We start from the raw sequence: 72089 nt of genomic DNA on the forward strand, positions 1-72089 counted from the left end.
TTCCTCTTGGTGTGTACTGCTAGCCTCATCCAGAGGCACCTCAAGTCTCGAGTGCAGTGTCCAGAGACAAAAGGACTTTCCCAAAAGGATTGGATAAAAATGAAAAAGAGTGCCCAGATTTTTTTTTAATATTGGGCAAACTTACATTATTAAAAATTATGAATACTCATTGGTAGACCAAGTTACGGGACTATATGGTATTACTAAAATGATTTTGTCGACATGTTTCAGCTCTATTGGGCCAGGCGGTCTGTAGAGCTTTCGTCAGGACTAACAAAGGGGTGGTACAAACAAACATATAAAAACTACTCACACGAATTGTGCGGTAATCCCAAAACTCAATGCATTGATTTGAGTATTGTATTCTTCTCAATCTAGGAAAGAATGTACACATAGAGCTATGTTTAACTGAGTGCAGTGAATCCTAGAGGGGGGTAAGTGCAGTAACATGAATAGTGATAATATTGACACTCGTGAAAGAATCATGAGAATTTTATCATGAAAGTGAGCGTTTGTATTTCAGGAAATAAATTACTTTACACTGAAAAACGCTCGTGAACAATTGTAAGGATAAGTGGCTTGGGCTATAGATGCTTTTTAAATTTGAGTGCAGGCGCTGGTAGATTTAGTGGCTTGATAGAGTATAACAATGGTTGTCACGAGTGCTCTCTCAGCCACGCATCGTATGTCATATTACATGATCATTCATACATAACAAGGTTGCCCTTTCGTTCGTTTTGTATATTTGCTATGAGAACCAATAGGTAATATTATGGCTCTCGTCAAGGTGGCGCATTGTCTCATATTAATATTATTGTATCAAGAGGGTCGCTCTACGTCTAGGTATAATAGACGGCAAATGACGGGGTTAAGAAAACACAGAGCGGCTATTGCAGCATTGCAAAGTTCTTACCTGTCGTTATTACGACTTCTACTTCCTGCGGGGGTCCTTCAAACGCTACAGAGCTGGAGCGGAGACAGGGACCACGATCAGGACCGGATAGATTAGAAAGGCTTACCTAGAGAGGAGAAGTCGGGAAAATTGGAAACTCCGCCATTACCCGCATGGAGTCCTTCCTCCTGCCTTGTGCTGACTCTGCCCCCGGAGTACTGGGAGCCGGGTTGTAGTTTCTTTTTTAAAGGAAATAGGCACTTCAGAGTAAATGTATTCCGAACGCGTCATGATGACTCAGCCAATGGTACGCTACTGAAGGGATTGTAATTGCCGTTTTTAAAGGCGATTGCGCCTCTGGTTGTTTTAAAGTCCAAATAATGGGATACAAATCCCCATGAGTAGAGGCATAATCGATACCCGTTAGTGTAATTACCACATTGGATAGTAGAGTTCATTTATCCTAAAAAACAACATTATTGCTGTAATTTTTAGGTGACAAAGAGGGGGATGTGGGATCTTGTTTCACTGGTAGAAATATTGGTAATTTTTACTTAGCAAAGTGATGCCAAGCCACATTGTCATTTAACCCAGTGTCAAAGGTGCGTAAACGGTCCACCCATCTTTGCTCCTTCTCATAAAGGATCTTTTCAGCATTACCGGATCTGTTGGTCAGCATTTCTATAACTGTCCATTGCATTTCTTCATGTGTGTGATTCCTTTCAGTGAAATGAGCGCACAGCTTAGTAGTATTCCTTTTCAATCTAATGTTGCTCCTGTGCTCTCCTATCCGGAGTTTAACTTTGCGACAGGTCATCCCGATGTATCTCTTTTGACACGGGCACTGGATCATGTAAATAACATGAAATGAATTACAGTTTGTAAACTGTTTCTGGGTCCATATAAAATCCTCTCCCAATTGCAGGCTTTTTGTAGCTGTTGTTGTTTTGCAGGCTACGCACGTTCCACACGGGAAGTGTCCTGAGAGCGGGGTCATGTTAACGCTGTTGGTTATAGGTGTTGTAGCTACAGACCTGGGGCGTGTGTGTACCAGGGTGTCTTTTAGGTTCTTAGTCCTTCTATTTGCGAATCTTGGTCTGGGCCAGTCGAACTTTCCAGTGTTAACTATATGCCAGTTCTTCTTAATTAGTTTTTGAACAGCATATGTAGATGGGTTATAAGTGGTCACACACGTAGTTAGATCTTTCACTGGTTCTTTTGGGAATGTTTGCAAAAGGCACTCTCGTGGTTGGTTATCAGCCCTCTTCTTGCATTTTTTGATGACTTTCTCAGTGTAGTCTCTCAATTGCAATTTCTTACTCAATTCCGCTGCTTGTGTTTGATAATCACAATTTTTGCTGCAATTCCTCTTCAGTCGCAGGAATTGACTGAAAGGCAGATTGTCTCGTAGAGGTTTGGGGTGATGACTCTTGTGAGACAACAAACTGTTTTTCGCTGTTGGCTTCGTAAAAGTTTTGGTTTGTAGAGTGCTGTTGTCATTGAAGATTGTTAGGTCCAAAAAATCCAGGTGGCTATTGCTGGAAGTATATGTAAATTTCAGCCATGGGTCCAAGGAATTGAGCCATGTCATGAAACCAGGGAGGTCTTGTTGGGTGTTCCATATTAGGAAAATATCGTCAATGTATCTCTGGCATATAGTTAACACTGGAAAGTTCGACTGGCCCAGACCAAGATTCGCAAATAGAAGGACTAAGAACCTAAAAGACACCCTGGTACACACACGCCCCAGGTCTGTAGCTACAACACCTATAACCAACAGCGTTAACATGACCCCGCTCTCAGGACACTTCCCGTGTGGAACGTGCGTAGCCTGCAAAACAACAACAGCTACAAAAAGCCTGCAATTGGGAGAGGATTTTATATGGACCCAGAAACAGTTTACAAACTGTAATTCATCTCATGTTATTTACATGATCCAGTGCCCGTGTCAAAAGAGATACATCGGGATGACCTGTCGCAAAGTTAAACTCCGGATAGGAGAGCACAGGAGCAACATTAGATTGAAAAGGAATACTACTAAGCTGTGCGCTCATTTCACTGAAAGGAATCACACACATGAAGAAATGCAATGGACAGTTATAGAAATGCTGACCAACAGATCCGGTAATGCTGAAAAGATCCTTTATGAGAAGGAGCAAAGATGGGTGGACCGTTTACGCACCTTTGACACTGGGTTAAATGACAATGTGGCTTGGCATCACTTTGCTAAGTAAAAATTACCAATATTTCTACCAGTGAAACAAGATCCCACATCCCCCTCTTTGTCACCTAAAAATTCCAGCAATAATGTTGTTTTTTAGGATAAATGAACTCTACTATCCAATGTGGTAATTACACTAACAGGTATCGATTATGCCTCTACTCATGGGGATTTTGTATCCCATTATTTGGAGTTTAAAACAACCAGAGGCGCAATCGCCTTTAAAAACGGCAATTACAATCCCTTCAGTAGCGTACCATTGGCTGAGTCATCATGACGCGTTCGGAATACATTTACTCTGAAGTGCCTATTTCCTTTAAAAAAGAAACTACAACCCGGCTCCCAGTACTCCGGGGGCAGAGTCAGCACAAGGCAGGAGGAAGGACTCCATGTGGGTAATGGCGGAGTTTCCAATTTTCCCGACTTCTCCTCTCTAGGTAAGCCTTTCTAATCTATCCGGTCCTGATCGTGGTCCCTGTCTCCGCTCCAGCTCTGTAGCGTTTGAAGGACCCCCGCAGGAAGTAGAAGTCGTAATAACGACAGGTAAGAACTTTGCAATGCTGCAATAGCCGCTCTGTGTTTTCTTAACCCCGTCATTTGCCGTCTATTATACCTAGACGTAGAGCGACCCTCTTGATACAATAATATTAATATGAGACAATGCGCCACCTTGACGAGAGCCATAATATTACCTATTGGTTCTCATAGCAAATATACAAAACGAACGAAAGGGCAACCTTGTTATGTATGAATGATCATGTAATATGACATACGATGCGTGGCTGAGAGAGCACTCGTGACAACCATTGTTATACTCTATCAAGCCACTAAATCTACCAGCGCCTGCACTCAAATTTAAAAAGCATCTATAGCCCAAGCCACTTATCCTTACAATTGTTCACGAGCGTTTTTCAGTGTAAAGTAATTTATTTCCTGAAATACAAACGCTCACTTTCATGATAAAATTCTCATGATTCTTTCACGAGTGTCAATATTATCACTATTCATGTTACTGCACTTACCCCCCTCTAGGATTCACTGCACTCAGTTAAACATAGCTCTATGTGTACATTCTTTCCTAGATTGAGAAGAATACAATACTCAAATCAATGCATTGAGTTTTGGGATTACCGCACAATTCGTGTGAGTAGTTTTTATATGTTTGTTTGTACCACCCCTTTGTTAGTCCTGACGAAAGCTCTACAGACCGCCTGGCCCAATAGAGCTGAAACATGTCGACAAAATCATTTTAGTAATACCATATAGTCCCGTAACTTGGTCTACCAATGAGTATTCATAATTTTTAATAATGTAAGTTTGCCCAATATTAAAAAAAATTCTGGGCACTCTTTTTAATTTTTATCCAATCCTTTTGGGAAAGTCCTTTTGTCTCTGGACACTGCACTCGAGACTTGAGGTGCCTCTGGATGAGGCTAGCAGTACACACCAAGAGGAAAAACCCGATGATAACTGCATGAGTGTCAATGTGGGGCGGATGAAGCTAATATACCGCTACTCGCAAGTATACATTGACCTCTCTGAGGGTTTCCTTATTTGCACTGAACCGAAAGTCGAGCAGTGTAACAAGTGTCCAATTTTGCTGATTGCTAATCGAATGTTTTGGGGAAAGAAACGGACACGATAATTCCTCATCCCTCCCAGTTGATTAATTGCGAGGTTGTGAGGTAGTCAATGCCTCTAATTTTAGTTTTCAGTTTCCCAGGGTGAGTACCCTGTGGTGTACCCTGCTAGGTTTACCCTACGTAGGGGAGGTTGTGTTGTTTGTGGGTAGTCAAGGCCTATATCAGTTCCCAGGGTGAGTATCCTGCGGTGTACCCTTATAGGTTTACCCTACTTAGGGGAGGTTGTGTTGTTTGAGCGCAGTCAAGGCAAATATCAGTTCCCAGGGTGAGCATCCTGCAGTGTACCCTTATAGGTTCACCCTATTTAGGGGCGGTTGTGTTCCCCATTTTGGGGAAAGTAGTTTTCGTCAGTTTCAAGGGTTACTACCCACGGGTTGGCAGTGTGCGTGGTCAGCGACACTTTATCGCTTTCTTCTTAGTACCCTCTGCTGTATCATTTCATATTGACTCTATGCTTCGGTCGAAGTCCACCTGCATGGCCAAGGGTTTCATGTTCATGGGACTTTGAGTGAGAAGCCTCTCTCCAGTGTTCAGACCTTCTCCGTTACCCTTAACGGACCTTTATCCTAAATTTCGGTGTCCGCATGCCTTCTGCCCTATTCAGGGAAACCTATGTTCTTTTCCAGAGTGTTTAGTCTCTAGTGTACTCCTCTTGGGAAGTTTGTGTTCCGGTTTCAGGTGCTTCCCCATTTTGTTGCATTACTCCTATTTTTCCTAAGGAAGGGGGATGGGGCATGGAATAATGATATTTGCATTTTTTTATGAATCTTATTCCTCATGTAATGTATTTATTCATCTATGTACATTTGGAAATGCTTCTTGTATTTTTGATGTCATTCTATTTCCTGATGTAATGTATCTATTAATTTTGTACATTTTGCAAATGCTCCTTCTCCCTCTTTTCTTGTGACTCTTACTATGATGTTTCCAGTTTTTCACTTCTTTCTTGTTGTTTGTTCCCTAAGGAAGGAGGATGTGCAGTAAACTACTTCTTAGCTCTTTCCACTGCACAGCTTGGATAGAAAGTATGATGACATAATAGAATGCCTGAGTGCCTCTCTGTGGTTTGAGTGTCAATTGGTTAACCCAGGCTGAGCAGCTAGGAGCCTGCTTCTGCTGGGGCTGCACTTGTATCATCTATCTTCTCCTACTCTTCTATCCTCAGCCAAGCTGCAATAAAGGATTTAATCAACTATACAGCTGGACTGTGTAACTTCCTTTACAACAGAACTCCTCTCAAAATGGCAGCGATACATGGCCTAGCGCTATGATGTACAAAGGTATCCCCACAAAATGGCAGTGATGCGTGAAGGTACGTAATGATGTGTGTGAAGACAGTTGCAGGAATGGGGTAGTTAAACTGTTAGGTGGAGCTCCTCACCTCCTCCACAAATTTGCTCAAATACAGAAACAACACACCAGCGCTGAATACTAACTTCAACCTCAGTGGTATAACTCGTAACCGTCGAGTAAATGTAGTCCACAACTTCCAAATCAATCAAGGTTCTAAGTGCGAAAGTCGCAGGAGCATACAGACTGGTTTGGTGTGTTGGAAATCGTGGCCACTTTTGTAAAGACATTTCCACACACTGGCTGCTAGCAGTAAGGTCTTTATTGTACTTTCCATAACACACAAGTGAGCGGAGAAGTGGAGAAAGGGTGCACCACGTCCTCTCCGGTCAGCTGTCTGTCAACATTACAGAATGCACAGCTAATGACAGTGACCAGCTTGGAACAGTAGGTATGGTGTCCAGCATGGGGCATCCGGAGCACAGTTCACAACACAGAAGATCAAGTTATTTAATTTGGCCAGCCTTACTTTAGAAGAAAGGTGTTAAGCTCTAACCTTGCCGTACAGGATCTTGTTGATTAATTTGGATGTTTAACAGAGATGGACCACTTCCGGCCTCTTTCAGGGGGTAGGGACGGGCTTCAGTTACTGATTATATATTTGTAACTAAGGTTTTTTCATTGTGGTTCTCGCAGGGCTTCATCAGATTAGTTATTAAAGGACCCATGACCTCTCTGGGGTTGCTTCTAAGGAATCATCAGGCAACATTCAAGGGATGCCTAGCAGAAGAGAGTGGTGACGTTCTGTTAGCTCATCATGAACGTTTATGTTCAAGTATTAGGCAGCATTTGCTGAAGCCAAGTCAGCATGCTCAAGAATGTCCCCATGGTTTGAAAGGCACTTCTCCATGGCTAACCGCCAGTTGAGGAAGGCTTTCTCCGCCTCCTCAAAAGATCCTCAGGAGATATGGGCAGCTAGGAAGCATTACAAAAGTATCTTGAAACATAGAAAGGAATTGTTGTATAAAATGGATTGGAACTTTTTGGAATTTGTAGCTACGAGGAAGAACAGCAAAGTGTTCTGGGATATGGTGAATAAGATCAGGCAAAGGGATGCCCGGTGAACCCCCTGCTGTCTTATAATGGGCCTGGTTCTGATTGGCTTAAGCATTTTAGTATCATATAATATATTGCTGAAGATAAGAGTTTAGGGGATATCCTTCAGGATAAACTGAGTAATTGGTAGTCGTTATGAGGTAAAGTCCTTGTGGAAAAGTCCCAGGTCGAGATGGGGTGCCCATGGACCTTACCAAATGCAGCATTGATCTAGCGGGCCCTAAGAAAACTAATGTTTTCAACAACTCCCTTTGTAATAAAATAAGGCATCCCTGGGTGGTCTCCTTCATAGTTCCTATGTTTTTTCAAAAGGGGTCAGAACTCATCCAAATGTTATCGTCCAATCTCTCTTTTAGATAGCACTGTTCAGATTTCAGGAAGGGAGCTTTTTAACCATCTAAGAATCTGGGCAAATCAACCTACAGCATTTTATTGTTTCAACGAAACAAAGTTGTGGCTGATGCTATTGAATTTGGGGTTCAAGCTTGCACTGGTGAACTTTCTGTATACCCTTTATGAGAATGTCACTGCCAAAGTGAGATATGGTTCGCAGTTGGAATGTCAGATACCTTCTCCCTTGCCAGAGGAGTGTGACAAGGCTGCATATTGCCACCTTTATTGTTTATTATTCATATAAACACTTCAAGTTCGCATTCTGCTAACGTAGCCCCTGATGTTCCGAGAATAGTAAATTTGTATTTTCCTGTGTTACTTTGTGCAGTTCTCTTGGCTTTGGCCCCAAGAGCCTTGTATACTATGGGGAAAAACACATGGGAGGGTTACTTCGGTGTGGCGGGAATGACGCCAGTCAGGTGTGCGCATAGATAGATATGATAACGAGTAAGGCGGTGCAACAGGAGAGGAAGAACCCTTGATCCCTCTTAAAAATTACCTTAGGGCCAACGACTGAATTTGAGCGGTCCTGTGCACACGTCAAAGTTGTAGTGCTTAATGCAGTGTAGTACATGACTTATACACAATCCAGAGTACAGGCATTATGCAAAACAATTGAAGCAGTCCAATCATAAGTATGCTGTTCCTCTTTTAATCCATACAGTTGCTCAGCCAACATGTGTTTGGTGTAATCCATTCTCCCCTGATTACTTGATACTTGCTGTTCATGTACTCCTAGAATTCAAGTAACTTTTCTTCAGTCCCTGACCAGAGTAGTAAACAGTTATCGATGTATCGCCCCAGAATATGATGCTGTCATTCCAGGGATTGCCTTTCTGGCTCCATATCCAGTCATCTTCCAACCATCCCATAAAAAGGTTGGCAAAGGACGGGGAAAATTTTGAGCCCATTGCCACCCCTTGTTTTTGTTTGTACCACTGGCCCTCAAACAAAAAACATTTGTTGTTAAGGATCAACTCCATCATTGTTAATAGCATCCTGGTATGTGGCCATTGTGTTGCTGGTCTTTTTTTTAAGTGCCAATATATGATCTGCATGCCCAAAGTAGGTTTTATACTGGTGTAGAGGTATACTACGTCTAGTGTAGCCAGGATTATGTCATCATCCCATGTTAGATCTGTTCTATACCATTGGTTGGAGGAACAGATCTACGTATTCCGCCAGTCTCTCTGTGGGGCCTCCTATGCTTGACACTATGGGTCTAACTGGGGGAAAGGCAAGATGTTTGTGAACCTTGTGCAGGGTGTAGAGGCATGGAAATGTAGGGATAAACACTTTGAGGTACATGTGTTTGTCTTCATCCAGAGATCCCTCAGAATACCAGTCTCTCAGTTGCCTATTGATTTGGGAGGTCATGGAAGCAATGGGATTAATTTCTAGTCTCTCGTAACAGCTGTTGTCATTTAGTTGTGTAAGTATTTCTCTGTTATAATCTTCCCAGTTCATGACCACAATGTTGCCCCGTTTGTCTGCTTCCTTAATGATGATCTGATGGTCAGTGGCCAAAAGTTTAATTGCCTGCCATTCCCTTTTTTCTAAGTTGTTAGAACCAGTCTTCCGTTTGAGCCTATGTTGCTTATCATGTCTGTCTAGGTCTTCCATTACCAGTTTATAGAAAGTGTCAATTGTGTTACCCCCTGATAGGATAGGGTCAATTTTTATTTAGTCTTGAGTCCTCCAGATATGGAGTAATCAATGTCTACATTGAGTTCACATAAGAGGGTATCCATATTGCTAGGAGATTGTGCTAGGTCAAGTGATAGATAGTAAAAGGGTCATAGATATCTTGAATACTTTGAACATCTGACGTCAAAGAGGAATGATTGTATTGCGTTTTTTTATTTTAGGGTTGTTCAAAAAGAATTTTTAAAGTTTCAAGCCTCTGATATATTTGAAAAAATCAATTTTAACTTTGCACATGTCTCCTCCTTCTACAGAACTGAAACCCAAATCTTTTTTCAGAAGTAAAATCATGTCATTGGTGAGTGACTTAGATGAAAGATTAATACCATCCACCCCAATGTCTTTGGAATTCATTAATCCCTCTTGTCTCTACTGATCTCAGATTCATTCTGAAGTCATCTTGATACTGCTCTTTTCCCTCTCCGGGTTTTCCTATTTGATTGACTCGTCTGGGTCATGTTTTGTTGGCCTTTTTATCCTCTACATCTCTCTTAAAAAAGAGTTCCCTGAGGTGCTTGAAGTATTATCTGCCTGACTGTCACTAGTTAGGGGAGCACTGTTGGATATTGAGCTTGAAGAGACTGAGATGTTATCCGATCTAGACAAACTCCCTTTGTCTTGATCACTTGTTAAGAGTTGATCATATTTTTTGGCGAAGGTGAAAATATTGCCCTCTTTGTTGTCTATCTCGTCCCTCTTTAATTTCCTAGCCTTCCTCTGTTTTATATCCTCCTGGTGTTTCTGAAGGATTGTGTTAAGGATCACATCGTTTTTCTCAGTAGCTTCTTGTAGGGGTAAGTCTTTGATTTCTCTCTCTAGGGTGGTGTTCTCGGCCTGTAATCTTGTAACCTGGCGTTCAGCATTTTTTATTAAAATGCCCATTAGGGTGTTTGAGTTCGATGTTAGTGCCTCCTCCCATTGTTTCAGTAAATCAGTATATAGATCATCATATGTGGGGAAAATTTGGGCCCCTAGGAATTCTATTTAATCTGAGGTACTGCTTAAGTGTAACCCCATCCCACCATTTCGCTTTTTCATTTTTCTAAAGTCTCTCTAACTTAATGAAGTTCTCTCTTAATCCTTCAGCACGTGAAGGGTTCACACTTTTGGTGGATGTGGCCACTGTGCTACCTTTGGCCAAGCTTTGGAATAGATCCTCCACAATTTTAGCTCTATCCATGTTCCATAGCAGATATTATCTATAGGTGTATAAGTGAGAGGGAACTACGCTGAGGCTGCCCCTACCACTTTCATATAATGGGGGAAAACACAGGGGAGGGTTACTTCGGTGTGGCAGGCATGGCGCCAGTCAGGTGTGCTTATAGACAGATATGATGACAAGTAAGGTGGTGCAAACAGGAGAGGGAGAACCCTTAATCCCTCTTGAAAATGACCCTATGGTCAACAACTGAATTTGAGCGGTCCTGTGCATATGTCAAAGTTCTAGTGCTTAATGCAGTGTATTACCTGACTCATGCACAATCTAGAGTACAGGCATTTTGCAAAACAATTGAAACAATCCAATCAGAAGTATGTTGTTCCTCGTTTAATCCATACAGTTGCCCAGCCAACATGTGTTTCGTCAGGGGAAGTACCCCAGGACTTCTTCAGGGCTGAAAAGATGTACAATACAATAACATGTATTTTGTAATCATGATATATTCTGTATACATTGATATGTTGGTCAACATATTCTTTCCACCACAGCAATGTGGAAACAAGCAAGAGGAAAGGTGCATGTAAACACTCTGTGCACCCAACATTTCTGTGTGAAACTTGAGTTAATTTAAAATTTCAAAAGTGAGTGCAATGACAAACATATGGTAATGTCACAAGATGGTCCATGACGAATTACAATATTGCGGGTCCGGTGTAGCACCATAGTTATGAGACTTTAGAGAGACACTCATGGTGATATAGAGCTAATAGACGTAGCTTGATTTACGCACAGAGAGAAAGATAAAAATTGGGGCAGTAAGGTGTTACACGAAATGGGGAGAAGGATACTGGACTACAGAGAGAAGAAGACAGTCACGCTCTTAGGTGCAACGAGAACCAGTGTGTGTTCAAGACTGAGAGTGAAACGCAATGGGGATATCGCCCTCAAAGCATGCATGGCTTACTGGGAGTGATCGGACGGAGTGTTGTTGGATGAGGAGGGGTATGTGGTAGCCCGAATCATCTGTGAACCATGCCAGTTGGATGGTAAGAATGTATATGGGGTGGAGAGTGTCCTACCTTATGGCAAACAAAGAGAGATGATGAGCTCCTAGAGTAATAACGAAAGGGTATCAGTATAGGGTAAAAAATGAAAATGGTCATACATAGAGGTGAGAAAGTGTGACTGCATCTCACCTCACTGCCGGTTGTAATTCCGTCCCGGCTGGTGAACAGATGCTCAAGAAAAAGGCATTCCTAGAGTAACAAGCAAAAGGTATAAGTATGGGACCACGGTAAAGGTTGGTCCAGCAGCAAAATGAGGTGAGAAAAGACTTATGTCTCACCTACGTGCCGGTTGTATTTCCGTCCCGGCTGCTGGATGGATGACAGAGTATGTCAGAAAATGATGTTGTGTCGATGGACACAGATCCTGATAGGAGTGAATGATAGACTAATAAGGGGAGGAATATAGCGACAGTAGGAATACATATATATCCTATGTCCATAGCCCAAATAACTGACCCCTGAGTCTCACCTTGCTATATATTAATGCTCTTGTAGTGTCCAGATAAATATTGAGATTCTAAGGCTGTACTTCGAGTACCCTAGTCAAAAAGGAATCATCCTGGAGTGATTCTGTTGTCATCGGATGACTTCAGCCAGGCTATTCCTGCAATTATCTGGGGACGTTATCCCAAACCATCCTAAAGTCTGCCCACAGGGCAGAATATTTAAATGGGATTCCTCTTACTGTAATCACAAAAACTACTCTAGGATGGTGTTCTGATGACTTCCACTGGCAGGGAGTGATTACCTCTGACAACTCCACGAATACTAATTGACAACTTCAGCGTGAGTGAGAATTACTCCAGGATGTGCGGCTCAATGGCTAGAGTGGCAGACCCTGATGCAGAGGTCTAGCCCGGGACCAGGGTTCAATTCCCCACCTCGGCGGGTCTGTGGCACAAAATTCCACGGACCTGATAATTCTCGCCTCGGTGCCTCTTCCAATCATGGAGTCCCACTCTGCAACTCTGGGCAATAGCTTGCTTAATCTCCACAACGCCCCCCACAACGCTAAGGATGCCTGGCCTCCACCTTGGGGGTGTCCAGGAGTGGACACCTCACAGGGAAAGCCAGGATGGGTTCCACAGCGGTATTCGCCCAAGCGCCTTGAGACCCTTGCGGGTGAGTAGTGAGCTGTACAAGTATCAATTTACATTTACATTTTAGACAATTTAAGGATGACTGATGACTATTCCTGGATGATTCTATAACCGCTTCAGGATGGAAGTTGATTACTCTGGAATGATCCCATGACATTTTCAGGATGAGTGTGGATTATTCCTGGACGTTCCTACGACCGCTTCAGCATGGCTATTGATTACTTTCGAATGACCCTGTGGATCACTAATAAATCATTACGGGTTGGATTACACCTTGACAATTCCATGTTAGGAGCACGTTGGCCGACTGCCAATATTGCCTTGCATGGTGCCACCAGAAGAGTAGGAAAGTGCTATGTCTATCCCTTTCACAAGCACCATTGCACCATTAGGCAGCTGAGAGCCATGCACACACATTGGCACTATAATGCAATGTTGTCTGCGAGAGTCTAGTTTAGGTTTTGTAATGGAAGGATACCCTTCCATTAACAAAAAAATACTATGTCTAGACAAACGTGAACCTTTTCCCATGTCGGATGAGTGTTGTACCAAATACCAATATTGCTCGTTTGCAAATCTTGAAAAGGATTTTGATTCAGGTCTGCATTATAAAACTCAAGCAAACCAGACACAAAACGTCTATAAATCTGGTCCTAATACTCAGACTATTTTTCTTCTGCATTGGAAAAATTACTTTTTAAACTCTACAGTGAGAGGTAGACACTAGTATAAAATACAAGTTGCTATTTGTGGCTAGGTTTGTGCTGCAGAAATAACACAAGCACCTTCATACAAAAAAAGTGGCCTGCAGCAATGTTATACCTTTGCATTCAGATCAGCTTAACATGTGCCACTACTCCCATACTCCTGACTCACTGGGATGTGCCTTATTTTGAGGTACAGAGCATTATCTGACGCTGTTTGACATGGTGACCATTTGCAAAAGACTAAACAAAACAGTGGTAAAGGAAAAATGATCAAAAGGGATGTGTCAATATGTCATTTTATTTATTTAATGCACTTATTTGTCCCCACAGGGGCCAGGATACCCAACAAGAGAAAAAGTCCAGAAAAAAAATCCAGGGAAAATAGGCCAGACTACTGCAACAAGAACAAATGGCTTAACGAAAACCAGCAACTTCGCTGTTTGATTCTAGATGCGGAGGTTTCCTTAATCCTCTTCTGGCATTTCAAATTTTTATAGCCAGCTTCATTCTCATACTTCTGTTGTCCAGTGATGGTCAGCCGTTGGCACTGCACACAGACTTCATAAACTCTGGAAAAACAAAATAACATATTTATTTATTTATTTTATTTATCACATTTGTAGAGCGCACTGTTACCCGGAGGTGTCCTGGTGCTAGCATGATTGAACCAGTGTGTGTGGGTGTCTGAGAGCTTAATGAGTAAAGAGCCAGGTCTTGAGCTCTCTCCTAAAAGCCATCAGGTCTGAAGATTGTCTGAGGTTAAGTGGCAGTTTGTTCCACGCCTCTGCCGCACCGAGGGAAAAACTCCTACCTCCCCAGTGTGCTTTCTTAACTCTGGGGACTGTTACCAGCGCCTGTTCCCCAGATCTCAGGGTTCTTGCTGGTTTATGCCAATGGAAGAGCAGTTTCATGCACCTAGGACCCATATCATGCAGGGCCTTGAAGACCATGCAGAGTGCTTTGAAAACAATTCTCGTGCGGATTGGCAGCCAGTGAAGGTTCGCCAAGTCCTGAGCTACCAAGGCAAATTTAGGAGTGTCGGTGATCAAGCGGGCGGCTGCGTTTTGCAGTAACTGGAGTTTATTAGGAACGCCCTGCTGGGCGTTTAACATCAGGCTGTTACAATAGTCCAAACGTGAGAGGACTAGACCAGTAACGACAGTTTTCCTATGCTCCCTCTCCAAATAAGGAAGAACTTTCCTGATTGTTTTGAGGATGTAGTGCATAGAGGAGGACAGTGCATTGATCTGGGGTTTAAAGGACAAAGAGTCGTCCACCAGTATACCCAGATTTTTCACTTTTGCCACCGGGGAGGGGAGGGGTCCCATTTCATCCGGCCACCATCTAGGGGACCAAAAATTGTCCCTAGCACCAAAGAGCAACACTTCTGTCTTTGTGGAGTTAAGTTTAAGACAGTTTTGAGCCATCCAGCAGCCCACCTCATGCATGCATCCTCTAAACCTGTCTGCTGTACTATCTGTGTTGCCGGGTAGTAGTGAGACCACTATCTGTGTGTCGTCTGCGTATGCTGTGAGGTGAAAACCAAACGATCGAATCACTGGGGCTAGGGTCGCAACATAAACATTAAAAAGGGTGGGACTGAGTGAGGACCCCTGGGGAACTCCACAGGGGAGCACAAATGGATGCGATTCAAAGTCTCTCAGGGCCACTGACTGAGTTCTGTTGGAGAGGAAGGCCTGTAGGATATTTAATGCCTTTCCCTGAATTCCACTGGCCCTCAACCGGTCCACCAACAGCTTCTGGTGGACCGTGTTGAAGGCCGCGGAAAGGTCCAACAGGATCAGGGCGGCTCTGCCTCCTGCGTCCATCACTTTTCTGATGTCTTCCACTGATTTGATCAGGGCGGATTCGTGCTGTGTTCCGCACGAAAACCGTGTTGAGAAGGATCGAGATGTTCTCCTGTCTTTAAAAAGGCACTTAGTTGTGTATTTAAGTTGCCTTCCATAATTTTGGCGGGGAGGGGTAATCGTGCAATCGGCCGGTAGTTGTTCATCTCGGTGATGTCTAGGTTGTTTTTTTTTAGAAGGGGCAGGATGGAGGCTCGTTTCCATCTTGCGGGGTATTCCCCTTTATCCAACATCTGTTTGAGGAGGGGGGTGAGTCCGGTTGCAATGATGGCGGGAGCTAATTTAGCTATTGCAGTAGGGCATGGATCGTGTGGGGAGCCAGATTTTATTTTCAATAGACGGCTCACCACTTCCTTTTCGCTGATGGACTGGAAATGTAGGAGTTTTTCCTGAGTACTGTCTGATTCCTGACCATCCCTAGGTGGAGGGGTCCTGACCAAACTGTCTAAGGAAAAAAAGATATTTTCTACTTTTTCCCGAAAGAAAGTGGCGAGATTCTCACAGAGTGGAAGACTGGGGGGAATATTTATGGTTTTAGGGTTTGCCAGGGATGCAACAGTTTGGAATAATTCCTTTGGGGTGTTGCTGGCTTCTTTGATCTGTTTCGTGAGGAAGGCCCTTTTTGCCTGTAAAATTCTTTCTTTGTAGGCTCTTTGCTCCGTATTAAGAATTTTTTATCTGTCTCACTGTAGTTTATTCGCCAGATTCTCTCAAGTTTTTTACACCGTGCTTTATGGTCCCTGATTTGTTCCGAAAACCAAGGGGCGGCAGGATTTGCCCGTGTGGAGTAAGTAATTTTGGGGGGAGCCAGAAGTAGGCAGGCACGTTCTAGCCAGATTGTATACGCCGCGGGTGATTCCTCCACATTGTCAGCGAGGGGTTTCAGGGAGTTTTTTAATACGTCATCCAGCGTTTCACCATTAATGGTGTTCCATTTTCTGACCTGTCTGGGGGCGTTTCTAGTACTAGGTGGTTTCATGGGGGTGATTAAAGGAACCTTAAAATAGACTGTTGAGTGATCGGACCAGGGGACCGGTAGTACCGATGATACTTTCAGGCTGGGATGATTAGAGAAAATCCCGTCTAGGGTGTGTCCTGCCTTGTGTGTCGGACCACACACCCGTTGTGTCAAATCCACCCCCTGCAATAGGTCGATCAGATAACGGGTGACTGTGTCTGAATCACATTCTAGGTGAAAATTAAAATCACCCAGCAGAGTGAAAGCTTGGGCCGAGGCTACGGCTTCGAGTACCTTACTCAGTGCTAGTACAAATGGGGCTTTAGAGCCTGGGGGTCTGTATATAAGACAGCCACTGAGGGATTGATGATCGGAAAGGGTGAGGTTAAAAAGCAGTGACTCCTCGAGGCCTATAGGTCCGGATTGAAAGGACCCTCTAATGGCTTTATGATAAATAATGGCTAGGCCACCCCCTTTCCTCCTGTCCCGATTTTGAGTGTGGCACACATAGTCCGGTGGGGTGGCCTTAACTATGTCAGGCACCGAAGCCGCGTCAGTCCAGGGCTCGGTGATAAATGCTATCTTTACACCCGAGTCCATACATCAGTATCATGTTACCACTATAATTTATGGTTTTTAATACGGCTGGGCTACCTATAAAAAGTTCCAATTCCATTATTTCTTACAGTGTGCCAGATGAGATATGGTTAGGGTTACAGGGTTCCTAAGTGAAACATTAAGGCCACTTGGTCAAAGAGGCACAGGTTAGAGCAAAGCATTGATGAAAAGGGGGGCAGAAGGTGAAGAAAAAAAGTTCCCTCATGAACTTTGAGCCCCTGGTCCCTAATGACAGTTCTAGCCCCAAGTAGCAGTCTTGCTTTTAGTGTTAGATGCATTGAAACAAGCATGTGCCATAGTCATGTTCACTAGACACGGTCATGCTTCCTCTGCAAACAGAAAGTAATCAGTGCCAGATTTCTTTACAAAACCATCATGGAGGCAGCCACGGTGAGTCTGAACTGCACTTGCAATAATCATATTTGGAAAACAGTCTAAGAAACTAGCACAGTGACCAGAAATCAAAATAGGAGCTTACAACCAAGTGTAAAGACCAGGACCAACTGATCTAATTATTAGGGAGTTGATCCGGTCTAAATAAAAGCTGCAAGCACCGTAAATTTTATAAGTGCAGTTTGCTATCACCCATTCATCCAGTTTGAGAACCTCACACCTGGACCTACAGATTTACAAATGAAATCCCAACTCAAGGCTTTGCGCCAGATTTGCATGCCATTTGTAGCACAAGCTCAGCACAAACTTAAGAAATTACAAGCCACCCCCATTGCTCTAATTGTTCTTTTGCAGACAGCTGTTAAGCAATGATGGAGTCATCGTTCAATTATGATACAACATCACATATGCATACATAACTTAACACAACGTATAATGAATTTTCACAATACCAGCTCGCCTGAATGTTAATTTGAACATTTGTAATATCTTACCAAACAAGGCATCAACCTTTTCCTCATCAAGGACAGCTGTTCCAGCACGAGCCTTCATTTCACCTTTTGCAGATGCAAGTTCTTTAGGAGAAAAAAGTATTTCGCTGATACCATTGAGACGAAAACCTGCACTGTCCCGAGCTGCCTTGGCTTCCTCCAAGAGTTTGTGCAATTTTCTCTTTGGAACGAGTACATTTCTGAACCGTGAAGGATCGTGTGAGTCCTTTACCAACTGCTGCATCTCAGTCTGCAAAATAACACAACTATTAACTATTTGCCATTATGTTAGGTTACATTCTGAAAAATATGTATAAATACAGTGTTTTTTTTATTTTGATTTGGCACCTGTACATGGCTAACAATGTAATATTTGCTATGTTAGCTCCAGGAGTATAAAGCAGACATATTTAAAAACATTGCATGCAGAAAGATTTCAAAGTCCTCATGCAGGAAATCTACAAGGTTTGTCCTATAAACTTTAACTGTGTTAAAAGAGTGGCAAAGAAAAGAAGTACCTTTTGTACAGTGAATGATCGACTGCATATTTTTGATGCTGTTGTATCTGTTAAATTCTGTGAAAAGGTCAAAGCAGATAGCGCAGCTTGCAAATACTGTATAGCCAACTCACTATTGCGAGTGCCTTGCAACTGTGCTATAATCAAATAAATACAGTTGTTAAAGGCAGCAGATAATAAATATAATATACACTTAACAAGCATACTTTTTGGCAATGCATGTGTTTGGATGGAAAAAAAGGATTATTAATGGGAATTTGTTGCAGTTTACGTGGAAAGGTAAAATATCAAGCACGCACCTTTTAAGTGTTCCTTTTCGGCTTGTAACCGTACACACTCCTGACAGGAACCAGGGCCAACAGAAAAGCTTTCGTTTTCATTAATTATGGTGTCATATAGTTATTGCTTACCTATATACCGTGTTAAGTTGGCATGAGCTTATTAAATGTTTAAACGCCATTTGACCTTTTGCTGCTTCTGCACACGACACATAATTGTTGGTTTAGCTTTCAGCCTAGAAGAGCGTTGTGATTTACATGAGAATAATATGTTATTGCTCTGATATCAGCTTTGCTTGGTAAACTGTCTGCACAGTGAGTGCTGAAGCCTTCAAGGATAACTCGACACAGTGTTGTTGTGAGGTCTGATCTTCGCACCTTCCTAGACATAACATAAATGCAGCTGCTGCCAAAATCTGGCTTTACGCGCATTTTATATTGCCTTGCTTGGAGCACACGTTAGACACTTGATGGTGCTTCGCATGCAGAGATCTTGAGGTATGGGCCTGCTCTGCTAAAACCCAAAGAGACTTTCTTAGATATAATATAATATACTAGGTAGGGAGGGTGAGAAATAGGTGTTGTTAACTCCTTGCTTCTTATAATATATTTGCTTGTCTTATCTAAGATACGGCGTTTGAGAACCTTGCATCAGTAAATAAATATTTCAAATGTGCACGTGTCCTATTTACTCCACGTTCTGGTTTGAAATGATTTTATAACGAAAGAGTGTTCATGTGTTCCACGATACCTGAGGTATTCTAAGTTCATGTTCTGGTTTGTCTAAACATTGGGAGTTTGTTATGACCAATGAGACACTGTAGCTAGCTCGGTAAGGGGATTTTGGGTACTGAGGTGAGTTTTGGGCCACCCTAATTCACTGAGGTTCAAATCTCTATGCACAGTTCTGTAGGAGAACAGAATCCCTGCTAAATGGCGCCCATACGTTGGTGGTCTTATATCATGACACTCGAGTAGTATATCATTCAATCCTTAACCCCTTCACTGTCGTTTCCGGAAAACGGTGGTGACGGAAAAAACCTACCTATTTTTGAAATAGGTCTTTTCAAGCTTGAATCTTTCTAAACGGTTTCCTTGAATTACTACCCAGTTGTGCTACAAAGTTTCCTTTGTCTCTTTACATTTCTGTACCGTCATGGCTGCTGCAGTAGACATTCTGCAGCATAGTCGCATTGCGGTGCGCAATCATTTGCTGAATTATAATGTCACTGTGGATGGTTTGGCCGTGATAATGGTGGTGAGTGCGGATGCAGCTTACCCTTACGAAATCTTTTATTCGTGGGCGACATTTCCGGCTGTGGACGCAAATTCTGGTGTGTTCCACACGTACACTCCCTCCTCTGTGCCGAATGAATATACTCTGTATAGGGCACAGGAAGTACCTATAGATACTTGGCAGCATCGCGTTTGGTTTGGTGGCACCCTACCCCATACTTTAACCGCTCCGAGGTTAGGTCCTTTGTCCATTCCAGGCGCAAATTGGCCTGTTCTGGCTGGATTTACTCCTCATCCTCAACACGCCAATTGTACGCTTGCTGAAGTTCGTAGACTACATGTAGTTTCTATTGCCGTAATTCGAGCTTTAGTGCAATACATAACCCGTAATCGTCCGGGTGGGCCCCCGGGGGGTGCGGCGCTTCCAGCCGGACAGGGCGGTAGGAAGCTCAGTCCCGAGATGGTCAATGCTGTAATGGGCAGGCGTCCCCAGGATAAGGATGATTTTCCTTTCTGGCTTGCCGAGAAATTTGACCAGCTGGAAGCTGTATTTCCTAACACGTCACCTGGTGAAAAACACAGGATTCTGACAATTAGTTTGCCCAAAGACTTGGCCGCTGAAATCTGTGACTGTGAAACCTGGGGTAGAACTTTCACAGCGGTCTCTGCGAGGTGTTACGGCACTCCGTCTATGGCTGTCTTGCCTACGGTCCTTAAATGTGTTCAGGACAAGCACGGACCTGAGGCTGCTGTTGAATTGGGTATGCGCCTGTGTGGCACCTTTGATGTAGTTTGCGATCTCATTCTTGCTAATGTCAAGGGGGATGCAGTGAACTTTCAGGTAGCCAACGCTTTGGCGGCGCTTCCTGATGTCGAGAAACCCCGACAGTTAGCGAGGATTATTGTTGCGGCTTATAAAACCGTGGGCCGCAATAGTAGGGGTCTCAAGCCTTTTTCTACTAAATAGAAACCGCAACCCCAAGGGCAGAAGTCTGAATCGGACGTTCAGCCCAAGTCCAAAAAACTAAATTGGCCTAAAAAACAAAAACAGGGAAAGCAAGAGCAACAACAACAGACACAGGAATCTCGTCCTGCGTCTCCATTGCCTGCGCCCACAGAACATGTTTATGACTTGCGTGATCGCGCGAAGATTAAATCACCTGATCGATTTCAGGTTTCTGATCAACGCTCTCCTCGTTCCTTTCAGGTATCATCGGCCTCGGCGACCGGTGGTGGAGGAGGTGGAAGGGGTCGGGGTGGCCATCAAGGACGTGACCAGCCCCGCCCAAGGGACGGTGCAGGAAAGCAGGACGGTTCTACTCCGAAGAGACCCCAGTTTCAAAAGAAGAAAGTTGCTGCTTTGACAGCACACAGATATGCCACAGATAGTGAGAACGCGGCTTCGGAATCTGACATGGGCTCTGACCTTGCTGGACAGCACGGCGGATATTACCATAGTACGGGAGGCCCTGCGTCCACTACTGAAGGTGACAGCGACTGACCATTATGTTGTAATAGAAACAGCTGATACTAGAGTTGCTCCCCCTGATAGACTTTATGAAATTGTCCTGTTAATCGAAGGTGACATACAACGTACCATAAAAGAGGTATTTTGGGAAAATCTTCCGTCTACGTATGACATTTTGCTTTCGGAAGCTGACTGGCCCCCACCTTTTGTTCTCGAAGCTCCGCGAGGGCAGGAGGTAATCCTCCCCAGTTTCGTGCACACAGTCTCGAAAGAGCATGCGCTGAATTTTGTAGAAGAGTGGGCTAAGGCTCTAGCGCCGTCTTTGAGCCGTACACATTGTGGTTGGGATAAATCTTCCCCAAACCACGAGATTCCTTGACGGTCTCAGCCGCAGTCTCAACCTCAATATCCCATTCAACGTGAAGCCAAAGCTTCCGTCACGGCAATCCTTGAACAATTGGAGTATCAAGGTGTGATTGAAACATGTGTGTCACCGATGAATAACCCTCTTTTTACTGTGACCAAGTCAGACGGTTCATATCGTTTGGTATTGGATTACCAGCATTTAAACTCGCATTGCCGTAACTGTGCAGTACAGAATACTCACGGCTCTGCTTTAGTGGATAGTCTTGTGCGTAAGCGTTTTAAGACCACCCTTGACATTTCCAACGGTTTTTATGTCCATCGATTGGATGATCTAAGTTCCCAATGGACCTCCTTTACTTGCGGCGGTGTGCAAAAACAATTTCGGCGTTTGCCTATGGGCTATAAGAATGGTCCTGGGATTTTTACTGCCCGCATAGTCTCTCTTTTAGAGAGAGTCGACCCAGTTGCATGCTCCTATGTGGATGACATTTATCTCACAGACGACGAACTTTGGGAGCATCTGGGTCGAGTTGACCGCTTAATTTGTAGCTTTGCAGACATGGGTTACAAATTCAATTTTGCAAAATCGCACATTGCAGAATACACAGTGTTGTTCCTGGGCTATGAGCTCAACAATGAAGGTAGAGGCTTGGCTCCTCACTTCTTGGAGAAATGGGCACAACTGCGCGCTCCAACAATGCTGAAAAATTACAGTCTTTACTGGGCTTCTTAAATTTCGGAAGAACATACATTCCGGAATATGCCCAGCGTATCAAGCCTTTGTATGCTTTGATACAACCATCTTTTTCCAAATCATGCTGGCTGCCTGAGCACTCTGCAATTTTGCAATCTTTGCAGGCTGATCTGCTCGCTTCTAAATTCTTACTGACTCATGACAACCACACCAACCTGGTGATAAGAATCATCCCTGGGACGGTGGGTTTCACGTACCTTACTTTTAATGAAGGATACACAGTACCTATTGCTTACAAGTCACACTTATACACTTCGGCTGAAATGCGATTTTCCACTGTGGAGAAAGTTTTAACGGCTGTGCAGATGGTGATTCTTAAAGAACGTGCCCTGTCACAGGGAAAACGCATGTTGGTTGTTACCCCGTGTCCTGCTTTAGAAGCAGTTACGAAAGCCAGTGTACCGAATTCAAAAGCTTTGCACCCTCAGTGGATTCAATGGGCGGCTTCACTGACGTCTTCGGATGTACGTTTGTGTTTGACGCATCCTTACGGTCACAGGAGTGCTTACAGTATGAATTCGTTCATCCAGCTCCGTTAGCTATGCGACCTTTGGAGGATTTCCATTGCATCATTTACACTGATGGTTGGGCGCAGGTTGCGCATGGATGTAAACATTCCTACGTTTCCGCATGCGCCATTGTGGTTGGTGCCATGGTGAACGATGAGTTCATGTCCAGAGTCGTGCACACGCAGACTCTAGGGGACTGCACCGCACAATTGGCGGAGCTTCGTGCTCTGAGGCTTGCGTTGGAGTACGCAGATCCGAGTGTGATGACTCTTATTGTGAGTGATTCCTATTACTGTGTCCAGTCTTACAATGAAAACTTGTTCTTTTGGATTCAAAATGACTTTCGTGATTCCAAGGGTAGCACAATAAAACATAAAATGATCTGGGCTCGAGTGGCTGAGCTCAAAGAGCAGTTGCCACTCGTGTTTGTGATTCATACTCTCGGCCATCAGCGCGTTGGAGTTCACGCTGTGGGTAACTCGCTTGCTGATGAGGCAGCGAAATCAGCGGTATCTACATATTTGGTTGCAGCAGTTACACGGTCCAAAAGTAAGATTGATGATAACATCTTGGTGGCAGTTGCTGCCACTGAGAAGGGAGGTAAACATCCTACGGGGTTCCCTTCGAAGTACACATACCACTTAAGTCCCAATAAGGTTCCTTATGTGAAAATTCCTGAAGTTGGAGAACGGTTGATTCCCAACTCGGATCGCAGGACTACTTTGATTACAGTGGCGCATGAAGGTGTGGCATATGCGCATGCGGTAGTCTCAGCCACTGTAGCTCAGTTACAACAACGTTTCTGGTGGCGGGGACTGTACAAACAGACGCGCGACTATGTCCTTCAATGTGACATTTGCCAGCAGATTAAACCTTCGACTGCTGCGCGTCCGCCACAGACACAGTTGTATATATCTAATAATCCACTAGGATGCGTTTATTTAGATCACTGCGGTCCTTTTTCTTCTGATACTGCGTATAAGTACATCTTAGTAGCAGTTGATTCATGTACACGCTTTGTGTGGGTATGGCTCCATCGCAGCGCTGATTCACGGACTGTCATAAGAGATTTGCGCGTCTTTGTAGGGATTTTTGCCTGTGGCACCTTCCATTCAGATCAGGGTCCTGCTTTCGCCTCTAAGGTGTATAAGGATGCTATGATTTCGTTGGGGGTCCAAGTCACGTTTTCGTCTCCATTCAGACCTGAGGGTAATAGTGTAGTGGAACGAATGAACCGTGACTTAAAGCAATCTTTGACAGCACAAGTTATAGGCACTGGCAGAAACTGGTTGGCCCATCTCAATGGCGTGCAGCGTGCTCTAAATAATCTCCCCTAGAAGGTCTCTGGGTGGGCGGACCCCATACGAAATGCTCTTTGGTATCAAGATGTATGTCCCGGACTTTGACGGTCTAGACTGCATGGCACAAGCCACAACCTTTGACGTAGATGAACATTGCAATGTGTTATAGGAACTACAAAAGACCAAAGACAGTCTTGCAAAGGAATATTTGCCCTCCACATCGGATGCTGAGTTGCAGATCCCGGTAGTTGGCTGGCTACCAAATTTGGAGAACTGGTTCGAGAGAAGATCGATAACAAGAAAGAGTTTGGTCCTTCCTATCGAGCTCCGGTTCCCGTGCTTGGAGTGAAGGGCACAAGAACAGTCATTTTACCACCACTTCCAGGTCGTAAGGAAAACAGGTTTATCTCTATTGACAATGTCAAGATACACAGAGTGGCCGATTCTTCTCAGTATGACACCGGCGGTCTCCTGTCCTTCGATTGTGAGAAATTCTGTTTTGGCCACTACTTCTAATGCTGAGCCTGAAGTGGCCCTCGAGATGCCTGCTGTTTCCAGTCCCTTATTAAGTACTTTACCTGGTGATAATGTTGATGAACTTGATTACACTTACCCAACTGACTTATCTATGCCTGATTTGCAGACACGTTTGGCCACAGAATCCAGATTTTCTTTTGACACGGTTTCACATAATTCAAAGAAGCCCTCACGTTTTGCGATTTATGCCAGTTTATTTAAAAAACATTTTTTAATTCCCCCTTGGACATATATTTGGCTGGTACTTTTATCAAATTTACCTTTTTATGTCAATTGGTTTTGTGTTTTTTTTTTGGAATCGTCAATGGACACTATGTCGAAGAGAGAACATGCATTCGCCATCTTAATGGAACTTTGGCCCCCCTTTCCTCATCGCATTCAGCACACAGACTGAAGAGAGACTTAACTTTTGTTAACATCACTGCTTGGCCTGTCCTTGATGGGATTGTGTGGGATGCGGTTACATTTCAAATCCATGGCCCTTTTTTTTTTCTTCTTTTTTTTTCTTTTATTGTTTTATTGCAAGGAAATACAGCAATGCATGATTACTAGAATAAATCGATGTCCTCTTAAAATACATAACAATTTATAACATAAATCTGATTCAATCAACATAAAAAAGTTTAAATCCATTCGGCAATTGGTGCCCAAATTTTCTCCCCCAATATTCTCTTTCTAACCCCCTTTAACTTATATATAGCAGATTCAATATTATACATAAACAATAATTTTTCACGCCACATCAAGAATGTTGGCGGGTCCGAGCTGATCCATTCCTTAGTAATGCAGGATCTGACTGCAGCCATACATAAAAATAAAAAGTAAGAAATTGGTGTTGACCTAACAACAGTATGATCAGTACCCAACAACACCAATTCCGCCGTTATCTTAATCTCACTCTTAAGAATAATAGCCAGAAAATTTTCCACATGTTGAAGCAACATAGAAAGTTTGGGGCAAGAAAAAAACATATGCAATTCATCAGCTGCATATAACCCACAGCGACTACAGTTCGTACCTGTCGTTGTGCTCCACTTAGCAACTTTGTTTGGGGTATAGTATAAATTATGAATGCACATAAAATGTTGGGATTTCATCATCCCTGTCATTAGGCAATCTGAAGCCATTTTAATCGATGACAAAATATCCACATCAGATATACCTAGACTATTAGCCCATTTCCGCTGACATTGTCCTAAATCATCCCCAAATTCCTGAATTAAACTTAAATAAATAGCACCTATACGGGGTTTTTTTTGCAAGAGTTCTAGCAATGAAATTTTCGTCATTTTAACTGGGGGAATTAAAGATTGATTCTGTAGGAAGCTTCGAAGTTGGAGAAATTTGAAAAAGTAATTTTTTCCCACAGAAAATGTATTAATTAAATCCTGGAATGAAACAAATTGATCATTACTAAATAAGTCTCCCAAATACCGTATTCCTTTCTGCTGCCATCTATACATAGTTAAATCACAAAAAATTTCAGGTAAAAGGCCCTTTGATATAAGGGGAGTATAAGCATTTAGTTTATATAATTTTATATGTTTACAAATTTTTTGCCAGACTCCAAAAGCCGCCTTAAGTATCTTGTATTTTGTTTTTTTGTGATAGCTGGGCTCTACAATCCTCAAAAAACTACCTTTAACTTGCTCACCCATAATCATTTCGTAGATTGTAGGAGTTTGACAATTCAAAGTTTCTACCCTGTCTCCCATAATTAAAGGGCTTATGTATTGCAATGCAGCAGATAAATAATAAAAAACAAAATAAGGAACGTTCCATCCACCTTGTTCATTATGGAGTATCATTTTCTTTGATGCTTTCCTATGACGTTTATAACCCCATAAAAAACGAAAAGTACTTCTTTCTAAATTTTTAAAGCAGAGCGACTGAAATTCTAATGGTATTGTACGGTAGATATACAGTACTTTTGGTAAAATCATCATTTTTAAAATGTTAAGTCTACCATATAGTGATAGATGTAGGTGATCCAAGCGCTGCAGTGAAGCATTGATTTGGGTTATTATGGGGTTTATATTGCGTTCTGGTATCTTCTCTATGGGGAGGGAAATCTTTATTCCTAAATATGTGACCTCTAAAGTAGTGGAGATATTTGAAGGTGGATTGTCTCCTGAACATAAAATTTGTGTTTTCTCCAGATTAAGTTTGTAGCCGGAGAAAAGCTCAAATTGTTTAGCAAGGTCATCAACCGCTGGTAAAGCTGTATGGACATCAGTGGTGGTTATGACTATATCGTCAGCGTAAGCTAAGACTCGGTAATTAATATTGGCTAAGTAAATGGGTTTAATTTTTTGTTCCAAAAAAAACGGTTGATTAAGGGGTCAATATAAAAAGCAAAAAGTAGGGGAGAACAGGGACATCCTTGTCGAGTGCCCCTGGTCACTGAAAAAGGAGGGGAGATATGTCCATTAATTCGGATACACGCTTTAGGAGCAATATACAGAGTTTTTAAAGCTTTTATAATTCCAAGGCCTAATCCCTTCCTAGATAGAATTTCCCACAAATAGTCCCAGGCAACCCGGTCAAAGGCTTTTTCAGCATCTAGAAATATTAGTCCAACATTAGACCGAGTTGCCTGGGACCAATCCAGGAACGAAATCAACCGTCGGATGTGATCAGCAGTGTCTCTAGCAGGGATAAAGCCGTGTTGATAGATAGAGACTAGGGGAGAAATAATATTAGATAGTCTTAGAGCTAAAATGTTAGAAATTTTTTTACTATCGGCATTTATGAGTGATATGGGACGAAAAGATGAGGGTGATAACGGAGGCTTACCTTTTTTAAGAAACACAGTAATTATTGAATCATGCCATGATTGAGGGGCAATACCTTGTTGAGCTCTCAGACATAAATCCACTAGTTCTATTTTTAAGATACTCCGAAACTGTTTAAAGAACTCTAAAGGGATAGCATCAGGACCAGCTGCTTTTCCTGAGGCTAGAGACATTAAAGAGAGTTCAAAAGAAGCAAGATGGCGGCTGCTACTGCAGCCGTGTGAGGAGCTGTGCCGTTCGCCGCCTGATGTCCGTCCCGACCCGGCTCTAATCAGCGTTGTTCTCCGCTTCCCCGTAGCGGCTGCCGGTGATAAGACTTACCTGGTGCCTGGGGTGAGCTCCGTTGGCCACGGCGGTGGTTTCTGAGACTTGGCGTCTTATCGGGAGTGAGACCGGGAGTGAGACCGGCGTGTGAGGCGTTTCCGCGCTGCTGCCATTTGGAAGGTGCGGCGGTTGGTGCTATTGTGGGCTGCGAGTGGAGTGGAGTCTTCCCGCGGTATCTCGTTTGTGCACCGCTGCCGAGGCTGGGGCCGGTGTGGTGCAGAGTTACTTGCTGTGAGTGGAGACGCGATTCACGGCGTCTCTGCAGGAGAGGCGAGAGACACAGGCAGGTCCGGGTGGATTGAGATAATCGTTTATTGTGCCTTTTTCTTGGACTGTTTGAGGGATTGCTGAAAACTGTTGGGCATTGCGTTCAGCTCGAGTGAGGAGCTGTTGACAAGAATAACTAACGCTGAGCCCGATACAATGTGATGTGGCAGGTCATATTTATTTATCTGTAGGTAAGAGCTGTAATATTTAAAAAAAACAAAAGAGCGTGGCGAGAACAGATAAAAGGGAGTCAAAAGTAAAAGAAGATTGAAGTTTTTATGTTTCAACTGAATCGAATAATAAGTGAAATAATAAGATTGAGTTTTGGAGACTTATTGAAACTGCTACAGGATCATAAATTATTACAGAGCGCTCTTTCAATCAGCCACATAAAGCTATGGCCCCCAAGGGCAGAGGAGCTAATAAAATGCCATTAATTCAGCTAATCCCGTCAATACCACTCCAGGAGTTGCAGAAAGAACAGCAACTATCTCAAAGTCAATATCAGAAACAGAAAATCGGGCTTTTCAGGCAAATGGGGGGACCAAAGAACCTATAATACCCGATTTATTTAGGAAAAAAAATCTACCCAATTCTTCTAAAAACAGCACTAATGAGCAGGCCTCTTCTAAAGCCCTACCTGGTGCTATTCCAAAAAATCCTGACGCAATTCATTCAGCCAAATCTCCTGTAAATGCAGCAGTGATAACAGTTGAGGAAACAGCTGGAGCAGGAGCAGGAGTGATAGAAAATGCATTAACTGAACTCTGTCATGCGGTAGAAGAAGTTAGAGTCTCGCCCAGGGCGAGTGAACAACACGATGCAGACTCTATTGAATCAGGGGGCCAATGTTTCTCCATGTCTGATGTGTCGTTAACATCGGAAGGAGACCCTGACGAGGAGCTATCTAGTGACGGTCATCTAGTTGCAAAAGACTGGGCCGATGATCGTAATGATGGTTCAGAAGAAGACCCCCTTGGTTCAGACTTTTTATCGAAAGAAGGAGCCCCAAATAATGTTCGCAGGGTCATAGAGGCTAAAATGGGTGAAAACGTAGGCTCTATAAGTCAACCGCAATGGGAAGGGGCTGGCACGAATGTTGGAATTGATCTTGAATCTTTGGAATTATTGGAGGGAGACGAAGAGGTTACATTGAGGTCTATTTATAAATTACAAACGTCAAGGTACAGAATGATCATGACCCATAGAGAGGAAACTAAAGCAGAGGGACTTCGTACTCAAGGAGCGGTGCGTAAGCTCCAGAATGTTGTTCGACGACTGGCCAAATCAAACACAGACACTAATCTAAGAGTACAGGAGACTGAGACTCGCATATCTGCAATAGAGGAGGAGCTAACTCTACAAAAAACCTCAATTAAAGATCTTGACAGTATTAGACAAGATTTCGATTGGAAGTTAACTGATTTGGAAAATCGCGCAAGGCGTAACAACCTACGTATACTGGGAGTGGTAGAAAAATCAGAGGGAAAGGATGTTCGACGATTTGTTGTTGAGATGCTCTCAGATGCCTTTCAGGATCTTAAAGGATGGGACTGGGATAAAGAAGTCTTACGAGCTCATCGTTTCCCTTTTAATCTAAAACATGGTCAAGAGGTGGGGAAGCAAAAATCCAAGAGCCATTCTCATAAGTTTACAGAATTATTTACTTCGTGAGACTCTCTATGATTTGGCAAGGCCATCCAAAACTAGAAAGGGTTTGGGGCACGAATTTTTTGTCCGACCAGATTTTTGTTTCGCAACAGTCCAACAACGCTGGAGACTTAAACAGTTAATAGCACCAATACAAGCTAAGGGGGGACAAGCCTTTCTCTTAAATCCGGCTAAGCTTAAGGTTGTGCATAAGGAGAGAACTACGTACTTTGTATCGGAGATTAAAGCACAACAATTTCTAGAAACTATGCAATAGTGATTTACATGATAGAGATGAAGGCTAATACCTGTATTTAGCTCGAGTGGGCGACCCCTCTAGCTTTGTTTATCTTCCTGTTTTTTGTTTTTGCTGGTGTTAGAGGTATATTATTTGCAGGTCGGGTTGGCCCAGGCGGAACAAACAGCCCATACTCACTTACCATCAATGAGGGCATTAGCCCTTACGCTTCTGGTGGGAGGGTACTGGGAAGAGGGTGGGTTTAGCTGGGTGGGTTGTGGGTGGGAACATTTTTCTTTTTTTGGGGTGCAAGGACATACAGCTGAAAATTGTTTTTATTCTAAGGTTATGATTCATTTATGGCAGGTGTCGAATTTTGTAATTTCCTGTTATTATATGCTTTACTGTGCTAAATTACTAAAAGAACATAATGGCTAAGCTGTCGATATGCTCTATCAATGTTTGTGGGCTAAATGTTAAAAGAAAAAGGGGAATAATGGCTCAGATCCTAAAAACTTTGCGGTTGGACGTAGTTTGTATACAGGAGACTCACATTGCTTGGTCTAACAGAGGGTGGTTAAAAGACCTTGGAATGGAAGTGGTAGGATGCTCTCGCCAGAGTTCTACAATAAGAGGGGTTGTAATTCTTAAGAGATTTGGATTGGGGGAAATTAAAAAAGTCAAAGAAGATTTATTAGGTCGATGGGTTATTGCCGAACTGAAATTTGAAGGATTGACTGTCACTATCTGCTCACTATATGCATCAGTAATTGACGATCCCACTGCTCTCAATCATCTAAGTGTGGAGTTAGCTCAATGGTCATCTAACATTGTATTATGTGGAGATTTTAATTTACACATGGAGGAAACATTTGACATCTATGGCAGTACCCCATATAAAGGCAGGAAGAAGAAGATATTTGGGGCACTTAGAGAGTTAATTCAAGAATATAGAATGCTAGATGTAGGGTACGAGAAAAAGGGGGGAACGTTTGGATATACTTTTTTTTCTGCCCCGCACCAAAAGTTTTTTAGATTGGACTACTTTTTTGTATCTAAGTGCTTATACAATGAACTCATTCAAGTGGAATATGGGGTACTACCAAAAATTATTTCGGATCATAATCCTATTATTTTCAAATTCGAATTAATTACTTCATTTACCCCTCGAGCATGGTCATTTGACCCCAAACTATTGTACGATTTATCTTATGTTGACCACATGAATATCTGAATCCCCGAATTTTTTACTAATAAAAAAGGCACGGCACCTTTTGAAATAGTTTGGGATGCTTTTAAATGTGGGGTTCGGGGAGAAACATTGAGCTACTCAATAAGAAAACAAAAGGAGGTTAGAACGCGAGAAGAATTAGAAATGAAAAATGTAAGATTGTTAGAGATTCAGCTTATGCAGGCGTGCAATAAAGGATTAGCTACTGAAAGCATTATAAAGGAGTTAACGACTCTCAAAGTTAAGATTCATCAGGGGTACGCGACAAAGTTTGCCCAGCAAGTTTCTGCCTTTAGGACAGAGGTTTATGAAGTTGGTGAGAATTCTGGCAAACATTTGGCTAAGAGGGCTAGGCAGAAAGCGGCATTTGCTAGCATTGACAAAATAAATAATTTGACAGGGATAACTGTTAATAAAATAGAGGATATCCTTAAAGTATTTAGTGACTTTTACCTTAAACTGTATACTGAGGATGTGAGGTCAGATTGTTTAGACCAGACTACTCAGTTTATTGAATCAGCTTTAAATGTCACCTTATCTAGCGAAGAGAAGGAGAAATTAGATTTACCATTTACTTGGGAGGAAATTGAACTCTCTTTAATGTCTCTAGCCTCAAATCCATGGCCCTACTGAGGTTGTTAATGTCCCTAATGTGCTCAGGGTAAACATGGGAGATGTGGTGAAACAAAACATACGTTCTGATGGTTGGGATATTCAGGCCGTAGAAGCGTTGTTTTCTGATTTGAAATATTATGCGGCCTTTGATGCTGAAGATTTATACTTAGATTATGCTAATTATGGTGAATTATTTAGCTTCCAACATTTTGGCAACCATTATCTGCATAAAATGAGTTCCAGAAGGGGTACTGTAAATTACACACGGTGGGAACATTGCCCAGCCCCTTTACAAGGCAGTTTGAGTACTTTTTTGAAAAAGTACACTTATTTTACCGACTTTAATCAGTCCAATCCCGAGTCTTTTTATTTTAAAATGACACAGAAGTCCATGTCCAAGGTTAGACTTACCGATACTAAATTGCTGTATTCGAAGTCCTTTCTAGACAAGTTGGCTGTAGAAGGCTGCGAGCTATGGAAGGAAACCATTGACCTTAAATCCGTTTGGGGTTCTAAAAGTTGGCAGGTACAAGGCACTGAGGCTTTCCACCGAGCATGTCTCATCCCAAATCATATGTTGTTTTTGAATTCTAGCATTTCAAAGACAACATGCTTTGGATTGGCAACTTCTAAAAAATGTAATACACCTACCGCCCCTGATTTAGAAGAATATTCAGGTTGGAGTAATATTACACAGTTTTCCATTAGGGAATTGCAAGCTCTATTGCAAAATTCGTCCTTTAACATATCCAGTTTGGATCCAAAAGGGTGGCTGATGTGGCACAGGAGTTCTGATTCATGCCAACGTCATTTTCCGGGTTTAGCTGATGGATTTACACAAGTCAGGCCTGATCCCCGTTTTGATACTGACCATTCTGTCACCACTTATTCAGTAGGCAAATTATGTCAGAATTGGCTGAAACATTCTATGTTGGCTGCGGTTAAACTGCATTTATCCAAGCTGACTCATGATGTGGAGTTAAATGATTTCATAAAAGGCCCGGCTAGTGGTAGATCTAAAAGATGGATTTATGCGATTTATAATGAAATCTGGAAGACTTCACAAATTGAGGCTGCCTCATGCCTTAGAGCTATTGATCAAGCTAATTTAGAAAAAGTGCTTACAGTTGTAGATAATAGTATTAACATGCTTTCTTCCCGCATTTACACGTTAAATAATATTGTGTCTTCTGTTGTTGATATTGTGCAAGATGAAGTGTCTGTGTTATACCCTGGTCAAAATCAATTGCGTTCCATTATGCAATTTGCATGGACCTGCAAACGCTTAAGGCTGGTAAGGTGCCTTGGAATTACATGAACGTGTCCTCCCTCTTTGCCCCTTTTAATTTGACTGACAAGCAGCGCATGCTTTCAATGCGAGATGCATCCTTTTCCATGTTACACATTGAGAGATTGGAGTCTTTACCGTTCTCTGTGGCAGAAGCGACTGCTGCGACGTGGCTTATCCACGGGTTAATCACATTACCATTTGCTTTGTACAAAGTTACAAATTGTATGCAATATATTGCGATAGGACAATATGAACCACTGGGTAGTTTGATTCTCCATGAGGTGTGGTCCCTTCCATTCACTTACAGATGCCTGAAAGACGGGAAAGAAGTTTATCTGAAAGGGAAGGAGTGCACAGAAACACCAGATCACTCATTAATATGTAGACACATTCAATTGCACGGTTCTTGGAACCAGGAACGGCCAAATTTAGCCTGTGTTTTGAAAGGTACTCCAGTTCCCGCAATCGTCCCCACTTTCACATTACTGGCAAACGGCAGTTATTTACTTTTGAATAACGAAGACTGTTGTGAGTTAATTAGAGGTATCGCTTATGTGGTTACAGTATCAGACCGTGTTGTGTGTTGCAAAAACGTTCTGCATCCTCCTACACATGGGAATTCAGATGTTTCCATCTGGCCGTGAATCCCAACCTTGACGGCAGGGTTCAATGGTATGAGTAGAATAAGAGCCCTTTTGTCTCAAAAAGAGGTGGCCCTGAGTTCGGCTCATGAAACACTTGTTCTTCACGTAGCTAACACCCGCACAGAGGTGCAGGCGCTATTGAATACTGACTTGCCATTGCATTTCAGCGAGCTGATTCATTCAATCTTTAATGCCTCCTCCACTTCTGGCCTCGCACACTTTTTTAAAATAGTTAGCAGTGGTCTTGTGACTTCCTTCGAGAAGATATTTGGAGTTATTCCTGCTTTCTTTCATTCTATATTTTCAAGCCTTTTTGGTGGTTTTCCTGCTTTGCTGGCGCTGGCTGCAGGCGTTCTGGTGATATTTTGTTTTATTAAAAATGGATGGCCGTCCTGTGTTACACGCCGCACAGCCCCACCTGGCGCTGTTTCGCAACAGGATGCTTGAATACTATGGCACGCTGCCGCTTGCGACCTTAAGCACGACATATGGATTATCGTTTCGATTTTCCTATTTCACATGTGTCCAGCCTGTGTTTCATTGCCTGAGCTGCGATTTCGACTGGGCCCTTGATTTGTGTCTCTGCAAGACGGTGTCTCCTGACGTCGATTTTAATCATCTGATGAGTCCCATAGTTACTCACAAGTTGGTTTGTTCTGGCAAAAGGATTATGATCTTGGCAGCAATGCATGGACTAATGGGTCATTGTAACATACTCGCAGCAGCGCAAGATTTCTTGGCACAAAGCTATATTGAGAACCCACTGAGTTGTCCTCTGATGATGCTAGAGGCTCCGGTGCTGGAGGAGCACGTATGTTCTTTCCCACTATTGAATTGGAGGGCTGAACTGTTTTCGGATGATGACAGTGACTTCATGCTGGAGGCTGTTGCTGCATATTTTGCATATTCAGTCCTATCCTAAGGCCTTCAAAACTTTTGATAATAACCGGTTCTTACTTACAAATTTTTTTTTGAAAATTATGCGTACATTTTTCGCAACCCAGACCTATTGACTTGAGTAAAAGTGAACAATGGATTGGCAAGTTGGAATTTTTTTTAATTGACTTATGAAAAGATTTTTTCACCAAATTTTTAAATTTGACCTGGCTCATCGTTCTTGAACTCTGCTTTCATAATGTGCCCCTTGCCTTAATTTAGCTTACCTCATCTTATCTTATCTTATCCGTGCTCGGATAATGGGGGGATGTCATATAGTTATTGCTTACCTATATACCGTGTTAAGTTGGCATGAGCTTATTAAATGTTTAAACGCCATTTTACCTTTTGCTGCTTCTGCACACGACACATAATTGTTGGTTTAGCTTTCAGCCTAGAAGAGCGTTGTGATTTACATGAGAATAATATGTTATTGCTCTGATATCAGCTTTGCTTGGTAAACTGTCTGCACAGTGAGTGCTGAAGCCTTCAAGGATAACTCGACACAGTGTTGTTGTGAGGTCTGATCTTCGCACCTTCCTAGACATAACATAAATGCAGCTGCTGCCAAAATCTGGCTTTACTGGCGTTTTATATTGCCTTGCTTGGAGCACACGTTAGACACTTGATGGTGCTTCGCATGCAGAGAGCTGGTGGAAGATGATGTGATCCTCTGCTACTGAGATCTTGAGGTATGGGCCCGCCCTGCTAAAACCCAAAGAGACCTTCTTAGATATAATATAATATACTAGGTAGGGAGGGTGAGAAATAGGTGTTATTAACTCCTATTCATTTCAGCATTTTAGCATGCTGTCACCTTTCGCATTCTATGGACTAGTAACTATGCTGATAACTTTGCTTCTTATAATATGTTTGCTTGTATTATCTAAGATACTGCGTTTGAGAACCCTGCATTAGTAAATAAATATTTCAAATGTGCACGTGTCCTCTTTTACTCCACGTTCTGGTTTGAAATGATTGTATAACGAAAGAGTGTTCATGTGTTCCACGATACCTGAGGTATTCTAAGTTCATGTTCTGGTTTGTCTAAACATTGGGAGTTTGTTATGACCAATGAGACACTGTAGCTAGCTTGGTAAGGGGATTTTGGGTACTGAGGTGAGTTTTGGGCCACCCTAATTCACTGAGGTTCCAAATCTCTATGCACAGTTCTGTAGGAGAACGGAATCCCTGCTACAATGGACAAGGAGTTATATACCATTTCCTTAGAGAGAAAGCAAATCATAATTAGGTCATACAAGTGGAAATGCCATTTCCTATGTACCTTTAAAAAAAATAAAAAAAATGTCCCCAGTGTTGAATGATGGACTTTCCTCCATCATCAAATGAAATGATTCTTCATTGTCCTGAGGGGGAAAAAAAGAAAAGCAACCATTAGTCCATCATTTATATTGATCATATCAAACAATTTTCCATTTCTTTACTCACATTTTAATAGGTAGCTATATGTGCCCTATTGTTGAGGGAATGAATGCACCATATTAATTCAATGTTTTATTAAGTATGAAGGCTTTTTGCAGAGATAACCGGTAGAACTTATGTGGTTTTGGCAACAAAAGGCATGGTACGTTCACCAAGGAAAAAAGGCTGGCATACAGGCCTAACAATATACAAATGTGTATAATGGCAGCACTCATTTAGCTCTGCTTACATTATGGTCACAGCTTTCGTTGCTTTCAAATGAGTCATCATGGCAGGGGGTACGGTTCACATCCACAGGTTGTTACTGCAGATGGAAAGTCACTGTACGCCAGGCTGTGTGACTGTGAGCCCTGAGTCACAAAACCTTGTGGTGTCAAACTATGTGGTGCAAAGTGTACCATCATTTTGGGATCTTGATTTCAGGCTCTAGTAGATGTTGTTCCATTGCTCGAAACAGTCAGCTCTTGTGTAGGAAATAGTTTTTTGGGTATTAACTGGCGTGGTGGTGAAAGGGAGGCATGTTTTTGTCCTTGAAATTTGGATTTAAGTGGGTACTCCAAGACAAGTTCGTTTTTCACGTTCTACTCCGTCATATTTACTTGTAGATTTTGGATGAAGGACACTAGCCATCCCTGCTAAAAGGGCCAGGTTTTCAAGTTTCTGCAAATTCATCCGCGAACTCACATCACCAGGCTAAGAAGCTGTGCTTTCGGCATGACTATGGTTAGCAACTCTTATGTAATCCTGACCACTCTGCTTGGCTTTTTTGTCCTTGCATCTTTTCTCTGCAATTTCTTCCTCTTGGAGTTCACGTAACACCCTCTTAAGTCTTCCAGTGCTTGCCCGACATTTTGAATCGTGAGACACTGTTTCTTCACTAAAAAAAAGAAAAAAACATATTTATATATAAACTTCAAAACCGAGATACCACATTGATCACTTGCAATATATCTTCAAGCGCTAGCCAGAATGTATAAATAAACAGGTATTGATATTAAAGGTCATATGTATAATCCTTCCATAACAAAGTAAGTTTTCCTTATTAGACAGTACACATTGTAAGCCTGAACTTGAACCTCCTTAGTTGCCTAAATAAAATAGTTTATCCACAAATGGCTGCCTTGTAGCAGTGCCGCAAGCTAAAGGTTTCAGCCCTTTTCATAAGTGGTACATTTGTCATTGGAGAGCAATGCAAGGCATATGTGAGGACATGCATGTTAATTTTTGCTGACCATTACTGTATTAACTTATTCCCAAAGGTAGGATTTTACTGAATCATGCCCAAAGGTAGGATTTTACTGAATCATGTTGGTAATTAGTACCCTTATCCTGCAGTTGCAATCTTAATATAAAAGTTTACTTATTGTGCTTACCAGATGATTGGAAAAGAGTCATAGCTTTAAAAGCTCTCTCTTCTGTGATTGGCCGACCAGTTTCATCTATATTTTCTACCAGCTATTTACAAAGAACTTCTCCGGAAATGTCCAAAAGCAGAAAGTCTCCTTCTTTTCTAAAACACACAGAGCGATCACAAGAGAAAAATTAGCACGCTGAATAAAACCATGATTATGTCCTGCTAGATATAAAAACCAGGAATTAGTTCGGGACTGGTTTAAGTTTCAGAGGTATAATACAAAGCATATCTAACTGATTCACAGAATATTTAATTTTAGAAAAGCATCACAAAAATACACTGACCTGGTGCAATTTATAACTAATATGTGTAGATTTTGGATACAAAGAAGTGTTAAGCATTCACTGAAGGCCATTGAGGAAATTGTAAAATTATCCAGTTAAAAAAAATATATTTATTTTACAGTTTTATATAGCGCGAACTTGACACGAATCGGATATCAGAGCACTTAACATAGTACCAGTTGCATTACATGAGGACATATTCATTTTTTTGTAGTCTTATATTGTTACGCATGAGGATATTAACTGATTTGCCCAGAATCACAGAAGGTTCAGCGTCATTGCCGAGACTCGAACCCAGTTCCCCAGATTCGAGGTTGACAGCCCTAGCCAATACGTGGTAAAGGGATTACATTCATATGATATAATGTTAGGCAGCTCCCTATTGAGCTGCAATGATTTGACTCATTGCCATCATGCAGAAAGCAATTAAATTGGCGTTGCTTTGTAGCGCAATACAGCTGTACACACCATTAACCATGCTCCATCTCATCCATTCTATCACATGCTTCCAATGGTAGAAAGTAACCACTGTAAACCCCATAGGACTAAGGGAAGACTTCTGATGCTGTTAACCGGGGGGAAAAAAGCTAGAGTGGGGATTTCTTGGAAGAAAGGGAATGAAAGGTAGTGGGGCAAGGGAGCTCACATATATATGCACCATATGCAAACCACATGCACCTCAAGGCAAGAGGAGCAAAGAGATTTGGAGACTGTAGACAGTGTGGTAAATGCCATTGAAATACGTAAATAAATCGTTCCTAGTGGTCTCATGCACAAAGCATCATATACCGACCACATGTAAGTTCAACATAACATGCATCTGTAAAGTGCATGTTCACCCAGAGGTATCTGGCCTCTGAACAACATGTTTATCATTGCCCAACTCAATGTTACTCATTTTGTCGACCTCAGAAGGGCCAATGGTTGAGTAGACCCACCATAATCTGAACCTTTGACCATGATGCTTTATTCCACTAAGCCACCCTACCCAGGTATTTCAAGGCATCAGGAGCAAAGAGAGAAGTTGGGAGGCAAAGTGGAAACCAGGAAGAGGACAAATTGTTGAAAAAAATAACTATCAGAGCGTGGCGTTAACAATTTTGAAAATTCAGACATTTTATTGTAAATAACCACCATCCACGATCTAAACACCTGGATTAATAGAAGTGACAATTGATATCATTTGACCGCTGAGAACTTCGTTCTACCTTAGTTACACAACAGCCTCCTGTTTGCTCAGAACCAGCTGGCTAATTAGAACATTAGTGGGACATAAAAACCTGCTTGAAAGCTGGCCATACGAAGCACATCCCCTTTAATTGAAGTAAAACTACACATCAACATTCATGCAGCTGCAGTGATGAAGGCACCCCGACTCGGGTGGGTGTAACACAGGCCTTGCAGCCCCTGTCACTATACAAATACACTAAGCTATTATGCAGTATGCATTCAGATATACATGCATCTGGCACCTCAAATGTGCGCACTGGGGCATACCGTGAGGTTGAAGGTGTCACAAAAACAAAAATGAACAGGTCCTTGTAGAAAGTACTAATGCTAAAGCCTAAAATCTGTGCTTAGCATAGTGTGCTGCCCCACTAGTATTTAGCTGCTTCTGTCCATTCATGTGCACTAAAACACACGTAACATTACACCTACAACAAGCCAGGACTATTGGCTTTGTCAATGAGTGTAATGTGTTTCAGATAAATACGCAACAACCCTCACTTTGTTATATACAATGCTAAATATTTAACTTGTTTTCAGTGGGCCCAGAATTGCCTGCTCTGTTTTCTATGAGAGGCTAGGGGCTCAGAATTGTGGTTGATCCTGCAATCAAACACGTAACATTACACCTACAACAAGCCAGGACTATTGGCTTTGTAAATGGGTGTAATGTGTTTCAGAGAAATGAGCAGCAGCCCTCACAAATACTAAATATTCTACCCGTTTTCAGAGGGAAATGCTGTGGCCTAGTGTTAGAGCATGCAATCGCCTTTCAAGTTATGAATGCAGGTTCAAGCCTGCACCGCCAGTTATTTTAAAAATGTTTCCCTTTCATATTTGAACTGGCTCGATTTTTAACTGGCTCGATTTACTGGGCTGCCACCCTGCGCTATATTTTAAACAAAATCTAGTCCCTGTGGCACTGGGTCGAAGGGCACAGAAACATTACTGGCAGGACAAGCCCGCTAAGCGCAGGGTCCGGGAGTCTAGGAGTGCCTGCTCTGTTTTCTATGAGAGGCCAGGGGCTCAGAATTGGGGTTGGTCCTGCAATAAAACACGTAACATTACACCTACAACAAGCCAGGACTATTGGCTTTGTCAATGGGTGTAATGTGTTTCAGAGAAATGAGCAGCAGCCCTCACAAATACTAAATATTCTACCTGTTTTCAGAGGGAAACACGGTGGCCTAGTGTTAGAGCATGCAATTGACTTTCAAGTTATGACGCAGGTTCGAGCCTGCACCGCCCATGATTTTAAAAATGTTTCCCTTTCATATTTGAACTGGCTCGATTTTTAACTGTGGCTCGATTTACTGGGCTCCCACCCTGCGCTATATTTTAAACAAAATCTAGTCCCTGTGGCACTGGGTCGAAGGGCACAGAAACATTACTGGCAGGACCAGCCCGCTAAGCATACGGTCCGGGAGTCTAGGAGTGCCTGCTCTGTTTTCTATGAGAGGCCAGGGGCTCAGAATTGGGGTTGATCCTGCAATCAAACACGTAACATTACACCTACAACAAGCCAGGACTATTGGCTTTGTCAATGGGTGCAATGTGTTTCAGAGAAATGAGCAGCAGCCCTCACAAATACCAAATATTCTACCCGTTTTCAGTGGGAAACGCTGTGGCCCAGTGTTAGAGCATGCAATCGACTTTCAAGTTACCCAGGTCAAACAGGATTACTTTAGAAGCCATCCTAGAGTCATTCGATGGACATCCAACTACATTAGGAGTCATTTTCACATCATCAGACATCATCAAGCTCTAGAAGTCATCAGCAAATTTGAGAAGCTCAGCCTGATCATTTGAGGATCACTTGAAAATGAGTACCCGATGACTTTAATAGGTGTCATTATTCGTAATGATTTAAGGATGACTTGAAAATGAGTATCTGATGACTTCAGAAGGTGTCGTTTTTCCTGATGATTTAAGGATGACTTGAAAAAGACTATCCGATAACTTTACAAGATGAAATTGTTCCTGATGACTTCAAAGGTACTATTGTGTTTACAATTAGATGTTTTTGCTTCTGGTGATTTTAACAGGAATTTCCTGTCTATTTAGAGAGCATGTCCACCACTTTTGTTTCAGTTTTTGCAAGTAAACGCAAAACGACATATACGTATTCTATTATACACAACTGAGCATACAATGTGCTTTACCAAACTGTGCTTAAGTCATAGGTTATTTTTTAACAATTTATTTTTTATTTTTGTCACTTTCTCCTTGTACAAAACATGTAAAATTAGCATCCACTATAAAAGCATCAATGCCTAACATTAATAAAGATGAACATTGGCCATTGTATGCATAGTCACTGAAGTAAAGGGTCAATGAAGAATGAAAATATGTGGCAGGATAGACTTAATAAAGTAACAGAAATAAATGCTGCACATTATGCAATCATTGGAGGCACATTATGCAGCAGGATCTTTATTACCATCTGATATTTATTGATTTGCACCGCAAAATAATACACAAAGTGACAGAAACAAGCATCCATCAAACAAATACACAAATTATTAAATATTTCATTTAATTCACAAACAAATGAAATTTCTTTTTTTTTTTTTACTTTTAATGGGAAGGTTAAAGCTTTTCTAAACTAAATTGAGACCAGCCATTGGCCATACTATATTGTATTTGCTGTACTTGAACTGCTTCCAAAAATCAATGTGAGAATACCAAATGAATTATTAGCTGCACATTTATAAAAATGTTGTGATATTTCAGTTGTACATTTTGCTTCTATGTTGGTATACACTTTATTATTTGGCCAACATTTCTATGTTTTATGAGCAGTCTAGGACTCTTGCGTAGGTGTCGCGGACCCCTAGGTGTCCTTGGAGCACAGGTTACGAATGCTTATCAAGATGATTTCTAATCAAATGCACTATAAAAAGAGGCGTGCATGTAGGAGAACTTTCTATCCTGATTTGCCTTAATCTATTTCAAATCGATTTGGCATTTCACTTACAAATGATTCATTTTCTACCTGAATGTAAAAACAGTCACATTTTATCATTGATATCCTGATAGCTGTGATGTTGTTATCTACTACTACCAGATGAACTGGTTCCCTGATGTCATAGGATTCACACTTAAGTGGAACCATGGGTGCTAGGTTAACAGACACGTCTGCCTGCTTACACTGAATGAATCTAGTGACTCTGCCATAGGCAAACACTCCACGTTCTGTTTCATATTTTATGACACTTTGGGCTCTCCTCTGAATACGAGTGTAATTTGAGCTGTAAACAAGAAGATTGCTTTGTTCTAAAAATATTTTGTTAAAGGCTTCTACATCCCAGTCTAAAATATGAGTGAGCTGAGTTACTGCTATATATTCATTCTCTCTTAAGCTGTAAGGGTATGTAGAACCAACACTGTAAATTCCTTTTTCTATTTTTAAGTATCGCTGTCTCTTTCTATTATATGAACACATCATACTCTGGTAAATTTCAGCCTCAACACTATCAGGAGGCAAATGATTTTCCATTAACACAGGTATTACTTGTATCATATTTACTGCATCTGGAATTTGTGTTTCTATGCCTACTGTACCATGCACATGTTGTAAAAGAAAACCATTAAGATCTTCAAAAACAAAACAATTAGCAGTAAACAGAGGCCCTGTTGCTCTTACACTGTCTACTAAGTGGACCAATTGATGAACATTCATTGTTAAAAATCTTTTTTCATATAAATCATTAAACAGTTGCACAAACAAAAGTAAACACTGTTCTGCTATATTTAAGTCTTCCTGCCTAATGACATAATTTAATAGCTTATGAACTGCTTTCATAAGTATAAAAAAAAGTGTAAATAGCGTGATCTATATAAAAGATGTTTTAACACAGGCATTCCATAAAATAAAATAAAAATTCGAAACTCTGAGGCCTTCCAATATGGTAGTTCATCAACAGACCTTGGAACTCCACTAACGTCCAGTGTGGGTTTTATCTGTTTCAAATAGACATTAACTATTTTGACTTTATCATAAAAAGCGTATGAATGATGCTTATATTCTTTAGTGAAACAGATGGTCATCAACAATTTCGTACTGCCACTGCAGACACCATGCATTTAATCAATCACAAACCCTCTGGTTACACAAAAATGTTTAAAAAACATGAACCACATGGGACCTTTGATCCCTCTTACACTGTAATCAGAAAGTCCACTCTCGATATTAGCTATTGCACTGTTTACATCAGATTTAATAGTATCGAGTGTCCTTGGTGGGCCTTTTAGGTTTTCAGCATTGTAAGGAAATACTCCACAGTGCCCTTTTCCTGAAACAGTCACTTCACCCTCTTGTAGACAATGCCAGCACCCAAACTTCCCATTAAACTGGGTACTGTTTGAAACAAGACAACGAGCTGGTAAATCACATGTGATTGTCAGAAGTGTAGCGTGGCAAGTAAAACTACAATAGTTATGATCTTTAAATGACACTTTCCAGCTGTGCAAGTTCCTCATATAATGGTATTAAGAAAGACCACATTATTGGGCTTTTTGTGGAAACCCAAATACCATACATTAATATATTTTCACGCAGCTTTCTTTGAGATACAGGCAGATCATTTACCATTAAGTACACTGGCCACATTGATATTTTAGAACTTTTAAATACACGAACACCATCTGTGTTCATTGCAAATGAAAGGCTGTTAGGGTTTTTCAGGAATCCACTCTTGAATAAATCCAAATACATTTCCCCATCATATACATCTTTCATTGTTTGTTTCTCATTCTCCATATAGTGTTCAAATCGATGTTTCCTTACCTTTTCTGTAAAAAAATTTCGCCTAAACATAGTCTGTAAGTGTGCAATTAGGCTATGCTGAATGAAATAAGAGACTGAGTCACTTTGAATCAAATCTTTCAAGCAATGTTGGTTAGGACAGGTCTGAGTGTTTTTATCAACATGTGTATAGCAAGTGGCACAATAGTAGGTAATATTTGGGGCCTTAACACTTTTTTTGATATAATTGTGAAGGTGATACATAGTTTTTAACATTATATTATCACGTGGCAAGAGCAAATAGATGAGATTCAGCATATAGCCAGCTACCTCATCACTCCTGCGAAAACGAATAATAAAGCAACAAAGAAATAGTATGACCACCCCTAAACATTTGTTGGAGCCCTCAAAAATAGGTGATGATTCATCTGTGGTATTAGTTTGATCAGAACACATTTTAATTTCTTCGTACTCATTTTGAATGGTATATCCAACTTGATCCATAAGTTGTTCATCTTTAAGCTGCGCATCAATTTCACCTTTTAAGCTGCTACAAAGTGTATCCCAAACAGCGTCAATTGGATCTTCATCTGTGTCATACTGGTGAGGCATAATCTGGTGATGCTGTACTGTTGTCTGTATGCAATGTACAGTGCTCTGCAAAAGGTGATGTATGAAGAACTGTAACAAAAGAAAATATGTTATTGTACATTTAGTAAGTAAAATATGTTTATTAGATTGTAAATGCATTATGTGTCAGTAGCCAAGTACATTTTCTGTGGCAGAAACTCAATGTGGGTTGATGAGGACCATCATTTTTGCAGGTGATGCGCTTTCAAACTATATACTTTTATGCATCAAATTGTTAATGCAAGAGGTATAAAAGGGAGTATATAATTTCATACTGTACCTTTGGGGATAATGTCATCTGCTGTGCTTGAAGTCTGCAAGGATCCTTCTTTTACTTTCTTTGGTGCTGCATATTGTATAATGTTGTCATCTGCTTCCTTAATGAAATGTTCTGTCTACTCTCATGCAGAAAGAGACCAATTAGTTCAATTTAGCACTTGGTAACATGTAGCACAGGACTTTTTGGTACTTCTAAAAGTCAAATCAGAGAAGCTAGTTTGGTGACTTATTAGGTTAATAATGTATTCTCAAAACTGGACAATTTAACTTTGTGATCACGTTAAAATTACTGCGCCATTTAATTTCAAAACACATTGCTTTTTCTCCGCAGAACATGAATTTGAAGATGATTACAGTAATATATTAAGTGCATAGACAACATTTATTTACTTACTTACATGTTTCTTCTATTAAGGACTTGCCTAACTAAACAACCACAAGAAAGATATCAGCAGGGTACATCAAAAATCATGTAGAGCAGATCATACTCTTAGCAAGGAAGCCTGCTTCACACTTCTGCTTCAAAAAGAAAGATGAGGCATCTGAAGTACTATTAACTAGATCTCAGTGTCTCTGTATATTGGACAATTGATATCACCCTAATCTCTAAACACAAACCTCTATGCAATTCGAGGAAAATTTTCAGTTGAAAGTGAATTGTGTAGAAAGCAGACTTTAGTATAATTGTCATTATAAAAGAGAGTGTCTTCTGAGGTTACTGGCCATTGTGAGTCAATATGTTTTGTAGATCGAAGTGTCCTCTGAACAGATTTAGTGTAATGTTTTATAATGTGCGCTTACCTCTAATAACCATTTTTTGTATGCCCCACGTTTCTTTCCTTTTCTAAGTTGTCCTCCTTCATTCACTTGCATGATTTTTTCTGCTTCCAATAGTCTTGAATAATTATTTGCACATTCAACAGATGTACATACTGTGGAGTACAGATTAAAATACACCTTAAAAAATGGAAATTGAGTTGTGGGTCATTCTCGCAGAGACAATACTTTGAGTTCCTCGCTTGGTATTATTCCACTTCGACTTGGCATTTAAAACTACTTGCCAAGCCTCAAAATCCCCTCTTATTTCATATATAAGTCACTCCAGGCAACCCTTCGGAGCAGGGTGTCATGTAAATGAAGGTCAGACATCCACAGTTTTGCCATTCACTCGGCCGCCTACTTAATGTGGCTGATCTTCCACAAATTTAGGGTGGCAACTTTAATTGCATAATGGACCCTACCCGTGACCGCTTCAAGGGCCATCCCCATTGCCCTTCTGCTACCGCTGGAGCAACAGTAGATATTATCGACCAGTACAACTGCAACAATCACATTTGAGATCTGGTTACTCAAAGATCCTAGAGGATATTAAACAAGCCCTGCATACCCAATAGGTCTTGCCTTTGGGACCTTATGAGTATTTCTATCAAAAAGGGGGGAACAGAAACGGACACATTTTTAACGGGGTTCAATGTACATGTCCTTCAAAGTAGGGATAAACAACAATTGTACAGAGTTCCCCAGATTAAGTCAACTGAGTGACTAGATCTAACCTCTCTCTCGTTGAGTTTGACAAGAAAAGTGAATGTAATAAACCCTTTGCGGAATTAAGGATACCTCACACAAGTCAACGGTTGGACGACTACTGTCATCCCACCCGATGATCGTACAGTGTCATCATTGGTTTCCTGCTCCTACGGCAGGCTGGCGGTGCAATGCCCGTCGGGCAGCACAGGGTGCTGCACTTTGGAGGAGTTCTTTTATTCCTTTGCCAATGGGTGTGTGAGTGTGAGGGGCCTAGAAAAAAGTGCAATAGTGAGCGTGAGTGAAGTTTAAAAAAAGTCAGTAGAGTCCATTAGGCGAAGCTTTAATAGTATGGCTCACTGCTTTGTTAAAAGAAAAATTGAGGGGTATTGAGGCGTGACAATTAAGGTGACCAAGCCTCATTCAACCCTCAGTTAAAGTGTGGTCGACATGTTTCTTGCCGCTAAGGCAATTCATCAGGACCAAAGTGCTCATATAATTGCTACCGATACCTCAGTGATTGGAGGAATCGAATATACGACCTGGAATGTGTCGTAGGATCAACCCTCCATTGAGGCCCTCCCTGGGACTAGGAAAGGAGACAAAAGAAGGGTACAGTCAATCACATGTCTGTTTTTTGTGAGCATTGTAACACGTAAAAATAACATGCTGGTGATGTGTTCCAGGGGGGAAGGGAATTTACAGACCCCGTCAGGAGATAGCACTCGTGTGAGAGAGGGTTAGAAAATAAAGTCAGAACGAGGTTGGACCGCGTCCTGCTAGTGACATATGTGCTCCGCAATTCGCGTGCATAATTGTATTTGCATATATAGCGTATCATGCCATGCTGTATGTCGTATATGTAACATGCAGGCGCCGGTGAGTGTGCGCATTCACACACAGGAAACAATTAAAATTGAAAAAGGCACCATTGTAACACTCTAACTACTGGAACTAGGCAAGTCGTGGCTAGCACCAGTGTGGTAAAAGTCCTTAATATAAGTAATCAAACAAACCGGGGAGGTAGTAAAAAGGGGAGGTCTTACCCGCAGTCCCCGGTCGGAGATCCCACCGACTGACCTGGTGGGGCCAGAACTATATGTAATTCACCTGAAACGAGTAAAATCCACCGCTTATCAGGGGGTTACTTAGCGGCGAGGCTTACCGATTGGTGTAGTGCCGCTTGAGGTTCAACCGCGGCGATCGTAAAGAAACGCCTGTGGTGATCCTCGCGTAGGACCAGTGCGCCTTACCTTGCTCGTTTCTGGCATCAGGCATCTAGTCACCTACCCCGCCCACGTCGGTAGCATCACAGGACAGCCGGTCAGACCGTGAGGTGCACCCGTCGCATAAGAAAGCGAGTTGCGCGGGCGCCGTGGTAGGCGTGTCCGATGCGTGTTGCTAGGCAACGCGACGCGGGTGTGGAAAGCGAGGATTACCCAGCCTGGCTAAGAAGGTGAATGTGGGCGCCCTCTTGGAACAGGAAAGGTTGTTTTGTTGGTTGGGAAAATTGTTTACTAGGACACGGACTATCAGGTCCGAGTTTGAATTATCTGGCTAACATTGTCCAAGGCACCGCATCATTAAGGCCGAGTTCATCAGTGTGCAGACGATGAACCCATCTTTGCTCCAATCTGAAGAGGGCTTGTTGGCTTATTGCGGAGTGACACTCTAGGACAGTCCATCGCATATTCTCTGTGGAGTGGTTGTGTTCTCTGCAGTGGTCGTACAGTCTTGTATGTGTCTTTAGGCAACGAATGTTACTATTGTGCTCCATGATGCGTTGTTTTACAGGGCGCATCGTCATCCCAATGTAGAGCATCTTACATGGGCAGATGAGAACATAGATACACCTTGAGCTATTGCAGTTGGTATGTTTATTGAAGGTCCAGATGAACTCCCTCGGTAATTCAATGGTTTTACCATGGATGGTTTGAGGGCACACTACACATGATCCACAACGGTAGTGTCCAGTGACCGGTGGGAGGTCCCATAAGGTCTTAACCGGGTGTGTACTCGATTTTTTGGGGCGAGTGTGAATCAGAGTGTCTTTGAGGTTCGCTGTTCTTTTGAATGCAAAGCGTGGGCGTGGTAGTTCCATACCCGCTGTATTGAGGATCCCCCAGTGTGAGTTCACAGTCTTTTTTATAAACGTTGAATGCTTGGTGTAGGATGTTACACATGTAATTGTGTCATCTTGCTCTTTAGGGTAGACTTCAAGCAATGACTCTCTGTTATTATTTAGTGCTCTTTTGGATGATGTCTTTAAAAGTCGTGTAGGGTATCCCCTATCCCGGAGCTTGTGTTGCAGGATACTGGCTTCTTGTTTGTAGTTTTGGACAGAGCTGCAGTTTCTCCGGAGGCGGAGGAATTGCCCGAAGGGCAAGTTATCCCTCAGGGCTCTCGTGTGATGGCTCTTATAAAGGAGCAAACTGTTTCTATCAGTCTCCTTTTTAAAGAGGGTGGTACTGATCGTTGCAGGATCTAATCGGATGGTTAGATCTAAGAAGGGTATCGATGTCTCAGAGATTGTGCCCGTAAACTTTAAGAATGGGTCCTGCTGGTTGATCCAAGTGCAAAAGGCCTCGCAACTGGGTCGGTCACCCTTCCAGAAAATCAAAATGTCATCGATATATCGACGCCAGAGGGTAAGATTCTCTCGAAAGGGGTTATGTTCTGGAGGGTAGATGTGGTTCTTTTCAAACGAGGCCATGTAGATACATGCCAGACTCGGTGCGAATGTCGAACCCATCGAGGTTCCGCGGACCTGATGATACAGTTGGGATTCGTATCTGAAAAAATTCTCAGTCAGGGCTATATGGGCTAGCTCCATGATGAAGGCTATTGGGGTGGGGGACATCCATTCTTCTTGTCGAAAGCGAGGCGGGCAGAAAGGAGTACAATGGCAGGATCAACCGCCAGTACCGACAGCAATGGAAACCAGGAGCATAACAGCCAGGGGGAGACGAGTCTGATCGTCAATTTATCCAACAGAATCCTTTCACCAACAGAGAAGAGTGTTTTGGAAAAGGGTCTTGGGTTTGTCCCCACCCCAACCCCTGATAACTTCCTAGAAATGATTGAGCTTAAACAATTCTTCAGGAAAGTACGCCTTCGGGCGTTCTTCGAGGATCGACCTGAACTTCCCAGTCAAGACACGGGTTTGAAAAAACCATCCACCTTCACCCCCACTGATGGGATGGTGCCACCAGAAGTCTTAACCTTCGAGCGAGCGGTTCTAATGAGCCTGCGGAATAAACCAACTATCAAACCCTTCCACAATTTAACAGCTGCGGAAAGACAAGCATCCATTTCCCTGGGCAGGGATGACTCCATTGTCATCAAGCAGGCAGATAAAGGGGGAGCCACGGTTATACAAAACTATGAGGACTACGACCGTGAATGCAGACGACAACTGTCGAACACTACACATTACAGACCACTCATGGAGGACCCCACTAAACGGTTAACGACAACCATCATGGCTCTTGTCATTGAAGCTGAGACGAATGAGTGGATAAGTAAGAAGGAAGCAGAATTCCTGGTGATATTGGATCCTGTCACACCTTATTTTTATACCCTCCCCAAAATACATAAGGGGACTACCCCAGTCCCGGGGAGACCCATTGTCTCCGGCATCGGATCTGTGCTGGAGCCTTTGTCCCAATTCTGTGACGCCTTCTTTCAACCTTTGGTGAAACAAATCCCATCCTATCTACAAGACACCAGAGACGTCCTCCGTCTGATTAATGACATCGACGGAAGAGAAGACATCGACCTACTCCTAACCCTAGACGTAGAGGCGTTGTACACTAATATTCCACAACAAGCCACATTAGAAGCGGTCGACTCACTGATGCGACAAGAAGAATGGATGTCCCCCACCCCAATAGCCTTCATCATGGAGCTAGCCCATATAGCCCTGACTGAGAATTTTTTCAGATACGAATCCCAACTGTATCATCAGGTCCGCGGAACCTCGATGGGTTCGACATTCGCACCGAGTCTGGCATGTATCTACATGGCCTCGTTTGAAAAGAACCACATCTACCCTCCAGAACATAACCCCTTTCGAGAGAATCTTACCCTCTGGCGTCGATATATCGATGACATTTTGATTTTCTGGAAGGGTGACCGACCCAGTTGCGAGGCCTTTTGCACTTGGATCAACCAGCAGGACCCATTCTTAAAGTTTACGGGCACAATCTCTGAGACATCGATACCCTTCTTAGATCTAACCATCCGATTAGATCCTGCAACGATCAGTACCACCCTCTTTAAAAAGGAGACTGATAGAAACAGTTTGCTCCTTTATAAGAGCCATCACACGAGAGCCCTGAGGGATAACTTGCCCTTCGGTCAATTCCTCCGCCTCCGGAGAAACTGCAGCTCTGTCCAAAACTACAAACAAGAAGCCAGTATCCTGCAACACAAGCTCCGGGATAGGGGATACCCTACACGACTTTTAAAGACATCATCCAAAAGAGCACTAAATAATAACAGAGAGTCATTGCTTGAAGTCTACCCTAAAGAGCAAGATGACACAATTACATGTGTAACATCCTACACCAAGCATTCAACGTTTATAAAAAAGACTGTGAACTCACACTGGGGGATCCTCAATACAGCGGGTATGGAACTACCACGCCCACGCTTTGCATTCAAAAGAACAGCGAACCTCAAAGACACTCTGATTCACACTCGCCCCAAAAAATCGAGTACACACCCGGTTAAGACCTTATGGGACCTCCCACCGGTCACTGGACACTACCGTTGTGGATCATGTGTAGTGTGCCCTCAAACCATCCAGGGTAAAACCATTGAATTACCGAGGGAGTTCATCTGGACCTTCAATAAACATACCAACTGCAATAGCTCAAGGTGTATCTATGTTCTCATCTGCCCATGTAAGATGCTCTACATTGGGATGACGATGCGCCCTGTAAAACAACGCATCATGGAGCACAATAGTAACATTCGTTGCCTAAAGACACATACAAGACTGTACGACCACTGCAGAGAACACAACCACTCCACAGAGAATATGCGATGGACTGTCCTAGAGTGTCACTCCGCAATAAGCCAACAAGCCCTCTTCAGATTGGAGCAAAGATGGGTTCATCGTCTGCACACTGATGAACTCGGCCTTAATGATGCGGTGCCTTGGACAATGTTAGCCAGATAATTCAAACTCGGACCTGATAGTCCGTGTCCTAGTAAACAATTTTCCCAACCAACAAAACAACCTTTCCTGTTCCAAGAGGGCGCCCACATTCACCTTCTTAGCCAGGCTGGGTAATCCTCGCTTTCCACACCCGCGTCGCGTTGCCTAGCAACACGCATCGGACACGCCTACCACGGCGCCCGCGCAACTCGCTTTCTTATGCGACGGGTGCACCTCACGGTCTGACCGGCTGTCCTGTGATGCTACCGACGTGGGCGGGGTAGGTGACTAGATGCCTGATGCCAGAAACGAGCAAGGTAAGGCGCACTGGTCCTACGCGAGGATCACCACAGGCGTTTCTTTACGATCGCCGCGGTTGAACCTCAAGCGGCACTACACCAATCGGTAAGCCTCGCCGCTAAGTAACCCCCTGATAAGCGGTGGATTTTACTCGTTTCAGGTGAATTACATATAGTTCTGGCCCCACCAGGTCAGTCGGTGGGATCTCCGACCGGGGACTGCGGGTAAGACCTCCCCTTTTTACTACCTCCCCGGTTTGTTTGATTACTTATATTAAGGACTTTTACCACACTGGTGCTAGCCACGACTTGCCTAGTTCCAGTAGTTAGAGTGTTACAATGGTGCCTTTTTCAATTTTAATTGTTTCCTGTGTGTGAATGCGCACACTCACCGGCGCCTGCATGTTACATATACGACATACAGCATGGCATGATACGCTATATATGCAAATACAATTATGCACGCGAATTGCGGAGCACATATGTCACTAGCAGGATGCGGTCCAACCTCGTTCTGACTTTATTTTCTAACCCTCTCTCACACGAGTGCTATCTCCTGACGGGGTCTGTAAATTCCCTTCCCCCCTGGAACACATCACCAGCATGTTATTTTTACGTGTTACAATGCTCACAAAAAACAGACATGTGATTGACTGTACCCTTCTTTTGTCTCCTTTCCTAGTCCCAGGGAGGGCCTCAATGGAGGGTTGATCCTACGACACATTCCAGGTCGTATATTCGATTCCTCCAATCACTGAGGTATCGGTAGCAATTATATGAGCACTTTGGTCCTGATGAATTACCTTAGCGGCAAGAAACATGTCGACCACACTTTAACTGAGGGTTGAATGAGGCTTGGTCACCTTAATTGTCACGCCTCAATACCCCTCAATTTTTCTTTTAACAAAGCAGTGAGCCATACTATTAAAGCTTCGCCTAATGGACTCTACTGACTTTTTTTAAACTTCACTCACGCTCACTATTGCACTTTTTTCTAGGCCCCTCACACTCACACACCCATTGGCAAAGGAATAAAAGAACTCCGCCAAAGTGCAGCACCCTGTGCTGCCCGACGGGCATTGCACCGCCAGCCTGCCGTAGGAGCAGGAAACCAATGATGACACTGTACGATCATCGGGTGGGATGACAGTAGTCGTCCAACCATTGACTTGTGTGAGGTATCCTTAATTCCGCAAAGGGTTTATTACATTCACTTTTCTTGTCAAACTCAACGAGAGAGGGGTTAGATCTAGTCACTCAGTTGACTTAATCTGGGGAACTCTGTACAATTGTTGTTGATCCCTACCTTATGAGTATTTAGCAAGAGATATTGACTTTGCCTATATCTTTAAGCTGTGCCTTAAAGTCGTTTGCAGCATACTGAAAAGTTATAATAAAGAAGTGCCAGAAGCATTTTTGTTACCTTATATATTACCAAGAAAGCATTATGTACAACTGAACAACCATATTATAAAAGTATTAACAATAAATAATGTCTTGAGGTTTTTTTTGTCCTTTCCACACTGGCAACTTCTATCTGCCTGTCCCAATGGTTGCCTGCTATAGGTTTGTTTTTGTTATTGGGGGCATAAATAACAGCAGGGTGAAGGTTGTGAAATAGTACCTGTATAACAGTCAGTGAGATTCAGTCAGTCAGTGAGTGAAAGAGTCAGTCAGTGAGAGAGTGAGTGAGAGTCAGTCAGTCAGTGCGAGAGAGAGTGAGAGAGTCAGTCAGTGAGAGAGTCAGTCAGTGAGAGAGTCAGTCAGTCAGTGAGAGAGTCAGTCAGTCAGTTAGAGGTGAGCCATCCGGATCATTTGGAGAGAGCCCGTTAGGTTCAGGCACCTGCTGCATGGTATGCAGAGAAAATGGGGAAGTGGAGAGAGAAGGGGAGCCGTGCATCCTCAGCAGAAAGCGAGGTGGATAAATGCACCTGCTGCATGGAATGCAGCGATTGATGGTGGGATATCACTGCACTCCCCAACTACAACAGTACTTGGGTAGTCAAGGCCCCTGGACAATATTCAAGGCTGAGAATAGGTAAAAGCCTGAATGTAAGGATTAACTTTCTTTTTAGAAGTGTATAGGGTGTGAGCTGGAATTTCTGGGAGGTCAGTGACAGTGATGTGCACTAAGCAGTAGCAAAGCTGCACATGACGGTTTTTAAGTGGGAATTTAGTAGTGGCACTTGTTGGTATAGCACTGTTCATACATAATACCATTTCACAATGTAAATTGTATAATTTATTTTCTCGGGTCAGAAAGTGATCAGTGGGAATTTAAACCTATGGTCTTAAGCATAGTGGGACCGATTTACAATAACTCGCATCCCTGCATATCAGCAGGGATGCACCAGTTATTGTGCCAGTTATTGTGCGTCATGGCTGCACAACCACCATGGATGCGTCGCATTTTGAGGCGCACCATGGGGCAAAAATGGACAGATGCGTGACGCATCTGCTGGTATAAAGGCGGCACATTCCTGGAGTTGTGTCGCAAGCGCGAAGCAGCTCCAGCAAGGCTCGGGTGTGCCCTATCTTTAAAGTGCTAAGTCAATCCTTATGCCTGCTTCAAGCAGGCGCAGGGTTTTGACGCACCATGGCCTCAAAAGTGACAGAGTGAAATCCTGTAGATTTCACTTTTAGGAGGCGTTCCATCTCCTAGATGCGTCATTTTGTAAATAACCCACAGCATGGCGCTGGCTTCGCGCCGCCACTGCATCATAAAAGTGATGCAACGGCAGCGTAAAAGGGGCGCAAGGGGCTTGTAAATCTGCCACAAAGAATCTTGTCTGCAACATAGTAGCAGTTTAGAAGAGGAGTGTTTTAATTCTTTGTCTACCAAGTTTAAAACTTAAAGCCCTATTTTTGTTTGGAAAGTCATGTAAAAAAGACAACGTGCGTTGTAAAAATTGTGGGGAATAAAAGAATTCAAATTAGAAGGAGATAATATCACGCACTCCTTATGAAAGAATGAACCCATGTAATAATAAAAATAATAAAAAATGTTCGCAATCTCATGGCATTATATGTTAGCGTTGCGCAGCAAGAATGACATTTTAAATGTGCAGAAAATTATGTTTCAAAAACATTTCCACATCAAGCTGTTCAGCCTCCCCCTGTCCAATTAGCCAGTCTTTGCCTCCTACCTATGTGCAAACTGTAGAGGCTAGGAGGATATATTTATTGCATGCTGCTTACTTTTGAAATCAAAGAAAAGAATAGGCTGTCCAACCACCAATCGAGATAAGTGATCGTAGTTGGCCAGATGGCTCAAGTAAACTCAAGAGTACTCAGGGCTTAATCAGTTTTAGAAACCCTATAGATCGGAACACCTGATTTCCCACGAGCGCCTCGAGACGCCTGCCACTGGGAGCTGTGGAGTCAGCTTACAGCATGAGCCAATCAGAAGCAACGTTAAGGAAGGCAGCTAGCTCAACGAGAGGAATTCAAGGCCTTTCACACCATATTTATCAGTTACATATTACACACAACATTCCCCACAAACAAATAACTTTTTTACAGACCGCACTAAAAACCTAGTGCCTGCCCGAGCTGGGACTCCAACCGGGGTCCTAAATAGAAAGCAGCTCCCCGCTCCCTTAACTGTAGAATGCAAATACACACATAACAATGAAATACCCAAAATTTTTACATTTACAGCATGTCCTGCTTGCGTTCACCTTTAGGCATATACCTGAACTAATCAGGTAGAGTTGCGAAGCCTGCATACATCCGGGAGCGCCGGAAGTGACATCATTGCTCTGCTGCAAGGACGAATGCATCGAGGGTGCAATGGCCATAAAAGGGGCACGATGGATTGGCCTCGGTCTCTTATATTTTCCAACTTGACCTTCTTTTTTTTTTTTTTCGTAATTTTTTATTGAAAATAAAGCGCATATTTACATGGTACTGGGTGAAGAACACATGGGGAAAGAGAAAGGAGAAAAAGCGCCGGGGGGGGGGGTTGTCAAGCATTGTATACATTGGCTTTAATTAGTTTGGGTCTTGACAGTCCATTCTGCAATTTGTTACATCTTCTTCTCTCCTTCTTGCACGTTCCAGTTTCCCCCATGTCCCTTTGCCACCGGTATGGTTATTTTTCCGCCCCCCTGGTGATGTGAGGAGATAGAAGATCCAAAGAAAAGAAAAAAGAGAGACGTAGGCATATTATGTTGTTGAGTAGGGTGCATGTGTGCGTTCGGTAGTATTGTCTGGTCTGAGTGTTTAGGGTGGCTTGTGAGAGGACAAGTAGTTGTCTAGTGACAGCCATAACTCGCTCTTTTTCCCTGAGACCCTTTGGCTGTTGGACGTTATGGTGTCGGCTCCCCTTAGGAAAATGACCCAGTTGAACCAGGCATTAAAGGTGGCCTTTGCTGTGTCCTTCCAGTTATTCAACACCGTCTTGACCGCTGCTGTAAGCAGGAGGTCAATCAGGTCTCTGTCATTTTCGGATGTTATGGAAGGGTCAGTGTACACGAGTATTAGGTGGCGGAAGTCCATTGATAGTGTGGCTCCTGTCATGTCATTGATTAGAGCGATTATGGAGTGCCAGAACTTCTTTGTTTTGGCGCAGTGGAATAGGAGGTGTGCTAGGTCTCCCTTCTGCCTGTTGCAGTTCCAGCAGGAGTCAGTCTCTCTGATGCCTATGTTGGCAAGACGAGCTGGGGTCCAGTAGGCCCTGTGTACTAGCCAGAATTTTGTCTGATCCAGGGTCGTTGTCACTTTCCTCCTTGATGTGGAGGACCATAAATCTGCCCTTTCCTTCTCGCTTAGCCCTCTCCCTGCTGCTTCTTCTCATTGGCTTACAGTTCTGTTGTTTAATTTGGACGTTTTGGGGGTCATGGCTCTGTATATGTGTGCTACCTGGTGTCCCGTGATGCTCAGGCTGTTGGCGTATTGTGTTATTGATGGGGCGAGCGTGTTTATGTTGGCTTTGGCTATTGCTACTCTTATTTTAAGGAAGTTATAGAGCTCTATGTTGTCGAAGTTGTATTGTTGTCTGAGCTCGTCAAATGATGTCTGATTCCCTGTCTCCTTTAGCTGGCTCACCGTTGTTATGCCCTGCCTGTACCAGGTGTGCATATCCAGTGTTTTATTCCTGTACTTAATTCTGGGGTTGTGCCATAGCGACTCTAGCTGAGTTTGTCTGACGCTGATGTCTAGCAGTTTGTCTAATTTTAGTAGGGCCAGTCGTGTGTTCCTGAGTATTGCGTTCTGTTTAATTGCGGGGTGTTTTGTCGCTGTGAGTAGTGCCACGGGTTCCATTCCTCCTAGAAGTCTCCGCTCTAGGGAGAGCCAAGCCGGGGTGTAATCTACCTTTGGTGATATCCAGTGTAGGCCCTGTGCTGCCAAGCAGGCTGTTTGGAAGGTTCTGAAGTTCGTTATGTTCAGACCTCCTAGAACCTTGGCCTTCTGAAAGCAGGAAAACTTCAGGGATTCCACATTTTTCAGGTAAGACATGCTGCAGCCGAGGTCCAGCTTACACTCGAGATGTAGGTGCATATCGACACGGTACCAGAGCGCGCGTGCACGCCCCATGCAGTCAATGCACCCCCGAGCTACTGGAGAGCCCACAGTGTTATTACCCAGATTCTGAGCACGGGGCCTCCCTCGCAAGAGCAGGCACACCTAGACTCGGACCCTGTGCTTGGCGGGCTGGTCCTGCCAGTAATGTTTCTGTGCCCTTCGACCCAGTGACACAGGGACTAGATTGTGTTTAAAATAGCGCAGAGTGGGAGCCCAGCCACAGTTAAAAATCGAGCCAGTTCAAATATGAAAGGGAAACATTTTTAAAATCATGGGCGGTGCAGGCTCGAACCTGCGTTCATAACTTGCAAGTCGATTGCATGCTTTAACACTAGGCCACAGCATTTCCCTTTGAAAACTGGTAGAATATTTAGTATTTGTGAGGGCTGCTGCTCATTTTTCTGAAACACATTACACCCATTGACAAAGCCAGTAGTCCTGGCTTGTTGTAGGTGTAATGTGACGTGTTTTATTGCAGGACCAACCCCAATTCTGAGCCCCTGGCCTCTCATAGAAAACCGAGCAGGCACTCCTAAACTCCCGGACCCTGTGCTTAGTGGACTGGTCCTGCCAGTAATGTTTCTGTGCCCTTGGACCCAGTGCCACAGGGACTAGATTTTGTTTAAAATATAGCGCAGGGTGGGGGCCTAGTAAATCGAACCACAGTTAAAAATCGAGCCAGTTCAAATATGAAAGGGAAACATTTTTAAAATCATGAGCAGTGCAGGCTCGAACTTGAAAGTCGATTGCATGCTCTAACACTAGGCCACAGCATTTCCCAGTAATGTTTCTGTGCCCTTCGACCCAGTGCAACAGGGACTAGATTTTGTTTAAAATGTAGCGCAGGGTGGGAGCCCAGTAAATCGAGCAACAGTTAAAAATCGAGCCAGTTCAAATATGAAAGGGAAACATTTTTAAAATCACAGGCGGTGCAGGCTTGAACCTGCGTTTATAACTTGAAAGTTGATTGCATGCTCTAACACTAGGCCACAGCCTTTCCCTTCTACCTTAGTTGTGTAACTAAGGTAGAACGAAGTTCTCAGCAGTCAAATTATGTCAATTGTCACTTCTATTAATCCAGGGGTTTAGATCGGGAGGGGTAGGTATTTACAATAAAATGTCTGAATTTTCAAAATTGTTAACTCCGCGCTCTGATAGCTTTTTTTCCAACAATGTGTCCTCTTCCTGGTTTCTACTTTGCCTCCCAACTTCTCTCTTTGCTCCTGATGCCATGAAATACCTGGGTAGGGTGGCTTAGTGGAATAAAGCCTCATGGTCAAAGTTTCAGATTATGGTGGGTCTACTCAACCATTGGCCCTTCTGAGGTCGACAAAATGAGTAACATTGAGTTGGGCAATGATAAACATGTTATTCAGCGGCCAGATACCTCTGGGTGAACGTGCACTTTACAGATGCATGTTATGTTTAACTTACATGTGGTCGGTATATGATGCTCTGTGCATGAGACCACTAGGAACAACGTATTTACATATTTCTATGGCATTTACTACACTGTCTACTGTCTACAGTCTCCAAATCTCTTTGCTCCTCTTGCCTTGCGGTGCATGTGGTTTGCATATGGTGCAGATGTGTGAGCTCCCTTGCCCCACTACCTTTCTTTCCCCTTTCATCCAAGAAATGCCCAACTCTAGCTTTTTTTTTTCCCGGTTAACAGCATCAGAAGTCTTCCCTTAGTCTTATGGGGTTTACAGTGGTCACTTTACACCATTAGAAGCATGTGATAGAATGGATGAGATGGAGCATGGTTAATGGTGTGTACAGCTGTATTGCGCTACAAAGCAACGCCAATTTAATTGCTTTCTGCATGATGGCAATGAGTAAAATTATTGCAGCTCAATAGGGAGCTGCCTACCATTATATCATATGAATGTAATCCCTTTACCACGTAATGGCTAGGGCTGTCAACCTCGAATCTGGGGAACTGGGTTCGAGTCTCGGCAATGACACTGAACATTCTGTGATTCTGGGCAAATCAGTTAATATCCTCATGCGTAACAAAATAAGACTACCAAAAAATGAATGTGTCCTCATGTAATGCAACTGGTACTATGTTAAGCGCTCTGATAGCCGATTTGTGTCAAGTTTGCGCTAAATATAACTCTGTAAAATATATATATTTTTTTTAACTGGATAATTTTACAATTTCCTCAATGGCCTTCAGTGAATGCTTAACACTTCTTTGTATTCCAAAATCTACGCATATTAGTTATGAAATGTACCAGGTCAGTGTACTTTTTGTGATGCTTTTCTCAAATTAAATAATCAGTGAATCAGTTAGATATGCTTTGTATTATACCTCTGAAACTTAAACTAGTCCCAAACTAATTCCTGGTTTTTATATCTAGCAGGACATAACCATGGTTTCATTCAACGTCTTATTTTTCTCTTGCAATCGCTCTGTGTGTGCTAGAAAAGATGGAGACTTTCTGCTTTTGGACAATTCCGGAGAAGTTCTTTGTAAATTGCTGGTAGAAAATATAGATGAAACTGGTCGGCCAAATACTGAAGAGAGATATTGTAAAGCTATGAGTCTTTTCCAATCATCTGGTAAGCACAATAAGTAAACTTTTGTATTAAGATTGCAACTGCAGGATAATGGTACTAATTACCAACATGATTCAGTAAAATCCTACTTTTGGGAATAAGTTAATCCAATAATGGTTAGCAAAAATTAACATCCATGTCCTCACATATGCCTTGCATTGCTCTCCAATGACAAATGTACCACTTATGAAAAGGGCTGAAACTTTTAGCTTTCTTCACTGCTATAAGGCAGCCATTTGTGGATAAACTATTTTATTTAGGCAACTTTTTTTCAGGAGGTTCAAGTTCAGGCTTACAATGTGTACTGTCTAATAAGGAAAACTTACTTTGTTATGGATAGATTATACATATGTCCTTTAATATCAATACCTGTTTATTTATATATTCTGGCTAGCGCTTGAAGATATATTGCAAGTGATCAATGTGTTATCACTGTTTTGAAGTTTATTTATAAATATGTTTTTTTTCTTTTTTTTGTGAAGAAACAGTGTCTCACGATTCAAAATATTTTTGAAGACTTAATTTCAAGCTATTCTGGCACAACAGAGGGTCTAAAACAGGTGATGCTTCAAAGGGCACAGGAGGAAAAGCAGTTGATGATGGACTGTGGTAATCGGGGAAGCGCTGGAAGACTTAAGAGGGTGTTACGTAAACTCCAAGAGGAAGAAATTGCAGAGAAAAGATGCAAGGACAAAAAAGCAAAGCAGAGTGGTCAGGATAACATAAGAGTGGCTAACCATACTAATGCCGAAAGCACAGCTTCTCAGCCTGGTGATGCGAGTTCGTGGATGAATTTGCAGAAACTTGAAAACCTGGCCCTTTTAGCAGGGATGGCTAGTGTCCTTCATCCAAAATCTATAAGTAAATATGACGGAGTAGAACGTGAAAAAGAACTTGTCTTGGAGTCCCAATTAAAATCCAACTTTCAAGGACAAAAACATGCCTCCCTTTCACCACCACGCCAGTTAATACCCAAAAAACTATTTCCTACACAAGAGCTGGCTGTTTCGAGCGATGGAACAACACCTACTAGACCCTGCAAACAAGATCCTAAAATTATGGTACACTTTGCACCACATAGTTTGACACCACAAGGTTTTGTGGCTCAGGGCTCAGTCACACAGCCGGGCCTACAGTGACTTTCCATCTGCAGTAACGCCTATGGATGTGAACCATACCCCATGCCATGATGACCCATTTGAAAGCAACGAAAGCTGTGACCATAATGTAAGCAGAGGTAAATAAGTGCTGCCATTATACACATTTGCATATTGTTAGGCCTGTATGCCAGCCTTTTTTCCTTGGTGAACGTAACATGCCTTTTGTTGCCAAAATCACATAAGTTCTACCGGTTATCTCTGCAAAAAGCCTTTATACTTAATAAAACCTTTAATTAATATGGTGCATTCATTTCCTCAACAATAGGGCACATATACCTACCTATTAAAATGTGAGTAAACAAATGGAAAACTGTTTGATATGTTCAGTATAAATGATGGGCTAATGGTTGCTTTTCTTTTTTTCCCCTCAGGACAACGAAGAATCATTTCATTTGATGACGGAGGGAAGTCCATCATTCAACACTGGGGTAATTATTAGTATTTTTTTTCTAGGTACATAGGAAATGGCATTTCCACTTGTATGACCTAATTATGATTTGCTTTCTCTCTAAGGAAATGGTATATAACTCCTTGTCCATAATTAATGAAAACAAAAGCTTTTCTGTTGGCCCTGGTTCCTGTCCGGAGTGTGTACGGTTGCAAGCCGAAAACAAACATTTAGAAGGTGCGTGACTTGATATTCTACCTTTCCACGTAAACAGCAACAAATTCCCATTAATAATCCTTTTTTTCCATCCAAACACATGCATTGCCAAAAAGTATGCTTGTTAAGTGTATATTATATTTATTATCTGCTGCCTTTAACAACTGTATTTATTTGATTATAGCACAGTTGCAAGGCACTCGCAATAGTGAGTTGGCTATACAGTATTTGCAAGCTGCGCTATCTGCTTTGACCTTTTCACAGAATTTACCAGATACAACAGCATCAAAAATATGCAGTCGATCATTCACTGTACAAAAGGTACTTCTTTTCTTTGCCACTCTTTTAACACAGTTAAAGTTTATAGGACAAACCTTGTAGATTTCCTGCATGAGGACTTTGAAATCTTTCTGCATGAAATGTTTTTAAATATGGCTGCTTTATACTCCTGGAGCTAACATAGCAAATATTACATTGTTAGCCATGTACAGGTGCCAAATCAAAATAAAAAAAACACTGTATTTATACATATTTTTCAGAATGTAACCTAACATAATGGCAAATAGTTAATAGTTGTGTTATTTTGCAGACTGAGATGCAGCAGTTGGTAAAGGACTCACACGATCCTTCACGGTTCAGAAATGTACTCGTTCCAAAGAGAAAATTGCACAAACTCTTGGAGGAAGCCAAGGCAGCTCGGGACAGTGCAGGTTTTCGTCTCAATGGTATCAGCGAAATACTTTTTTCTCCTAAAGAACTTGCATCTGCAAAAGGTGAAATGAAGGCTCGTGCTGGAACAGCTGTCCTTGATGAGGAAAAGGTTGATGCCTTGTTTGGTAAGATATTACAAATGTTCAAATTAACATTCAGGCGAGCTGGGATTGTGAAAATTCATTATACGTTGTGTTAAGTTATGTATGCATATGTGATGTTGTATCATAATTGAACGAAGACTCCATCATTGCTTAACAGCTGTCTGCAAAAGAACAATTAGAGCAATGGGGGTGGCTTGTAATTTCTTACGTTTGTGCTGAGCTTGTGCTACAAATGGCATGCAAATCTGGCGCAAAGCCTTGAGTTGGGATTTCATTTGTAAATCTGTAGGTCCAGGTGTGAGGTTCTCAAACTGGATGAATGGGTGATAGCAAACTGCACTTATAAAATTTACGGTGCTTGCAGCTTTTATTTAGACCGGATCAACTCCCTAATAATTAGATCAGTTGGTCCTGGTCTTTACACTTGGTTGTAAGCTCCTATTTTGATTTCTGGTCACTGTGCTAGTTTCTTAGACTGTTTTCCAAATATGATTATTGCAAGTGCAGTTCAGACTCACCGTGGCTGCCTCCATGATGGTTTTGTAAAGAAATCTGGCACTGATTACTTTCTGTTTGCAGATGAAGCATGACCGTGTCTAGTGAACATGACTATGGCACATGCTTGTTTCAATGCATCTAACACTAAAAGCAAGACTGCTACTTGGGGCTAGAACTGTCATTAGGGACCAGGGGCTCATAGTTCATGAGGGAACTTTTTTTCTTCACCTTCTGCCCCCCTTTTCATCAATGCTTTGCTCTAACCTGTGCCTCTTTGACCAAGTGGCCTTAATGTTTCACTTAGGAACCCTGTAACCCTAACCATATCTCATCTGGCACACTGTAAGAAATAATGGAATTGGAACTTTTTATAGGTAGCCCAGCCGTATTAAAAACCATAAATGATAGTGGTAACATGATACTGATGTATGTTATTTTGTTTTTCCAGAGTTTCTGAAGTCTGTGTGCAGTGCCAACGGCTGGCCATCACTGGACAACAGAAGTATGAGAAGGAAGCTGGCTATAAACATTTGCAATGCCAGAAGAGGATTAAGGAAATCTCCGCATCTAGAATCAAACCACAAAGTTGCTGGTTTTCGTTAAGCCATTTGTTCTTGTTGCAGTAGTCTGGCCTATTTTCCCTGGATTTTTGTTTCTGGACTTTTCTCTTGTTGGGTATCCTGGCCCCTGTGGGGACATATAAGTGCATTAAATAAATAAAATCACATATTGACACACCCCTTTTGATCATTTTTCCTTTACCACTGTTTTGTTTAGTCTTTTGCAAATGGTCACCATGTCAAACAGCGTGAGATAATGCTCTGCACCTCGAAATAAGGCACATCCCAGTGAGTCAGGAGTATGGGAGTAGTGGCATATGTTAAGCTGATCTGAATGCAAAGGTATAACATTGCTGCAGGCCACTTATTTTGTATGAAGGCACTTGTGGTATTTCTGCAGCACAAACCTAGCCACAAATAGCAACTTGTATTTTATACAAGTGTCTACCTCTCACTGTAGAGTTTAAAAAGTATTTTTCCAATGCAGGAGAAAAATAATCTAAGTATTAGGACCAGATTTATAGATGTTTTGTGTCTGGTTTGCTTGAGTTTTATAATGCAGACCTGAATCAAAATCCTTTTCAGGATTTGCAAACGAGCAATATTGGTATTTGGTACAACACTCATCCTAAATGGGAAAAGTTTCACGTTTGTCTAGACATTGTATTTTTTGGGTAATGGAAGGGTACCCTTCCATTACAAAACCTAAACTAGACTCTCGCAGACAACATTGCATTATAGTGCCAATGTGAGTGCATGGCTCTCAGCTGCCTAATGGTGCAGTGGTGCTAGTGAAAGGGATAGACATAACACTTTCCTACTCTCCTAGTGGCACCCTGCAAGGCAATATTGGCAGTCGGCCAACGTACTCCTAACATGGAATTGTCAAGGTGTAATCCAACCCGTAATGATTTATTAGTGATCCACAGGGTCATTCAAAAGTAATCAATAGCCATGCTGAAGTGGTTATAGGAACGTCCAGGAATAATCCACACTTATCCTGAAAAGGTCATGGGATCATTCCAGAGTAATCAACTTCTATCCTAAAGCGGTTATAGAATCATCCAGGAATAAACATCAGTCATCCTTAAATTATCTAAAGCCCATCCTGGAGTAATTCTCACTCATGCTGAAGTTGTCAAATAGTATTCTTGGAGTTGTCAGAGGTAATCACTCCCTGCCAGTGGAAGTCATCAGAACACCATCCTAGAGTGGTTTTTGTGATTACAGTAAGAGTCATCCCATTTAAATATTCTGCCCTGTGGGCAGACTTCAGGATGGTTTGGGATGACGTCCCCAGATAATTATAGGAATAGCCTGGCTGAAGTCATCAGATGACAACAGAATCACTCCAGGATGATCTTCCTTTTTGACTAGGGTCTGAACGCAGGTTCGAGCCTGCACCCCCCCCATGATTTTAAAAATGTTTCCCTTTCATATTTGAACTGGCTCGAGTTTTTAACTGTGGCTCGATTTACTGGGCTCCAACCCTGCGCTATATTTTAAACAAAATATAGTCCCTGTGGCACTGTAGTCAAAGGGCACATAAAAATTCCTGGCCAGACCAGCCTGCTAAGCACAGAGTCTGGGAGTCTAGGAGTGCCTGCTCTGTTTTCTATGAGAGGCCAGGAGCTCAGAATTGGGGTTGATCCTGCAATAAAACATATAACATTACACCTATAACATGCCTGGACTATTGGCTTTGTCAATGGGTGTAATGATTTTCTGAGAAATGAGCAGCAGCCATCACAAATACTAAATATTCTACCCATTTTCAGAGGGAAATGCTATGGCCTAGTGTTAAAGCATGCAATCGACTTTCAAGTTATGAACGTAGGTTCGAGCCTGCACCGCCCATGATTTTAAAAATGTTTCCCTTTCATATTTGAACTGGCTCGATTTTTACCTGTGGCTTGGCTCCCATTTACAGCTAATTTTCCCTCTGAATACTCCTGATTCAGTCGCCCACTTTCACCAAACTATGCTTATGATACAACGCTGGATGAGCTTAAACCACCTCAAGCTCAACCCGGGTAAAACCGAGTTAATTCTTCCCGGGGACAGCAGTATCAGCTGGGGCCCTCATTATTGGCCTTTGAGCCTTGGTCCTGCCCCAGTCCCTGCTTCTTCAGTGAAGAGCTTGGGTGTTACACTTGCATCGGATCTTTCATTAAAAGCTCAAGTCGGAGCAGTTGTTTCTGCTAGTTTTTACCAGATTAGGAAAATAAAAAAGATTGCACAATTTCTGACATACTCAGCCCTTATCCAGGTCACCATCGCACTGGTACTCTCCAGGCTGGACTTTTCTAATAGTCTGTACCTGGGCCTTCCATCTGGCCTTTTAAAAAGACTCCAACTAGTGCAGAACCAAGCAGCCAGACTTGTTCTTAAACAACCTAGGCGGTGTTCCATCAGGCCTGGCCTAGAACAATTACACTGGCTGCCTGTATCTCAAAGAATCATGTTTAAGTCCGGCTGTATCATATACAAGAGTCTACAAAACATAGGGCCTCAGTTCATCAATCAGTTGGTCTCCAAATACAAGCCCACTCGCAATCTTAGATCCATCAATAAAGACTTGCTGGTTGTTCCCTCTTACAGGAGAAAGCGTCAGGGCGGCAGCTGTTTCCATTACTTAGCTGCTGTCCTATGGAACTCCCTACCACTTTCCCTTCGGCTCAGCCCAGACTTTCTAACTTTTAGACGTTCTTATAAAACTTGGCTGTTCAGACAGGCTTATTTTCAGTAAGTTGTTGTGTTAGGTTCCTACTTCAACAGCGCCATGAAGCCCACGGGCGTACGTGCGCTTTACAAAAAAACCCTAACATAACATAACATAACACCCTGCGCTATTTTAAACAAAATCTAGTCCCTGTGTCACTGGGTCAAAGGGCACAGAAACATTACTGGCAGGACCAGCCCGCTAAGCACAGGGTCCGAGTCTAGGAGTGCCTGCTCTTGCGAGGGAGACCCGTGCTCAGAATCCGGGTAATAACACTGTGGGCTCTCCAGTAGCTCGGGGGTGCATTGACTGCATGGGGCGTGCACGCGCGCTCTTGTACCGTGTCGATATGCACCTATATCTCGAGTGTAAGTTGGACCTCGGCTGCAGCATGTCTTACCTGAAATATGTGGAATCCCTGAAGTTTTACTGCTTTCAGAAGGTCAAGTTGGAAAATATAAGAGACCGAGGCCGATCCATCGTGCCCTTTTTATGGCCATTGCACCCTCGCTACATTCGTCCTTGCAGCAGAGCAATGACGTCACTTCCGGCGTTCCCGGATGTACGTAGGCTTCGCGACTGTACCTGATTAGTTCTGGTATATGCCTAAAGGTGAGCGCAAGCAGGACATGCTATAAATGTTAACGTTTTGGGTATTTCATTGTTATGTGTGTATTTGCATTCTATAGTTAAGTGAGTGGGGAGCTGCTGTCTATTTAGGACCCCGGTTCGAGTCCCAGCTCGGGTTTTCAGTGCTGTCTGTAAAAAAGTTATTTGTTTGTGGGGAATGTTGTGTGATGTATTATGTAACTGATAAATATGGTGTGCAAGGCCTTGAATTCCTCTCGCTGAGCTAGCTGCTTTCCTTAACGTTGCATCTGATTGGCTCATGCTGTAAGCTGACTCCACAGCTCCCAGTGGCAGGCGTCTCGAGGCGCTCGTGGGAAATCAGGTGTTCCGATCTATAGAGTTTCTTAAACTGATTAAGCCCCGAGTACTCTTGAGCCATCTGGCCTACTACGATCACTTATCTCGATTGGTGGTTGGACAGCCTATTCTTTTCTTTGATTTCAAAAGTAAGCAGCATGCAATAAATATATCCTCCAAGCCTTTAAAGTTTGCACATAGGTAGGAGGCAAAGACTGGCTAATTGGACAGGGGGAGGCCGAACAGCTTGATGTGGAAATGTTTTTGAAACCTAATTTTCTGCACATTTAAAATGTCATTCTTGCTGCGCAACGTTAACATATAAAGCCATGAGATTGAGAACATTTTTAATTATTTTTATTATTACATGGGTTCATTCTTTCATAAGGAGTGCGTGATATTATCTCCTTCTAATTTGAATTCTTTTATTCCCCACAATTTTTACAACGCACTTTGTCTTTTTTACATGACTTTCCGAACAAAAATAGGGCTTTAAGTTTTAAAATTGGTAGACAAAGAATTAAAACACTCCTCTTCTAAATTGCTACTATGTTGCGGACAAGATTCTTTGGGTCAGATTTACAAGCCCCTTGTGCCTCTTTTACGCCACCGTTGCGTCACTTTTGTGACGCAGCGGTGGCGAAAAACCAGCGCCATGCTGTGGGGTATTTACACGTGACGAATCTGGGAGATGTGTCACGTTGTAAAGCCCTGCGCCACATGTAGGCGTTCCGGCGCAGGAACTCCTCCTAAAAGTGGCTGAGTGAAATCTACAGGATTTCACTCTGTCATTCATTCATAAACTTTATTCGACAATTAAGTCATAAAAGTATACATAAAAAGAATTAGTATTTTAAAATCCATTAAAATTCATACAATAAATATTAAAAAGGAATTAAACTAGAGTAGACTATTGCCGAATATCAAATTACAATATTTCAAATATGACTTAAAATCAATCTCATCAATGTACAGTTCTTCCAGAGGTATATTGCACAGGAGCTCAGATGTAAAGCTAAAACTTCATATGTCTGTCCCTATTTGTTTTGAACGGATTACCCAAGCCCATTTTAAAAACTTAGCCACAGCAATTGTAGGGGTTGGGTCTGTACATAAGATTCTAAGAGCCTCTTCATGCCTATATATCCCAAGCAATTTACATATAGGCTTAATCCACATCGTTCTGGGGGCAGTATACATGGGGCAGAAGAAGAGGAAGTGGCTTATAGACTCTTGAACCTCCCCACACTTTGGGCATCTGTCGTTACCATTTTTTCTGCCCAATTTGCTGTAAAAGACCTTACTGGGAGAGTGCCCACTCTGAGCTGAAAATAGAGCTTGCGATCCAGCTGTTTCCCGATTATGTCCCAGTAAGGCTCCAGAATCGGATGGGTCTTAATATCCATGAAACGACCTGTCAGGTGCCGGGAGAGACCCTCTGACCTCTCTTCTGTAATCACCATCTCCCAATACTTTTTTTAAGAAGAGTTTTGGAGGGGAAAAGAGCGTTTCCCTCATTCCCAATTTAAAAAGCAAAGACCGAATGGCCTTCAGCCAGTGTATTTTTCGGGAGGAATTCTTAGTCATTATCTCCCTCAGGCCCTGGGCATAGTGGCTTAATTCTTCTGTAGTCCATAGGCGGCGCCAGTAAAGTAGTGGCCGCAAAAGGGCGAAGTCCTGTACCACCTTTTTTCCAAGGTCCACATTAATGGTGTTAACGGGGTACTTACGGGAACGCTAGTAGCTTTTCGCAGAAATTCATTTTCTGCTAGCGTCAATTTCCCTAAATCTTCAAAACCCCAAAGTTCGGCTCCGTAAAGGGCCGAACTTAGGACCTTCATCCCATATACTTCTAATAGTGGGATAATGGGCTTTGTCAATGAAGAGGTAAATTTTTTCAAGAGAATGCCTGCCTGCTGGCGGTGTTTTAGAACTGCAATGTCTAATTGTCTAGACCACCCTTAGATCTCTCTGGACGGTAACCCCCAAATAAGTAAAGGCGTCTACCCGCTCCAGGGGGGAGCCATTCATATGTATCGTCCCTCTAAAAGGCCTGCCAGTCCCATGAACTTTACGGCCAGTAAGGACCATAAATTTGTTTTTTGCCGGGTTTATTTCTAAGCCCTTATCGAGACAAAAGTCTTCATAGCGCCTGAGCGCTTGCTGGAGCCCACTAGGTGTTTTTGAAATGATGAGGGTATCGTCCGCAAACATGAGGATCGGGACCCGCTCACTAGACAACGCAGGGGCGTCGGTCGTGACCAGGGAGAGGAAATCCGCAACCCCGTTCACGAAGAGCGAGAACAGGGTCGGTGCCATGACGCAGCCCTGCCTCACTCCCCGCTCAACAGGGAAGGGTTCCGTGACCTCCCCCTGGCGACCCCACCGGACCCGAGCGAACGTACCCTCATGTAAGCGGACAATCAAGCTCAACAGTTCAGGTGGCATCCCCTGCCCCGCAAGAACTTCCCATAATATGTTTCGTCGGACCAGGTCGAAAGCCGCCTTTAAGTCAACAAAGACGGCAAACAAAGTACCCTTTTCCAGGACCACGGTACGCCAGTATAACATTATAAACCGAAAGACCTGGTCTATGGTACTTGTTTTTGGGCGGAAACCAGCCTGGAGGTGACTCAAAATATTGTCATTATCCATCCAGGTCTGGATTCTGCTCAAAACCAGCCGTCCCATGATTTTTTGTATGCAGTCAATTAGACTTATTGGTCTATAGTTGGCTGCGAGCGACTTGTCCCCCTTCTTATACACCGGCACTATTTCTGCCCCCTTCCAAGATTTAGGTACATCCATACCTTGTGCTACGGCGTTAGCCACATACAAAATGCAGACCCGCCATCGCCCTCTGTTGTTTAGAAATAGATCTGCGGGGACACAATCCATGCCGGTAGCGCGACCCTCTGTGACTTGGTCCAAAGCCCTATCCACTTCCCCTAAATTAAAAACAGGCTCCTCATAAAAGGTATAATCAAAAGAACCTTCACTGTTTTCAGATGCACTATTGGCGTATTGGGGCTTGAAATAGTCGACCCATGACTTTCGGTCGACATTATTTTGGGGGTTCTCACTGTGCCCTCCCCTGTCCCATTTAAAAATGTCCCAAAAAAGTTTGGGATTCTTAGCGTTACACGCCGCTTTTAGATCATGCCACATGCCCTCTTCCCATTCCCTTTTAGCTTTGTATTGCTTAAGCCTATAGTTTGCTTGGGCCTGTTTTATTATACACATATCTTTGGATTTTAAGGCTTGACCCAGCTCAACCCTGGCTTGGCGGCAAGATCCGTCGTACCATCTCTCAGATTTTTTAGTTTGTGTTCTTCTTTTTCCTGAGTTGGGTTTGCAGAAGTATGTTTTTAGTTTAGTGAAAAACCTATTATGTACCTCCAACAGATGATTAGGGGGAGATCCATTCAGGGTGGCTACCTCCATAGCCTCTAGTGCCCCCGCCAGATCTTCCTCAAGATTATCAATAATATCCTGGAGATCTGCAACTTGGCACCATTTGAGGTGGCGCTCATCATTTGCCAGGACTGAATCTGGAGGTGTATTACCCTCATAGGGATCATCCACTTTATGTATGCCCAGATTAAATATTGCGGTCAGGGGATTGTGGTCACTCTCAATACGAGTCACTACCTCCATATCAAGGAGAGTAGACCACATCTTCAGGGGACAAGTAAATAATCAATATTGCTTGCCCTGACGCCGTTGTCGAAAGTTTCTTTTCCCATTTTGTCTGACAATGTGCGCCCATTGGCAGCTCGGAGCTCGTTTTCAATACAGAGGCCCTTTAACTGTATTGCGGCCTCAGTCCATTTTCTTATGGGATTGGTGTCAAGCTGAGGAACTCCCCACCTGGCATCCTCGTCCTCTGTTAAATGTATGCCGTCCAAACCTAGGGGTTCAAAAGTAGTGTTGAAATCACCGGCAATTAGTGACAATATATTGGGGGGGGTCGCCTGAAGTAATTTATCCAGTTCCTCTACAACTTCAGATTTCTTTCCACCCTGGAGCCCCCTTGCATAAACATTGTAAATATCAATTGCTAAGTTAGCAGGGAAACTAAACCTAACACCAAGAATATCATTACTTTTTAGAGACTGCCTAACCCACATTACTAAACCCCCCATAGAACGACCATGGCTTTTCTTAATAGCACGCACAAAGAAATTCAGATATCCTACTCTAAACATTGGTTCAACCGTCCACACCTCTTGAAACAAACAAATATCAAATCGATCAATGAATTCTGCCCAAGCCTGGGAATTTAGTTTTGACCCCAGTCCCGCAACATTCCATGAGACTAACGATGTGTGACGTAAAGGTCCATCAGGTGTTGCGTCCAATTCGCCCCTTAAGTGGCAGCCCCCTGTGCCAAGATGTACATTATTGTGCTTACCCAAGAGCAGAACTACATTTGGGACCTCAGTAGTGATATCACATATATTACTTTGGCCAACCTCAGCCTCCCCTACTTCCCTAGTTTTTAAAATAGACACTTGCCCTATCCTGGTCTCTGTCCCCTCCCTTATAACCCCTACTCTGCAACCCAGGGTAGACCTTTGCGGTTCATACTGTCAATCACAGTCCCCTAGTCCCGACAAGGCCTGGAATCTGTTAAACAGCCTTACGTTCCCTAGTGGACAAGGGTTTGATACAACTCCATGTGGGAACATATTCCTCTCGAAGGAAACCGGAATCGGGGGGCCATAAAAGTAAGCTAGGGGTAGAACGTGTATCTCTTTTGGGTGATCATTATGGGGCCAATTACAGATGTAGTTTACACATTTCTGTCTCTAAAATTGATAACGATGCAGTCTCCTGCCACCGTCTTACAACCCCTGCCTATCCAATTAACTCTCCTAACCCCCATTATATCAGCTCGCGTATTCACTGGCAAAGGGCGGTTCTTGTTAAGCCAGAAAATACATTTATGCTTTAGGTCTAGGTGTGATTCTCGCTTTCCCTGAATTACTGGTGGAACCCCTACCAAGACTACCCCAAAAGGGGCTGATTGGGGAGGGAGGTCAATGTAGGGTAAAAAAGGCTCATTGTGAGGCTTGGGTAAAACAGGCAATTTTTGCTGTCTAGCGTCCAACCTGGTAATG

At 42.7% G+C, this 72089-nt stretch overlaps 3 pseudogenes; 1 reads left to right on the top strand and 2 right to left on the bottom strand.

The window, feature by feature from the left end:
* Positions 1 to 13706: 13706 nt before the first annotated feature.
* LOC144820253 (uncharacterized) lies at positions 13707 to 40799 on the bottom strand (annotated as a pseudogene).
* A 1088-nt stretch (positions 40800 to 41887) lies between these two features.
* LOC144820254 (uncharacterized) lies at positions 41888 to 47404 on the bottom strand (annotated as a pseudogene).
* Positions 47405 to 59493: 12089 nt separating this feature from the next.
* LOC144819761 (uncharacterized) lies at positions 59494 to 63360 on the top strand (annotated as a pseudogene).
* Positions 63361 to 72089: the final 8729 nt, after the last annotated feature.

The sequence above is a fragment of the Lissotriton helveticus genome, chromosome 2_1 (genome assembly GCF_964261635.1).
Source record: "Lissotriton helveticus chromosome 2_1, aLisHel1.1, whole genome shotgun sequence".
Classification (NCBI taxonomy): Eukaryota; Metazoa; Chordata; class Amphibia; order Caudata; family Salamandridae; genus Lissotriton; species Lissotriton helveticus.